The sequence below is a fragment of the Panthera onca genome, chromosome B4, assembly GCF_046562875.1.
Source record: "Panthera onca isolate mPanOnc1 chromosome B4, mPanOnc1 haplotype 2, whole genome shotgun sequence".
Lineage (NCBI taxonomy): Eukaryota > Metazoa > Chordata > Mammalia > Carnivora > Felidae > Panthera > Panthera onca.
The window spans coordinates 73392346-73453293 of record NC_138345.1 but is presented as its reverse complement, the minus strand read 5'-3'; the positions used below and the strand labels follow the sequence as shown (position 1 = coordinate 73453293).

The window sequence follows — 60948 nt, the reverse complement described above, 5'->3', positions numbered from 1 at the left end:
CTAAGTTCCCAAGGTAAAAACCTAGAAAGAGAACAAAATAAACCAAATGGAAGCGAAAGGAATTTACTTAAAACTTTTTTTAATCTTTATTTTTGAGAGAGAGAGAGAGAGAGAGAGAGAGAGAGAGAGAGAGAGAGAGAACGCACGGGGGAGGGGTAGAGAGAGAGGGAGACACAGAATCTGAAACAGGCTCCAGGCTCCAAGCTGTCAGCACAGAGCCCAAACAACTGAGCCACCTAGGCATCCCAGAAGGAAGTTAATAAACATAAATGAAACCAAAAACAGGAAAATAGGGGAAAAAGAAAAAAGTGAAACAAAAGTGGGCTCTTTGGAAAACTCCAAGTTGATAAACCGCTAGCAAGACTGATGAAGATTTTTTTAAATTTTTTTTAACCTTTTTATTTATTTTTGAGACAGAGAGAGAGCATGAATGGGGGAGAGTCAGAGAGAGAGGGGGAGACACAGAATCTGAAACAGGCTCCAGACTCCAAGCTGTCAGCACAGAGCCCAACGCGGGGCTTGAACTCACAGACCGCAAGATCACGACCTGAGCCGAAGTCGGACACTTAACCGACTGAGCCACCCAGGCGCCCCAAGACTGATGAAGATTTAAGAAAAGAAAGCATTAAGTCTCAGTTGGCATTTTTCCTCTTCTATTGGTACATGAAATAATGGTGCATCTTAATGTAAGAATATCTTTAATACTTTCTGTGAAGGAAAAAAAACCCAACAACCTTATTAACATTCTTTGATGCAAAGAGATGGGTTCAGTTCCCCCCCACCCCATCTGGAGATTCTGTCCATAGTAGTACAGAGTGTTATGGTTACCATCACCATGTGCCACGTTAGTTCCAGAATGGTTGTGTGCGTACGTATGCCTGCATGCGTGTGGTCTGGATGGGTGCAGGCCAGACCAGACGAAGGTTACAAGAGGTGACCAAATAAAACATGAACTCAACTGTAATCTGCGTTTTTCCAGATCAGCCTAATTTTGGTCAAACTGGGTAGCTTAATGGACTCATAGGAAAATATAGCTATTTTACCAAAGGGAAATTGAGACCAGGAATGGAAGGATAATAGCAAAATGACCTCCACATTGCAACTGGCCTTCTTGGTCTGAGTCCCAGGTCTGGTTCAGGCAGCGTGTAGCTCTAACAATAAGGTTCCTAGACAGCAAGCTTTATGCTTAGTTTGACATTAAGTGTACGTGTCACTAAGCTGGAGTTTTCCCACCAGCCCGGGGAGGTGCAGGGAGAAAGACAGAAACCTGATTCTTCCCTGTTCGTCATGGCTCAGCCTCCCTGGCACTGGATCCTAGAGCATTTTATCAGGGTCATTTGTGAATAAGCTATTCAAGAATGATTATTTTAAGGTCAGGTTCTTGGTATTATCTTTCTCAAAAGGAAAACTTGACTGTTCTCCAGATAGTGATGGGCATATTTGTTTTATTACTGCCAGCTTTGTAACTTAAAATTTTGGAAGATCACCAGGTTTTTACTTGGTAAGAGATTGTCTAAACCTGGTCTCCAGCCCAAACTTCTGTTCCCAGATGGTTAATCAGCATTTCTTTCAACCTATGCAATTCAAAGAGAACTAAATCCACTTGCAGCTTTGCATTTAGCTCTTTTCCTAAAGGTATACACCTTGGCCAGCCACTGAGGGCCAGCCATTGCTAGAGGAGGAGAGCTGCTGCTGAGATGGCAGTCCTCTCACTGTGCAAGAAAATGAACAGAAAATGGACTATTTCAAACAATTCACCTGTGAAGGATATTCATCACATGGTTCACTTTCTAATTTGATCATGTTATGAAATGAAGCACCGTTTGGTAGAGCTTTATGAAAGTATTTTCCTCCTTCTTGTTTAGTAGACCCAGGGATGTACCACAATTGGCTAATATGGCCTTCAAGAGCCATATCTCTATAATTCCATTCGGTGAGATCATGTTGGTAGCATGACATTAATGGGAAATCTTTACACCATGAAAATTGGCAAATACTGCAAGTCAGGGGGAGGGGGTTCCTTTTAGTTCAGTTTTGTTTTATTGGTAAAGTCAGTCTTTAAACACTTAGCAGCACACGACTTTTTAGATCCCTCTGCAGTCCTCCTGTAGCACCTTCCTTTTATCGTATTTAACACATCTTACACTTGCCGGTTCTTCGTCTCTACAACCCACCAGACTACAGCATCTATAAGGGCAGATTCTGCCCGTCTTGCTCACTACTGGTACATCTAGTACCTTGCATAGTATCCAGCTACACTGTTGTCAGCAAATATTTTGGAATGGATGACTTCTTGTTGTTCCCCTCCTCCTGTATATCTGACATGGCCAATAACCTAACTGTGGCCCAGAAAAGAATGTGGTTAAAGACACTTCTATTCCAGGCAATGAACACCTCTTCAGAAGCTCAGAGCCAGGCTCTGGGCAGCATCTGTGAATGGAGAGCTCAGTCCCTCCAGGGTGACAATACCCTTTTATCCCCAGCCAGCTTTTAAGAGGGTGGAAGAGGTGCAGCACTTAGAAAACTATGAAGTGAGACTCAAAAGCAAGGCTCTGGAAAACACTTCTCCCACTTATTAATGCCTGAACTTGCCCTAAGAGATAAATTATTTCTTGCCACGACCAAAGAGATATAAATAACTGTCCTGTTAGAATGTTGTATCTGTTTTAAATTCTCAATTAAAGTAGAAGAATCCTATAAAATTTTCCTTTAAAAGTAAGCTTTGATATAGGAGCAGGAAAAGGAGCCGAGAGCCAAAGGATGTTAATTGGCCAAAACAAGGGAAGGGAAATGGTGTGCAGTCTACAAAGATGGTTGTCATAAATCCTACCACCACCAACTCTACCCATATGCTTGCCACTTGCCCCATTAAGAAGTGAGGTTCTCTTGAATCTGGGCTGGTCCTGAGACTTGCTCTGACCAAGAGCATGTAGTTGAAATGATCGTATACCTGTTCTCTAAGAGGCCTGGAAGCTTCTACTTTCACATTCCCAGCGGGAGTTGGTATTACGAGCTTGCTGTGTATCTTTCCAGACTTTGCCCATGCATTTTTTTTTTTAACCATGGATAAAAATATAAAATTGTTTTGTCATTTTTAAATATAAGTTTATATACTATGTTCTATAACTTTATTAGCATATTTTTTTAGAGTTTATTTATTTTGAGAGAGAGAGATTGAGAGCATGGAAGGGGGCTGAGGGAGAGAGAGAGAATCCCAAGCAGGCCCCACACTGTCAGCGTGGAACCCACTGCAGGACTCGAGCCCATGAACTGGGAGATCATGACCTGAGCTGAAACCCGGAGTCGATCACTTCACCGACTGAGCCACCCAGGCACCCCAGCATAATTTTTAAAATTTTTGTTGATTCATATAGATTTGAATTTATTGCCTTAACTACAGTAACTCCATTGCTTAATATAGTATGTTTATTACACTATTTCTGGAGTCACAGTCATTTGTTTGTAATTTAGTCATTCCAAAAATACTGTAGATCATAGTTCATTATTGATATACGTAAGCCAGGCCAAAGATCACATACAACTTTAATACAAACTGTCAAATTATTCTCCAAAATAACTATCAATTTATTCTCTCACTGGTAGTATATTATAGTATTCATCTCCTTATAATTTGATAACTCCTTAATACTGTCATTATTTAATAGTTGTCTTTATGATGGGGAAATACAGAACTTTGTTGTTTTAATTAACAAATTTTATACATATTTAGAGATATGTTTATAACCACTGTTTCATCACTGGAAATTTGCTTATGTTCTTTACCCTTTTCTATTAGAATATTTTTTCCATTAATCTGTATTAACAGTTTCTTATACACACTGTGCTGATGTGAGTTTAAAATGACCTGATCATAACCTGTCAGAACTGAAACAGGAAGAAATAGAAAATTTGAACAGACTGATTACCAGCAATGAAATCAGAATCAAAAACTCCCAAAAAACAAAAGTCCAGGACCAGACATCTTCACAGGGGAATTCTACCAACGATTTAAAGAGTTAATACCTATTCTTCTCAAATTATTACAAAAAATACAAGAGGAAAGAAAACTTCCAGATTTGTTCTATGAGGCCAGCATTACCCTGATACCAAAACCAGATAAAGACACCACAAGAAAACAGGCAAAAACAAAAACAAAACAAAAACACTATAGGACAACATCTCCCATGAATATAGATGCAAAAATCCTCAACAAAGTATTATCAAACCAAATCCAATGATACATTAAAAAAAAAAAAAAAGACACCTTGATCAAGTGGAATTTATTCCTGGGATGCAAGGGTGGTTCAATATTCACAGAACATAACAAGTCACATCAATAAGAGAAAGAATAAAAATCATGATCATTTCAATAGAGGCAAAAGCATTTGACAAAGTACAATATCCATTCATGATAAAAACCCTCTGCAAAGTAGGTCTGGAGGGAATACACCTTTTCACATGATAAAGGTCTCATGTGAAAAATCCACAGCCCGCATCATACCCAATGGAGAAAAACAGAGCTTTTCCTTTAAGGTTAGGAAAAAGACAAGGATGCCCTCTCTCACCATTTTTATTCAACATAGTACTGGAAGTCCCAGCAACAGCAATTAGACAAAAGAAGTAAAAGGCACCCAAATTGGTCAGGAAGTAAAACTCAGTATTTTCAAATGACATGATACTACATTAGAAAACCCAAAAGACTCCACCAAAAAACTACTAGAATAGAAGAATTCAGTAAAGTCACAGGATACAAAATGAATGTACAGAAATCTGCTGCATTTCTATCCACTAATAATGAAGGAGCAGAAAGTGAAATTAAGAAAATACCATTTACAAATACACCAAAAACAATAAAACATTCAGGAATAAACTTAACCAAGGAGGTAAAATTAAAGAAATAAAGAGCATCCAAATCTGTAAGAAAGAAGTAGAACTCTCACTACTTGAAGATGACATGATACTCTATATAGAAAACCTGAAAGACTCCACCAAAAAAATGGCTAAAACTAATACACGAATTCAGTAAAGTTGTAGGATACAAAAATCATACACCAATAATGAATGAAGCAGCAGAAAGGGAAATTAAGCAATCAACCCCATTTACAATTGCACCAAAAATAAGATACCTAGGAATAAACCTAAACAAAAAAGTGAAAGATCTATACTCTGAGAACTATAAAACACTGATGAAGTAAACTGAAGACAACAGAAAGAAATGGAAAGACATTCCATATTCATGGATTGGAAGAATACTGTTAAAATGTCTATACCACCCAAAAGCAATTTACAGATTTAGTGCAATCCCTCTTAAAATGCCAATATGAAACTAGAACAAACAACCCTAAACTTTGTATGGAACCACTAAAGACCTCAACTAGCCAGAGCAATCTTGAAAAAGGAAAGCAAACCTGGAGGTGTCACAATTCCAGATTTCAAATTTATTACAAAGAGCTGGTAATTAAAACAGTGTGGGGCTGGCATAAAAATAAACCCATGGATCAGTGGAATAGAAGACCCAGAAATAAACCCATAATTATATGGTCAATTAATCTTTGACAAAAGAGGCAAGAATATGCAATCGGAAAAAGTCTCTTCAACAAATGGCGTTGTGGAAAACTGAACAGCCACATGTGAAATAATGAAAACTGGACCACTTTCTTATACCATACACAAAAATAAACTCAAAAATGGATTAAAGACCTAAAAATTTGAGACCTGAAACCATAAAAATTCTTGAAGAGATTATAGGCAGTAATATTTGTCATGGGCTGTACCAACATGTTTCTAGTTATGTCTGAGGCAAGAGAAATAACAAAAATAAGCTATTGGGACAACATCAAAAAACTTCTGCACAGCAAAGGAAACAATCTACAAAACTAAAAGGAAACCTACTGAATGGGAGAAGGTATTTTCAAATGACATATCTGATAAAGGGTTAGCATGCAAAATATATAAAGAACTGAAACATTTCAATACAAAAAAAAACTCCAATTTAAAAATGGTCAGAGGACATGAACAGACATTTCTCCCAAGAAAACATCCAGATTTCCAGCAGACATATGAAGAGATGATCATCACTCATCATAAGGGAAATGCAAAAAACAAAAAAACAAAACAAAAAAAAAACTGAGAGATCACCTCACACCTGTCAGAATGGCTAAACAACAGGCATTGGTAAGGATGTGAATAAAGGGGAACCGTCTTGCACTGTTGGTGAGAATGCAAACTGGTGCAGCTACTCTGGAAAACAGTATGGAATTTCTTTAAAAATTAAAAATCGAACTACCCTACAATCCCTGGGCATCTGGGTGGCTCAGTTGGTTAAGTGACCAACTCTTGATCAGCTCAGGTCATGATCTTGCATTTCATAACATAGAGCTCTATGTCAGGCTCTGCACTGACAGTGCAGGGCCTGCTTGGGGTTCTCACTCTCCCTTTCTCCCAAAATAAATGAGTATTAAAAAAAAAAATAACTACTCTACAATCCAGTAGTTGCATTACTGGGTATCTACCCCCAAAATAGAAAAAACACTAAGTCAAAGGGATACATGTTCCCTTATGTTTACAGCAGCCTTATTTACAATAGCCGAATTATGGAAGCAGCCCAAGTGTCCATCAAGAGATGAATGGAAAGATGTGGTGTATATATATATATGTATGTATATATATAATTGCAATCTAGGATTTTGTTAATTTAAAAATCCATTCTATCTGTATTTTCTTTGTTGTAACTAAAATAAGGATTTTGACAGTTAACAGAAATGACTTGCACAAAGTCTTCTGAATGCAGGTATCTTAACACAGGTAGTAATTTAGTCACCTGATTTGATTACAAATGAGAATATATTTAAGAAAATAATGAGAAGATAGGACAGAAAACCATGTAAGCAACACCCTTCTGAAATAAAAATTTAAAAAGTAACATCTTATTTTTTTAATGTTTATTTTGAGAGAGAGGCCAGAAGTGTGAGAGGAGGGAGGGACAGAGAAATAGAGACACTGTATCCAAAGCAGGCTCTAGGCTGTGAGCTGTCAGTCAGCACAGAGGCTGATGTGGGGCTTGAACCCACAAATTGCGAGATCATGACTTGAGCTGAAGGTGGATGCTTAGCCTATGGAGCCACCCATGCACCCCAAAATTTAACTATTTAAATAGTTTGTCCTGAGATTTTAAAAATTATGTAAGGAAAATCTCCCTTCCAAAGAAAATTGCAGCTTAAAATTTTGTATATTGTTTTTGTTCTCACTATCTTGCAAATGATAACATCAGTATTTCCAAATTTTCGTATGTTAGTTCATTTGGAATTTTGATATCTTATAATTTCTCCCTAATACTTAGTGTGGTGCTATTACTATGAAATAGGAAGCACATGCCGAGAAGAGGAGCCTAAAGAGTTATCGTGCAATATGGAGCTTTTCTAAGTTTAGCTTTTAGAAAAGTTAGGTGACTGCAGATGGAAGAAAAGCAGGTCAAAGCAAATTTTTTTCTGATTTCAATGTTTATTAAGCACAGAATCAAAACAAATTTTGCATGTGCATGATCAAAGTTCTCCAAAGTAAAATGTCGGAGTCAAGACAGCAGGGTCAAAATGGAGATGTAAAAATAGCAAGATCAAGTCATCTGTTCGTTTTTTTTTTTTAAGTTTTCATTCTAAATCCAGTTAGTTAACATACAATGTTTTATTATTAGTTTCCGGTGTACAATATAGTGACTCAACACTTCCATACAACACCCAGGGCTTATCACAAGTGTACTCTTTAATCCCCATCACCTATTTAGCCCATCCCCAATCCACCTCCCCTCTGGTAACCATCAGTTTGTTCTCTACAGTTACGAGTGTTTCTTGGTTTGTCTCTTCTTCCCCTCTGCTCCTTTGTTGTTCCTTAAATTCTACGTATGAGTGAAATCATATGGTACGTGTGTTTCTTGACTGATGTATTTTACCTAGCATCACACTCTGTATCTCCATCCAAGTCATAGCAAATGGCAAGATTTCATTCTTTTTTATGGCTGAATAATATTTCGTTGTGTATAAATGCACCACCTCTTTATCCATTCATCAACTGATGGACACTTGGGGTGCTTCCAAAATCCAGTTATTATAAGTAAGACTGCAATAAACATAGTGTTGCATGTATCCCTTTGAATTAGTATTTTTGTATTCTTTGGGTAAATACCCAGTAGTGCAATTGCAGGATCATGGTTAGTTCTATTTTTAATTTTTTTTTTTGAGGAACCTCCATACTGTTTTCCACAATAGCTGTACCAGTTTGCATTCCCACCAACAGTGCATGAGTGTTCCTTTTTCTCCACATCCTCACCAACACTTGTTCAAAACAATTTGTTGATTTCATCATGATTAATACCTACCTTGTATATATTTAGCTTTTCACAGCACATTCACCTATACAATATACCCTTCAAAACACTTGTAATTTCATGAACTACATACCGGATTCCACAAGAAATTTATTTTCCATGCATTCTTTGACTTCCTGAAAGAGTTTTGTAGGAATATGATCTACCAATTAAACTTGTATTGCTGAATCTCTAAATGTGCCCCTCACCATCAGAACATGATTCTGATGTAACAATTAGCATCTGGCCTCTTGGCATCACATGTGCCCACCCTGTCCGTCAGAAGCCCCAAAGATGCAAAACTCTCTGCCGTCCTTGCTTCTGTGAAAACCTGCAGCTAAACTAGGGTCTGATTCTAGTCATTTATAGCTATGGCTAAATTTAAGCCAATCGTTTCCTTCTTCCTGGAGCAGTTACACACACTGCTTCTGTCAAACTGAGATTTAAAGCTCTGATTTTTTTATTGTGGTAAGAAATCTAACAAAATCTACCATCTTAACCATTTTTTTAAGATTACAGCCTTCACTATAAGCACCTTGTTGTAGGACAGATCTCTAGAACCTCATCTTGCAAAACTGAAACTCTGTACCCACTGAACAACCCTTTCCCCTTCCCCACAGTCCCTTAGCAACCACCATTCTACTTTGTTTTTAAGCATTTCATACTTTAGATACTACTTCAGATGTAAGAGGAATTATGTAGTATGTATCTTTATGACTGGCTTATTTCACTCCTAATGTCCTCAAGGTTCATCCATGTTGTAGCATATGATAGGATGTCTTTCAACATGCATTAGGAATTAGAAGACCTATAAAAGACAATTAGAAAGTGGTAAGTGGAAGCGCCTTAAGAGGTGCTTTATGCTCAATTTTATCAACCAGGAAGTCCATATAGTTCAGACTCGGCAAACCTTCCGTGGGATTAGAGTAGTTGGTGAATTGGTATTCCTTAAAGCTCAAAATGGATGGACTACTTATTGCTGTCTCCAAAATATCAGAACAAAAATCCATAAAAGCACTAGAAAACCAGAGGCCATGTCATTAGCAGACCAAAAATACTAAGGAATTTCTGTATGAATGATATAAAGCAAATGGACTTGGTTACTGGCAAAACCAAACAGTATGCAGGAATCTACTTTCCAAACAGTTGCCTATGGCATTTGCCCCTTAGGGCCTCTTCTTAGGACTGTAGACCTAAGAATACCTCTCAAAATAAGTGAGTTTACTTCTAGGGAATGCCTAGCACGAGCCCTGGAGGTGGAAAGAGAAGTAGGGTAAGGTCCTAGATCACTGCCAGCCTCCATGCACATGGAGCCCCAAACCCCAAAGATGGGCTTCTCCAGCCTTCACACAAACCCACCCAATATGGATTCAGGCCCCAGTATTTGAGGGGAGAAAAAAAGTCAATAAATGGACCAAGTAGAGGAACTGTCCTCAAGGAAAGCACTATTAATGCAAGAAAACTAAAATCTTAAACTTATAGAAGTGTCTGACAATTTAAGAAAATCATTGCCATTAAATGAGAAAGGAACAGTAGGAAATTTAAAGCATGAGAACACTGAATAACTTTCAGAAGCTAAAATTCTGGTTGCTAGAATGAAAGTTGAGTAGAAGGACCGAATAGAAGACTACAGACGACGGGAGGTGTCTTAGGCAATCTGGAAGCTTGAGCTAAGGACTTTCCCCAAGAACACCATTCAAAAATAAGGAAAAACTATGAAAGGAGTTAATACACATGGAGCTATATCCAGCCATCTAATATTTACCCAATAAGTGAACAGAGCATGGAGGGGGAAAAAAAAGAAATAATGGAAGAAATTTCCATATGCTAAAGAAGGACATGTACGTTCAGATTGAAATGGCCCACCGTGTGCTTTATGCAAATGTTAAAAAACACGTTTTGGTGATTTTTATGAATTCCAAGGATAAAAACGTTACAAACTTTTAAAACCAGAAAAAGGGTAGAAGGGAAGGAAAAATTACAAAGGACTTAGAGTGAAACTGGCACCAGATTTCTGACTAGCAAGTTGAAAAGCTAGAAAATCATGAAGGAATTGCCAAAATATTCTGAGGGGAAAGGATTTGGAAACTTTTCCCAGGCAAATTAGCATTCAAGTATGAAGGCAAAATGAAGATAATTTTGAACATGCAAGCAATTTAGAGATTTTGCCACCCACATAACCTTCTGAAAATATTACTCAAAATAAAAATGTAATCCAAGAATGGGAAGGAGATAGGACACAAGAAATAGAACAGGAATAGAAGAATTGAACAAGTAACCAGTAAAGCATATAATTGGTACAAATAAATTCTTGTAGGGTGGCCGTAATATGTATTGTAATTGTTGAGCAGAGAGTCCCAAGATAGAAAATGTAACTTAACAATGTGGAACGATAGTTGCAGCAGCAGCGGCAGGTAGGAGATGGAGCGGACTGGGGAGGGCAGAAAAGAGCTAATTGATGCCAATGCTCTTGAACAGTTTTAAGGAAAGGCTAGAAGGGGAGCATACAGTGCTTAGAAGGGTATAGATTAGTGGGAAGGAGGGGGAGCCCATTGTCACTGAAGATTCCATTAAGTTCCCAATTCAACTAGCATGAATGCCGACTATTTATCAGGCCTCCAGGAACTCTGTAGGGCAAGAGCAGATCTGTGTATCCTGTGTAGCTTTTTCCTGACCTCTTACTTGTTTAAGAATGAGTTGTCCATAAAGCTTATCATCCAAATCTAGATATGCTTGAGATTGAACAGGACTATGAACTGGCTCAATGCAGCACAATATGCAGGACTGTCCTGGAAAGTGAAGATATATAGTCATCCTACCTGTAAGGTAGTCATCGGTCAGTTACACTGACTAGGCTGGATAGGGTATGCTCAGGTTGGAGAAAACAGCTGGATCCTTGCTTGGCAGCAAATCATGGGTTTTTATCAGTGTTGTTGATGAACTTGCATTCCAACCTATGCATTCTATGTAAGGGACGGTTTGCAAACATCAGGATCTGTTCTTGAATCAAGCTCTGCCACAATGTTTATTCCCAAAGTAAATCTAACAAAAGACACCACATTTGAGGTCTGTTGCAACCCTTGTTTAAAATGATCATTTCCTGAGGTGCCTGGGGGGCTCCATCGGTTAAGCACCCGACTTCAGCTCAGGTCATGATCTTGCAGTTCGTGGGTTCAAGCCCTGCATCGGGCTCTGTGCTAACAGCTCGGAGCCTGGAGCCTGCTTTGGAGGCTGTGTCTCCCTCTCTCTCTGCCCCTCCCCTGCTCATGCTCTGTCAAAAATGAATATTAAACACAATTTCTGAATAATCATTTCCTCACATTCCAAAACTGAGAGGCAGAAGTTGTAAATGCTCCTTTCAAGGGACTTAAGAGATAATTATTGCTATCTCAGAGGTGGAGAGTTCTGCAGTATCCATATGGGCTGGTCATAGCGAAGGAAAATATAAGGAAGCGTGTGTAGACAAAAAGACCACCAAATAGCCTTATTAAACCCTGCCTGAAGTGCAGGAAAACAAAGCAGCTAATAGCTGTAACGGCCCCAGGTGAGCCAGAATCAGGGTTTCCTGACTTGCGTCCTGCAAATCTTAAATAACATCTTTACAAGCAAGGCTTTCCCGGATATGGTCTTCCCAGGATTGGGGCTCTGAATGCAGGTTCCAGTACATCCTCTCAGATTTTAAAGTGTTCTATGTCAGTGTACCCCTTTCTGTCTTCAAGGCCCTTAAAAAGACACATTTAAGATAAAATTAAAGTTGTCCAAAATATAAACATATATGATGAATAGGTGTGTAATTCCCTTTCAATTATTTCTGGATTCTTCTGGAAAGCCAGTATCCAGTCTTTTTTTTTTTTTTTTAAGTTTATTTTGAGAGACAGCACAGGTGCATGCACAAGCAGAGGAAGGGCAGAGAGAGAATCTTCAGCAGGATCTGATGCAGGGCTCAAACCCATGAACCATGAGATCATGACCTGAGCCAAAACCAACTGTTGGACACTTAACCGACTGAGCCACCCAGGCACCACCAATATCCAATCTTATTAAGCAGAAGTACAAGCAAGTGTGAAACAACGTGTTAAGAGAAATCCAAAATTGAGCATGTACAACCGGGTTGTTTTTATTTATAATACTTAGGTTGAACCACATGAAATTAGACCTGATGCTCAGCATTAGCTTGTTCTCTACAGCATATATGGGGGGTGGGGGGCTGGGACTTTGCCATAGTAACACTGAATTATCCTCTAGTGTTCCTCTCCAGAACAAGACTTAGTATAAAATAGGTCCATCTTGGATCGCAGCCAAAGTGATTTAATTCCTGAAGTTTTAAAAGAACATCACTATAAGGCAAGGTGGGCCCCAAAGTATGCCAAGGTAGGTCCATTTTTTAGTTAGTAAATTAAGTTAGTAAATAAAAGTATTTCAAACAATGCTTACTGTGTGCCTGGAATTGTTTTAAATGCTTTACAAATATTAACTCATTATGGTGAAGTCAAAGACTTTAAGAATATAAAGTGCTTTTAATAATGTAAAAAACCTTATTTTTAAAGGCAGGCAAGGGAGACAAAGAGGGAAGAGAAAAGCAAGAAAGAGAGGAAACCAGGAAATTAACAAAGATGAGGAAAGAAAGTGGAATTTTTCACTGGGAAATTGAGGTAATTGATGGAAGAGGTTAACGATGAGAGAGACGGTGTGCAAAGTTGCTCATCGAAAACCAAGCCCCTTCCAGCACTGGTATTTTGGGAAAGCCGTTTGTAAGAGCACAACACTGGTAGCAGGAAGAAAACAAAGGTGCGTTTCTACTCTGGCCTGAAGCAGCCTCAGATTCCCCCCATCCTGGAGTCTGCCTTTCCCCCATTGTTGAGCAATGCCAGACCAACAATAAAAACAGCGTGAATTGAGCATTATCCATGTTACTGGCACGTTTCCAAGCAGATCACGTGCATTTTAGCAGATAAATTCCTTCATCTCTATTCCCTTACAGAGGATGCTGAGGCCATTGGGCAACAGATACACTCTGTGAGTCAGGAAATAGAAGATGAAAAGTGAAAAACTACATTTCCCTGATTCCTTTATAGTTTAGCCAGTCATATAGCTTAGGCCAAGCAGATACACCTGCATGAAATTTGGAAGCTTCAAATTCTAGGGTATCTACAAAGATAGAAGTTGTGCTCTATTAACTTCTTTTGGAAATCACTGCCACGAGGGTATTTCGGTATCAGACTTAGAAGAAGCTGGTTCTTTGGAGTATCCGTAGCTTTACGGGGTTGAGAGGTAAGGAGCAGAGGACTCATTCACCCAGTCCACATCATGGCAGAAGTCAGGAGCGAGACGGTTTCTAGAACCGGCAGTTGTGGAGGCAGCTTCCGAGTTCCCCAGCTTCCTAATAATGACAGAGCATAAGCTCACTCACTTCGTAGACCAATTCTGCAGTACCATTTTGGGAGCTTGCCTGGAGCCTGTTGCTTCCTCTTTGAAAGTTTTATAAGCATCTAATCCCCCAACTGAAGCTCTCCTTAAACTGGCTCAAGTGGATTCTGTTGTCTACCACTGGATCCTTATTGAGGTACCTTGGCTGACTGGAACCGGTTATCTGATTTGGTTGGGTTACACAGTAGTGAAGATTCATTTGCCATTAAGGAATAGAATACTTATAATTCACAACGTGGCAGTGGCAAAATAGCTACTTAAGCCATCCTAGCCATACGGAGAAAGTGCCTATTAAAGAGATTTTGGCATATGGGGCCTACCTCCACAGCACGGTAGGAGAATCACAAGAAATAGAGGAGTGCTGGGCATTAAATGCTTTTAACTACGCTTCAGAACTTAAAGAAAATTGAGGCTTAGTGTCAACTTTTAGATAAAGACAGAATCATGGAGTTTCTTGCATTTTCTAAAAAAAAAAAATCTTATGAATGACATAGCTGGATAAAATATAACACATCGATCGACAGAATACAACAGATCGATCAACTGGCAGACTACATTAGCAGATCGATTGGTCCATAAATGGATCCATAAACAGATAAAAATCAGAGTGTCATTGTGCAGGGTGGGGAAGTAAATTTTCTAGTGTATTTTATGTGAAACAGCACTGACTGAGAAAGAGTGGAACCATGAGAATTAGAATGGTAACGTTTGGGAGGAATAAGGATTCTGAGTTATCCAAACTCTATTAATCACCCTGTGAGAGCAGAGTTACTGCTGAAAGTTGTTCCTGCTTGAAGTCTCCTCAGGTTCCATCAATTCCACCTCTCATTGCCTTCAGACTTTTAATTATAGCCCAGCATTCCCCAGGAGACCAATTAGAAAGTCAAATCCAGGAGAAGAACACTCAAATGCCAAAAAAATTACATAATTAGCTTTACATATTGCTACATAACATACCAACCCAAAACTTTGCAGCATAAAGTAACAGAAGTTTTATCTAGCTCATGAGTCTGGTTATCAAGTGGGGCTGAGAAGACCTGGGTGGTCCTTCTGATCTGGGTCAGGATCAGCTCTTCATGTCTGAGTTCACTCATGTCTGGGATCTTAAGTAGATGGCAGTGCACTGTTCATATGGTCTCTAATTCACGAACAGGCTTGCTTGGGTTTGCCCAAAGGTTTTGGGATGGTTTCCACTGCTTGGGTTTGCAGAAGCTGCAAACCTTCGTGAAGCCCAAATTCAGAACTTGAGTAATGTTGCCTTCTCCACATTCTTTTGGTTGAAGCTGGTCAGAAGCCTGTCAAGAAGTGGAGAAATAGATTCCGCTTTTTTGAGAAAAAATTTTTAGTGTTTATTTTTGAGAGAGGGAGAGGACAGAGCGTGAGTGGGGGAGCAGCAAAGAGAGAGGGAGACACAGAATCTGAAGCAGGCTCCAGGCTCTGAGCTGTTAGCACAGAGCCTGACGCGGGGCTTGAACTCACAAACTGAGATCATGACCTGAGCCGAAGTTGGCCACTTAACCGACTGAGCCACCCAGGTGCCCCAGATTCCACTTCTTGATGGAAATGGGGCAAATAATTTGTAGGCCTTTTTAAAACTACCATATGTTTACGGTGACAAGTGACAATCAAACTAAGGTGGCAAAAAATAAGGAAATGGATTCTGATGGTGCTAGAGCAGACCAAGAGAGGGTGTAGATCTATACTTTTTCTTTTGGAGCATTTGTTTCACATAAGCAGCATGGAATGAGCAGAAAGCATCAGATAACAGTCTGAGAAGACAAACAGCTTTCAGGAGTCTCACTTGTCGAAAGAACAAAATTCAGGACCCACAAAAGTAAGAGGCTGTTATAAACTTCATGTTTCTAGGTAGACTATTATACAGCTAAATGTAGGAGCAAGAGTGAACCAGAAATAAACAGGTTTCTACAAATGGTGAAATCCACCTTCAAGTCAGATCTATACTTGACTGCATAGAGGTAATCTACCCTGTTCTGTCTGCCAGAAGAAAATTAAATTCTCTTGGGAGGAAAAAAGACCTCATCCCAAATCTTCATGGTTTTTCATATTGTTCAACATTCAACTTAAAAAGTTATTAGGCATGTTAACAGAAAGGAACAAGAAAAAAACCCAGAAACAAATCTACAGATGATCTAGATGTGATTATCAAGTTATATTTTAAGAAGATGAGGAGTTTCTCCAAATAAGTGAAGTCTATTTAAAAGAAAAAAAAAAAAACCAAAGGAAATGGAACTGTAAATTAAATAACTAAACTTAAAAATTCAAGAATTCTTTAACCACAGCTAGTCATAGCAATAGACAGGATTAGTGAACTACAAGATAGATTAAGAGAAAAATTACAAACTGAAGCATAATATTGCAGGTCAGATTCCTTAGGAAGCAGACTCTAAAACAGAGAGTAGAATTCAGAAATTTTCAGGGGAGAGCTCTTTGGGATAAACATTTGGAGGGAAGTAAAGAAAGTGAAGGGCAGAGAGAAAAATCGCATCTCAATAGAGTCAGCCAATTTCACGGGAAACGCTCAAGCAAGGGGGCAACTGGGCCCATCTTTTATACTCCTGCATTGATCAGTCATTTGATAGGCTGTTCCCAGGATGAGGGCATGGACTTCAGGGAGGTGGTTAGCTTCAGCTGAATTAAATTCCTGGAAAGAACCAACACGTGAGAATTGTCAGCACCAACATACCCAGCAGCTGGGAAAACAAGCCTCTCAATCAATCGTAACTGGGAAAGGTGAGTGTGATGCAGTGCAGCAACTAAAACATAAGAAGATGGGCACCTGGGCGGCTCGTTCGGTTAAGCATCCAACTCTTGATTTCAGCTCAGGTCATGATCTCACAGTTTGTGGGTTCAAGCCCCATGTCAGGCTCTGCACTGACAACATGTTGCCTGCCTGGGATTCTCTGTCTCCCTCTCTCTCTGTCCCCCACCCCCGCTTGCACTCTCTCTCTCTCTCTCTCAAAAATAAATAAACATTAAAATAAATAAAACACAAGGAGAGAAAAAAAGGTTTAAACAAACAGAAAATATATTTGTAAGACAGAGATGGGATATGATGAAAGGGCCTAAGACACATATAATTGGAACCCAGAAAAAGAATGGGGCAGAAGGAATATTTGAGATTTTTCTAAAACTGACCAAAGATATCAAATCACATATTTTAAAATCCTATGAATCCAGGAAAACCACACCTAGGCACATCATAATCAGATTGCTGAAAAACAAATTTAAAGCAGCCAGGATAAAAGACACATTACCTTCAAAGGAACAACAATAAGTCTGAGAGCTGATTTATCAGTAGAAACAATGGAATTGAGAAGACAAAGATAGAATATGTTCAAAGTGTTGAAAATAAGTAACTGCCACACAACCTGAAGAAAATACTGTTTTAAAAAACTACACACAACCTGAAGAAAATACTGTTTTATAAAATGAAATTGACACAAAGACATTTTTTAGACAAAAACTGAAAGCATTTGTTGCCAGTAGACCCTTTACTAGAAGAAACACTAAGAGACTTTTTAAGCAGAAGAAAAATAACCCAAGATGGAAGCACAGAAATGAAGAATGAAGAGTATTAGGAGTAAATCTAAGTCAATGTTATTTCTACAAAAACTGATAATATTGTCTTAAGGGGATTAGCATATGTGTAGAATAAAAATACAGGAATAACATAAAGGATAGGAAGGGTGAACAAAGTTGAACAGTTCTCTGGTTCTTGCATTACCCAAAAAGTAAAAGTGACAAGTTATATTAGTCTGCAGTCAGTCAAGAACGCATGGTGTAATCTCTAGGGCAAGGTGTAGAAGAATAGTATTAGAGTATGTAATTAACAAAATAATCAAGCAGAAAAGTGGAATAAAAAAAATTTGATTAATCCAAAGGAAGTTAAAAGTAGAGAAAAATAGAACAGGTGGGTCAGATAAACACAAGTAGTAAGACAGTCATTATAAACTTAAATATATTAGTAATTATAATAAATATAAATAGAACAAATAGTTTGACTAAAAGACAAAAATTGTCAGACCCAATTTCAAAAACCCACAAATACATGCTGGTTATAGGAGATACATTTTTTGAGAGAGAGAGAAAGAGAGTGAGAGAGAGAGAAAAAAACACAGTGGGGATGAGAGGTAGAGTGAGAGAGAGAAATAGAGACAGAATCCCAAGCAGGCCCCATGCTCAGTTTGGAGCCTGATGTGGGGCTTGATCCCATGATCCTGGGATCATGACCTGAGACGAAATCAACTGACTACACCACCCAGGTGCCCCTAAGAAATACAATTTAAATATAAGAACAAAGAAAGAATAAGATTAAACAGAATGGAAAAGTATAAACCATACAAACACTAACCAAAATACTGGTAAGTCTTAACTATTATCAGAAGGATAGTATTTAAGAGAACAAGCATTACAAAAGATAAAAGGGGCATTTATTCATGTCAAAGCGGTTAATTGACTGTAACACATAAAATACTAAACCTGTAATCATCTAATAACTTAGCTTCAAAATACATACAGCAAAAACTTATAAAACTAAAAGAAAATTTACATAATCCATAAATATAATGGAAGAATTTAGCATGTATCTCCAAGTAACTGATACAATAATCAGATTAAAAAATTGTAAGGATGGGGGGGTGGGAGGGAGGGGAGGGTGGGTGATGGGTATTAAGGAGGGCACCTTTTGGGATGAGCACTGGGTGTTATATGGAAACCAATTTGACAATAAATTTCATATATTGAAAAAAATAAAAATAATGATTAAAAAAAATTGTAAGGATATAGACAATTTGAATAACATGCTTAACAAACTTTTCCTAATCTACACATACAGAACTCTGCACCAACAGTTTCAGAATATACCTACTTTGCAATTGTCTATGGAATAGTTACCTTAATTACTCACAGACCTCAAACAATTTTAAATATTGAAGCCATACAAAGTATGCTCTCAACACAGTGGAATTAAGCTCAAAAACAATACAAAAATAGAAGTTAAAAATCTCCAACTGCTCAGAAATTAACTACAAATCAAGGAAGGTATAAAAGTAGAAAATGAAAATATTTTAACTTTTTAAAATTTTAATGTTTTTAATTATTTATAAATTTATAAATAATTTATTAATTATAAATTATTGATATTTTAATAATTTTTAATATTTAAAAGTTAATAAAAATATGGCAAATCAAAATATGTGGGATACTGCTAAAGCTGTGCTTGTAAGAAAAGTTATTGTGTTAAATGCAGATATACCTAAAGGAAGTAAAAAAGAAGAAGAAGAATAAAAAGCAAAAATTGTTAAGATAGAAAACTGGTACATTATAGAAATACTCAAGAAATTCAAAGGTGGATCTTTGCAAAGACTAATGAAAAGAATAAATTCCTAAGAAGACTAATCAAATATAAAGAGAAAAAAAGTGCAAATACAATATCAGAAATGGAAAAGAAACATCACTATGGATCCTACTGATATTGAAATGATAATGAAAAGTTCTAAATAACTTTATGTTAATATATTTGAAAATGTAGATGAATTAGACCAATTCCTTGAAAAACGATATTGAAAACTTAAACAATTTTATGTTTATTAAAGATGTTGAAACTGTAACTTAAAACCATCCCACCAAGGAAACTCCCCACCCAGATAGATTTACTCATGAATTCTTCTAAACATTTTAGGAAGCAACAACAATTGATTTTATGTAGTTTTTCAGAGCATAGAGAAAGAATATTTACCAGCTTGTATTATAGGACCATATAACCTGGACATTAAACCTGGGTATGGACATAAAAAGAAAGGGAAATTATGGATTAGTATTTTTGTGATAATATAGATACAAAAACCTCGAATGAAACATTAAGAAATGAAATTCTGGGGAGCCTGGGTGTCTCAGTCAGTTAGGTGTCTGACTGTGGCTCAGGTGATGATCTCACGGCTCATGAGTTCAAGCCCCACTTAGGGCTTTGTGCTGACAGCTCAGAGCCTGGAGCCTGCTTCAGATTCTGTCTCCCTCTCTCTCTGCCCCTCCCCTGCCTGCGCTCTCTCTCTACTTCAAAAATAAATAAACATTAAAAAAAATTTTAATGAAATTCTGAAATGTGAAGGAAAAGAAAATATATAATGACCAAGTTGAGTTTGTTTCAAGAATTGGAAGTTGGTTTACCATTCCAGATTCAATCAATGTGTCTCACTTACTTTAACAGAAAAAAATAGAAACAGCTTGTGATCAACTTGAAAGATGCAGAAAAGCACTTAATAAAATGCAACACTCTTCTATGATAAACTTTTAGCAAATTAGGACTCAAAAGGAAATTCATTTTCTGATAAAGAGGATTATAAAAACTGTATAGCATATATCATACTTAATGGTAATAATTTTCAAGTCAGAGAATATATTTTAAATACACATATCTGACAGAGGACTCATATCCAGAATATATAATGACCTCCACAGCTATAAGGAAAAGGCATGTAATCCAACTTTTAAAAATGGGCAGAAGACTCGAACAGGCATTTCACAATAGGGAATATTGAAATGGCCAGTACACGTGAAAAGACGATCAAGTTATTAGACATCAAGGAAATACAAATTAAATCCACAATATGTTACCAGCAGATATCTATCAGAAAGAAGAGCTAAAGAAGGAGGAGAAGGTGGAGGAGGTGGAGGAAAAGGAGATAGGAGGGAGGAGATATAGAAGGAGAAGAAGGATAAGGAGGGGAAAGGAGGAGGAAGAGGAAGATGGAGGGGAAGAGAAGGAAAATGAAGGAGGAAGGGAAAGAAAAAGAAAGAGGAAGAGGAAGAAAAGTAGACCACAAAGACTGAGAAAGAAGTGGGAGAAGAAGAAATGCACAAGTAATGGATGCCGTCAGCAACTGGAACTCTGATGGTACTGCAGATGGGCATGTAAATCGGTACAACTGCTTTGGCAAACTGTCTGGCATCATCTTTTTAAGCTGAATCTACATACACCATATGATCCAGTAATTCCACTCATAAGACTATACAACAGAAAAGTGTACATATACTTACCAAAAGACTCTCACAAAAATACGCTTTTACCATTTACAGCACCGTTCACCGAAGCCCCAGACTAAAAACATCACAAATATCCATCAACAGAAGAATGGCTAAAAAACTGTGGTATATTTGTACAATGGAAGAGCACAGTAATGAGAATAAATAACCTACCACTACATACAAACTCACAGATCAATCTCACAAATTTAATACTGAGCATAAGAAGCCAGACACAAAAGAATGCATTAATAGAATTCAAGATGAGGCAAAACTAATCTATGTTGATAGAAGCCAGGGTACTGGTTGCCTTGAGAGGGGTAGGCAGGCACTGCGAGAGGGCTTCTGGAGTCCTGGGAGTGTTCTGTTTTTTTCATCTGGTTGCTGATTACAGTTTATGTAAATTCAATAAACTCTACACTTAGTATTTTGCTTCTTTATAGATCCGTTATTTCAAATTTAAAATTAAATGTGTTTAAATTAAACACGTTTAAAATTAAATGTGTTTCCTTATAAAATATATAAAAATTATTGATTTTCTATATATTCACAAACTTTAATCAGTTTTTTAACATTACCTATTTTCAGCATCATGTCTGGCTATTTTTTCTAGAATGTATCTTTTTAACTATGGTGTTTACAAAAATTAAAATGCCTACAATTTTCCTCAAATTTATATTTTATGGGTATTCAGTGTTAAATTATTGATGCTTTAAAATAGTCCTGTTCTGTATATTTTCTCTACCTGATAAAATCTCTCTCTACTGAGGTACCTGGTAAGCTCAGAGCAAATTCTGCTAAATTTGGGATACTCTTAAGTCAATACTTTTATATTGAAGTATGCAAATTTAGAAGCCCAGATATTTTCTCAGAAAATATCTCTTGGCCTGCCTTCAGGATCTATTTCTTTGATGAATATTTTTACAGGACAGAACTTGTCAATTAACTTTATGATTCTTCTGAACGTTTTGCCAGATTTAGATACTGAAAAATAATTTTTATTAAAATATGATTAGTCAATCTCAGAGCTTTGTAGTTCCCCTAGGTTCAGTCATTGGGGATTGTCCCTTGCCCCTCCTTCTCGCTGAGGTGGCATCTATATTGGGGTTCATGTACCATCATGGCATGAGGGTAGACATCTAGTCTTTAATCATCTGTCCACAGCCATCTGCCCAGTCACAACCATGGTCATTGTCCCACTTCCTTGCTGGAAGCTTCTAAGCAGTCACATTCTTAGTGATTTGGAGACATACCATCTTTTGATGTCTTTTGATGACATCCCCTTGCAACTGATAGAACAACTTTAGGTCTGCCAGTTGGCCTGTAGCTATTTTTTGTGCCTATTTTTTATAGACAAATTCTGCTCTCCTTCTAACTCCTTTGTCTTATACAATGGGTTGCAGGAAACCCACTGGGGCTACCTCATACCCGTCCAACCCTGCTCCCCATGTTTCTGTCCCTAAGTTTATGGTCATGGGATGCTCCTGAATGAATAGTTCCCAGGGTTCTAGACAGGAAGCAGAGCATGTGTCCCCTCTACTCAAGGCTTCTCATGTTTTAGAGAGTTGTTCTAGTTTTTGTCTTTCCCCCCATGTTAGAGCTAACCACAAGGCAGGGGAGCAGGGCATACCACACTTGTTTAGAGATCTTCACCATCATCCTGCTCTCTGCTTCTACTCTAAGTTTTCCCCTAACTCTTAAGACCCCACCCTGTAGGGCGCAGAAGGGCTAATGAACAGAGTCCGCAGGTTTAATAGGATAGGCTTTATGACACTTAAATACCAAGGATTTAATGCATTTATCCTCTGACTCTGCTGGGCTGACATCCACTCAGGACAACGGAAGCCTGTGGTCCAGCCCCAAGAGGGGCATGTCACAGGATAAACAAATAACCTAAATAACAAAAACCACATGGACGAATACGATCCTGCCATAGTAGGCAGCCATTCCCTTTACAGCACTTGTTACAGGACAGCAAAGTCTTCTTAGCTCAACACTTGGAGTAAACTTTGCATGTGCATATGCAGAGCCTAAAATCTTTCTGCTCAATAGTAATAACTCTGTTAAAAGTAAACATTGGCTTTGGTAGAGTACAGTAGAGTGCACACAGGAAAGAACAACAGAACTGGATAATGAATAGGCCACCAGACAATAGCAGAATTTTTAAAAATTCATTCCTTATATAGAACAGCGTTTCTCAACTAGGATCCCTGGACTCATGGGGGTCTGTAAGTACATTTTCAATGGCCTATGTGTTCCCTGCAGAAATTTTTTAAGTCTATATTTCCCTTTTGATAATAATCTTTAAAAATACTATCAACTTTGGGGCACCTGGATGACTCAGTTGGTTGAGCGTCTGACTTCGGCTCAGGTTATGATCTCCCGGTTTGTGAGTCTGAGCCCCACATTGGGCACTCTGCTGTCAGCGCACGGCCCGCTTTGAATCCTCTGTCTCCCTCTCTCTCTCCTCCTCCCCTGCTCCTGCGCTCTCTCGCTCTCGCTCTCTCTCTTTCAAAAATGAGTAACTATTAAAAAATACTATCAATATAAAAAATACTATCAACATATTAGTAATCATCTAGACAACCATGTTATCCTCAAATGATATTACCATGCAATTTTAGCTCCAGCACCTGCATTTGTGTTTACAGTAGCTCAAAGGAGTCACTTTAAGGGACCACACAGCCAGAACTTAGGTGTCCTAATATCAAAACAGAAATGACTGACTACCCCTTATTCTCAATTACACTCACGGTGAATTATTTTACCAGTTATGAACGTGCAAGTTCTCTTTTGAATGATAGTTTTCAATTAAACGATTTTTCCAATAGCATGCGATTTTGATTTCACGTATTAGTTAATAATGAGATTGATTTGACAACTTGAAACAACCTCCTGCCACCAAGTAATATAATGGACTATTCTAAAGATTAAGACTAGTTGTAAAAAACGGCAGTTGAGGATTTAATGCATAGATGAGGCATTTCTGCTAAATGAAAGCCAAATGATGTCACTGTGTACCTTATGAGAAAACTTTTTCATACTTTGGATGAAGAAAAGGGATGAGAGATTTGAGTCATCCCTTGGCACAAGACAGCTTAGGTACAGCAAACTCAGAAGACCCAAACAACACTGCATTCACATTTCAAACTGCAACTTAGCCAAAGAAAACAATTATCCAATACACTGAAATAATATTGTTAATTTTGATTATTATGGTTTTTATTTATGATTTGTTGATTTTTAGTATATAAATTTTGTTTTCACATTTGTACTTCTTGTAACTAGTTCTTCTTTTTTGCATGTATAAGAAACATTAAGATAAAAACAATTTGAGTTCCCAAAAATAAACCTTCACACACACACACACACACACACAAAATCCAGGTCCAATGTTCCCACCTGTGAACTCTTCCAAATATTTTTTATTTAATTTTTTTTTCAACGTTTTTAATTTATTTTTGGGACAGAGAGAGACAGAGCATGAATGGGGGAGGGGCAGAGAGAGAGGGAGACACAGAATCGGAAACAGGCTCCAGGCTCCGAGCCATCAGCCCAGAGCCTGACGCAGGGCTCGAACTCACAACTCTTCCAAATATTATAGAAGAAATAATAGTCCTTTATACAAACTATTCCAGAGAAGAGAAAAAGAATATGCATTCTCAACTCATTTTCTGAGGCCAGGATAACTTTGACACCAAAAACTGTCCAGAATGTTACAATAAAGAAAAAAAACTGCAAATCAATCTCTCTCAGGAACAAAGATGGAAAACTTCTCCATCTCCAAAATACTAGCAAATTGAATAAAAGGAGACTTTTGACTGGAGTTTGTGAATCATTGATCTACAGAGGAATTATTCATTAATAGTAGAACAGCACTATATGGCATTTATTGTTAACATAAGTACTTTTAATGAAAAAAATCATTTCAGAGTCAATAGCCGCATTTTCCCAGTAAGCATATCATTTTTTATTTGAAAAACACTCTGATAGGACATGGTTCTGGAAAGTGGAGGTGTGACACAAAGAGAAAAGCTAATTGCTGTGAATAATGAAGAAAAAAGAGATGGTGTTCCTTTGGCAGCACAGGAAAGAGAACAGGAGGAGACTAGACTAACAAGGAAGGGAGACGAAGATGGTGAAGCCCGAAGAGAGGAAGAGCTCAGGAACCGGGCATGTAGGACAAAGCAGGAACACGTTCCTGGAAATGGGAATGTCCAGCGGACTTTTGAAAGCAGAGGTGGCTGATAGTCTGTGGTGAGTTGCGGGGCTGTGCGACAAGCCCTCACTCTACTATCCTCAAAGCCTCAGATAAAATTCTTCCAACTTGCCTTGTGATGGAGATACTTTGGGGAAATCTAGGACAAGGGGCTGTGTTCTACATTTGGACCCACAGGTAGAAAAAGGAACAGGCACAGGAGGTGAGAAAGAAAGTGAAGGTCTAATAAGCAAGAGCTGCTGGAATCTACATGAATCTGGGGGAGGTGCTAAAGATAGGATCTTTGGTCATTTTAATATTAATATCAAGAACAAGATGACTCTTTGGGATGATGACATTTGGGTTAAATATATATGAGAAAATACCAATATTTATTGAGTTCTTACTATGTACCAGGCAGTTTTTCTTAGCCCTGCACGTGTATTAACCTATTTAATTCTTACAATAACTGTATAACTAACTAAAATCCTTACTTCCACTTTACAGTTGAGGGTTAGGTAACTTGCCCAAGATCACACAACTTTTTACACGCAGAGTTGGCATTTGAACCCAGGGGGTTGATTTAACAGACCCTGTGTTCTTCCCTGCCTCAAAAGTGTTTCCTACCTTACCCAGTACATTGGAGCAAGTAGGCTTAAGCTGCTACATCTACATCGTCTCCTCACACCTCCTGCTGCTCCTATAGTTTGCATTTCAGGTGGTGACAACACTAACTACCCAGCCACCCTGCAGAAAGGGGAATCATCCTTGATCACACACCAATCCTCCATCAATTACCCACATTTTCCAGTACATCCCAAACACTTCTCAGATTTGTCACCACCTCATCATTCCTTGTAACGCTGACTCAGGGTGCCCTTATCATCTTTCAGAAAATGATCACAATAGTTTTCTCTTGGTCCTGCTGCATCCACTTCTTCACCCTCTTGAAACTGAACACTCCCACATGCAGCCTTTTTGATCAATCTCAAATCCAACTTCTACCACATCATGCTGCCTTATCTTCCCCGTGCTCTTCTGTATAGGATAAAATGTTAAGCTAACCTCCTCCTTTTCTTCCTCCAATACTTAATTGGCAATTGTATCATCAGGTTTATGCATTTTAAAGCCATTCCTATTTTCAGCCATCTGGAATTAGGACAAGACAAAGAGGGCTGGCAACTTGAAGCTCTTTTGCAGCCCCTGAATGGCAGGATCATCGTTATGGCACTCAGCCTTCGGCTTCAAAATAGAGAATAAAAAGCAACAGGAATTGAAGAGAGAAGTATTTATTTTTATTTTTTTGAAATCAAGATCCAGCCATGGTGGAACAGACATGGTGCCTTGGGCTCCATATCTAATTACTTACACAGCTGGCACACAACAAACCCAGGCTAATTAGACATACTTAAGTAAAAACATGGCATGTGATAAAAGAAAATTAACAAATTATTTTCTTTTGCAGACACCATGTAATATTCAAGTTAATGTTGCTGTTGTGGTGTTTTCATATATTCTGGCCCCTTTGGGGTTAGGATGTCTCTTTGTTCCTGAGCTGGTTCACACATGCCTGTGTAGTCTCAAGTTGTGCTAGATGCACGCTATTGGAGTGAACACTGCATATTTTGGAAATTTGTCATGTCTGAAAGCAGGAGCTTCCTCTTTCTGGTGGACTGAGGCAGGTACTTGCTTGTTTCAGTTCACTTCTTCCTTCCCAAAAGGCTTAGCAACTCAAGGAAACTGACAGTTCATTATTTCAGAACTTGGAAGAAGTGTTGGGGTTGGCATGCATGAGCCTGTCTTCCCCATGAAGACTGCCTCCCTGATCTTCAATTCAATGTCATTCAATTATACAAATATTTATTAATTGACTTCGGTACAAAGGATCAGGCTGGGTACCCCAAGGAGGAAAAGGAGCAGGACACAATTTCTGCTGTAAGAAGTCTTGTTATAGGGGCAGTAAACAAACACCTGTACTGTAAGGTATGGCAAAGAGTCCTGAGAAACACACAAAGTGCTCCGTGGGAGGGACAGGAAAAGAGAGGACAGGCTTAGTGTCTGCAGCACTGCTGTGCACAGTGCTGGGGACAGCGCAGCTCTGCCCTTCACTAGCTGAGGAGAGAACTCAACTCAAAGCCTTTTCTTATTATCCCATGACAAAAATTTAGATTGAGGACTAAACATCTTTTATGTGACTGTCCTCAGTGCAGCACCCAAAAGATAGAAGGAACTTAGCAAATGTTCCTTTTCTTTGCCAGTATCTTTGAGATAGATTCTCCCCTAAATGGGTATGAGATTTACAGGCAGGGGTTGGGGCATGGAGATAAGCTTTTTAGGCACAGGAAAGATCGTGAGAGGACACAGAGGTGGGGGAAATTAATGTTGTTGAGAATACGGTGAATGTTCGCCAGTTTTACTCGTGGGAAGTAAAGAGATGGACTTGGAAAGGGAAGTTCGGGCCTTACTGAAGGGGCAGCAATACCTGGAGAGGCAGGGTGGTGCGGTGGTTAGGCCTGGGTTTGGGAGCCACATTTGTTTAGTTCCAGTCCTGGCTCTGCCACACCTATTCACTGTGTGACCTGGGGCAAGCTATCAGCTCTCTGCGCCTCTGTTCCTCCACCTATAAAATGGAGTTAATACGAGTGCTTTTGCCATATTCCTGTTCTGTGGATTAAAAGGGTTAAAATTTGTGAAACAATCAGAAATGTGCCTGGCACATAATAAATACCCAATAAGCACTAACTAGCTCTTATTATTAGCAGGCTGAAATATTCATCATGAAGTGTCATAGCCAGGAGGCATGCTACAAGTGCTAACCAAGCAGAGGAAATTTAATCTGTTTTTATAAGATAAATGGGCCTTTCTGATCTGAGAAACAGCTCTGCCTTTTTACCTGGTTGAGGTGATATAGAGGTTTCTTAACAAATGATAAAGAATAGGTATGAACTGTCCCCTAGGATTTCCTATTCTTTACCTGATACCTGTAGCTCCTCAACTCCATGAGGTTCCCTAATTCCACTCCCGTAGGGAGATAGACAGCTGCCCCTCACCGCTGGAATGTCCTACCAATAGAAAACATGTCCCCTTATTGCTTGCTGGTGACAGAAGCACCATGTTGGATGGAAAGATGACTAAGTGGCCAGTGGCTAGCTTGAGGAATGATCGATCAAGTTTGGAGAAAGTAAAAGCCTCACCTTCACAAAGAAACTAAGGGAACCCTGGGTTCAGAGATTAGAGACCAGCCTGGACAAGCACCAGCTCCTGATCTCTGTGTGGCTGTGCTCCAGAGGCTGAATGGAGGAGCCACCCAGAGAGGGATGTTCTGAAAGCCCTGGGTGGCCCCTGCACCTCCCTCCCCCAGACCTTATCTTTAGCTGGCAGGCATATTTGTGGGGTAGCATTGTGTCCTTTGGACTAAGAACATGTCTTGCCTCTTGAGTAAGGAACAGGTGGTTGGAATTAATACTTTTGTCTTCAAAAAACCTAGTAAGTGAAAAATTCAATCCACATGGCTTTGAGAAGAGAAATTATATCCAAAAACCAGGACCTGGGGAGCCTGGGTGACTCAGTTGGTTAAGCTTCCAACTCTTGATTTTGGCTCAGGTCATGATCTCAAGATTCATAAGATCAAGTCCCGCGTTGGGCTCTGCACTGCCAACATGGAGCCTGCTTGGGATTATCTCTCTCCCTCTCTCTCTACCCTTCCCTTGCTCCCACTCTCTTGCTCTCTCTTGCTCTCTCTCTCTCTCTCTAAGATAAACTTTAAAACAACAACAGCAACAGAAACCAGGACCTAATCCCTCAATCCCTCAACAAAAGGAAGAAATTAGAAGGGGAATCACTCATTTGCACCACGGGGTGTGTGTGGGGGTGTGTGTGTGTGTGTGTGTGTGTGTGTGTGTTTACACTATAACCATAATGAAGTAGATGAGAGTGAATTCCAAAAGTTCAAAATAGGCATAAGGTACAAGACTTAGTGAAGAAATGTGTAATCCAAGGAAGTTTGGAGACCCCTGCCTTCCTAATGTTACAAGCTTAAAAGTGGACTTATTAGTGAGGGGAACAAACACTTTTAGACTCTGATGCTGAGCCACCTGAACTTGAGTGTTTGCTGATAAGGGGAGTACTGAGAAATCCTAGCTATCCAGGACCTGGAGACCTTGAGGGTCCATAGGAATTCGCAGCTCCCTCCTGCTGTGGAAAAGACACCACTAGTCCAGAGACCACTATGTCCTTTGCAAGCTGGGTTCAGGTGCATCCCTATCCACTGGGAAACAGGGGCCTTCAGTCCCAGCCAATTCATCGTTAACAATCCACAAAGAATTCCTAGGTCATTCCACAAGCCCCATCCCTGGAGCCCACACACTGGAGAACAAGTTTTTATCAGGAAGGGAGAGTCTAAGCTGTGCTCTGATTCCAACAGCAATGGAAAGGGAGATTGAGGAGGAGAATCCATCAGCTGTCGCAGCATCATTCAGACACTCATATAAGCTGCACCCACTTTGCTCTGGATATTCGAGATGGCAAAGAGTCCGAAAGCCATATCCTCACATCCTCAGAAAACAGTTAAATATACTTTGCAACGTTTGGCCGAGAGGGACTAAGCTCAAGTTTAATGGTCACACACAAGAAAAAGTGGATTTAGTTAGTATAATTCCTGATAATAATGAGTAAATTTTACCTCAACATAAAAGCAAATGAAAACATAATGAGAGCTGCCCAGCAGTAGATGGAAGTATTGGCCTTCAGAAGAGTGAGTTCCCTATCACTGGAGGTATTAAAGCCCAGACTGGGGGCCATCTGTGAGCTATTGTGTAGATGTGATTTCTGTAATGGGAGATGGCTGAAGTAAACAAAGAAGGTTTATCCTTGACCAACTCTCACCAAGGCTGTTTTTGCTCTTTCAATGACCCAAGCTCTTCCATTGCTTTAATCTTGCTTCATAGAACCCTAGAATTAGAGTTTTGCTTTGGTTTTTCAAGTTCTAAAAAGGACCTTAGAGACCATATGGATCAAGCTTGGCTCATTTTACTGATGAAGAGCTTGAGGTGCAACTGCTAGTTGTCATCTTACACGGTCAGTAAGTGGTAAAACAGGGACATGAACCCATGACCTGAAGTCCTATGGTGGTTTCCCATCTGGCCTCCTTCCATCCATTATCTTCCTAATACTATTAATCCTACACATATGCCAGATTGATATTTCTAAAAGATAGCTCTGATTATGTGATTACTGTATTAAACTACTTCAAAAGCTCCTGTGTTCTTTAACACTATACTTACAATTATTTATAATGGCATTTAAGACTCAACTTTCTTGGTTTTATTTCCAATTCCAATCCCTCAACCCAGTTCTTCATATACATCAAGATGTTAAATGTGTATTGATGCTATAAACATTGGGGTACAAGTGCCCCTATGCATCAGCACTCCTGTATCCCTTGGACTGGAAAGTGTTATGCTAAGTGAAGTAAGTCAGGCAGAGAAAGACAGATACCATATGTTTTCACTCTTATGTGGATCCTGAGAAACTTAACAGAAGTCCAGGGGGGAGGGGAAGGAAAGAAAAAAAAAAGGTTAGAGAGGGAGAGAGCCAAAGCATAAGAGACTCTTAAAAACTGAGAACAAACTGAGGGTTGATGGGGGGTGGGAGGGAGGGCAGGGTGGGTGATGGGTATTGAGGAGGGCACCTTTTGGGATGAGCACTGGGTGTTGTATGGAAACCAATTTGACAATAAATTTCATATATTGAAAAAAATAAAATAAAATACAAGTTTCCTACCCTCATTAAACACAGCTTCTGAGATGGCTGATTGACAAAGACTAAATAACTTTTAGAGGTATTGTTTACCTCTGGGACTTTATAGCCATTTCTAAGTTAGAGGTAGTAGATAATAACAGGGTTCAGAACACACTACCCCCAAATATGGCACTCTGGCATAGTGAATATTTTAAGCTGAAGGAGTCTGAGTAAAAGGCAGAAGCAGGGAGGTCTCTCTAACCGCCCCCCTAACCCTTCTCCGCTGAAGTAGGTCATAAGATCTTCATGTGAGAGGTGCCCTCCCTATACCCAAAGGAAAGGAGTATCCTTATGTCCAAGACAGGGACACTAAGAAGAATCCAAACAGACCTTGCTAAGCTTTCCCCAGTTTGCTACCCTCAGCTCATACTCTTGGGCTTATCATATCTTTCCATTCTTCATCAAACCTAGCATTAAAAAAAAAATGTGTATTGAATGCAATTGGCTTTGGAGAAAACAGTTTTACTTCTCAGACTATTTCTTGCCATATTTCTCCTTTTTAGGGTTTACTGATCATCTGGTTGTTGAGAAGCATGTGACAGACCTCAGATTTTTTTTTTAACATGCTGGTTTTCAGGAAAATTAGCACAAGATACCATGGAGCGAGTTTTGACCATTATCGCACTGAGGAAGCTTCACATGAAAGTCTGTAAAATGTGGCAGGGGAAAAAAATCTAGTCACAGCCCATTTCCAAGAATTTCTTAATAATTCATCTTTATTTCACCATAATAATAAATCAGAGCTTTTAAAATGTGCCTTCCAAATACCAGTTTCTCAGAATTCATTCTGCAGTTATGTGACAGTATGTGCCTTCACAAGATCAACACCAGCATCTTTAGTATTTTAAGAGAAAAGATCAAGCCTCCTGAATGCATTTAAAAGCCAAGTAGAAAAGACTCCTGCAAAAACATTTAAGACATCTGTCATTCTGGACTTTAATACAAGTGACACAGTAAAATGTACTGAATCACAAATTAATCTGAATTCATGACCATGATAACTTTGACTCTCAAGCACTTTTACAAGCCAGCATTTCATTAATGATTGACAATCTCTACACTCTCCAACTTCCATGTCAAATAAGCCAGGATCCTACTCCTTTGAGGATGAAAAACAGAATGACTTGTGATAGAACTATTATTTGCCAAAGCGTGTAAGTTAGCTTTCTTTGCTGCTTAATGACTTACTACCCAAACTTAGCTTAAAAACATCTACTAGATTTTCAGAGGATGATAAATCAAATAAACAAAAAGATAATCAAATAAACAAAAAGATCAGCAGACTACTGATCTTATAAAGGACTTGGAGGATACATGAATTTCAAAGTTTGGTTGATTTTCAGAGTTATAAGTGAGTTGACATCACTTGTTGAATCATGGTTACTTTGACAAGACTTCTGTTGATTAGCTGGCCCACTCAGAGGTGTGCCTATTTGAGTGAATTCACTCCTGACTGATTTTTCCAAAGAAATAAGAGGCTCCTACTGAATGGTTGGGCTTACAAAAGTATGTTTAATGAGAAAGTTGTAGTTGATCTATTAAATGGATTCAAAATTGGTATGGTAGATATCTGTTTCCATGGTTACAGAAAAATTGCTCTCTTTATAAGAGTATGTGAAGTAGGAAACCTCAAAAATAACTTCCAATGACCTCTGCCTCCTGTTATCATGCCCTTGTGTAATTCCCTCGCCTAGAATGTGGGCTGGATTTAGTAACTCACTTCTAACAAATAGAGTGTTGCAGAAGTCATACAATGTCAATTCTAAGATTAGGTTATAAAAAACACTATGGCTTCTGCCTTATGGGTCTTCTTTCACTTGCTTTCACTTGGATGTCTCACCTTGGCGGGGACTGAGCTGCCATGTTGTGAGCAGCTCTGTTGAGAGGCCCATGTGACAAGAAACTGATAGCTCCTATGAACAGCCAGTGAGGACCTGAGGTTTGCCAAAAGACAAGTGAGTGAGCTTAGAAGTGGATTCTTCCCTAGCGGAGTTTTGAGATGACTGCAGTCTCAGCCCAACACCTAGACCTCAGTATCAAGTCAGAGGCACCCAGATAAGCTGTGCCCGGCTCCTGACCTACAGAAACTGTGGGAAAACAGAGGTTTGTTGTGTTAAGCTGCTAAACTTGGGGATGGTTTATTATATAGCAGAAGTCATATGGCATGTGAACTTTTTAAAATCTTTACTATTTAGTTATCATCTGTGAGTCAGCTGGGCAGTTCTTTTGAACTGGGCAAGTTCATTTTATCATCACTGGACTTTCTCATGCATCTGGGATAAGCTGGTGTATTTGATGGTGACTGAATCATCTTAGAGGGCTTTACCTGCATCTGATGGTTGGCAGGCCATTGTGTAGGCCTCTCTACTTCTTTTCCATGTTTTAGCAGGTTAGCTCTCAGGGTTCTAAACCCAGCAAGAAGGCAAGCCCTCGTATGCAAGTATTTTTCAAGTCTGTGTTTGCATTAGGTTTGCTAATATTCCATTGGCCAAAGCAAGTCACATGACTAACCCATATTCAAAGGGTGAGGACAGAGACTAGCCCTTTAAAGGGAAAATCTGCAATGTCACATTATAAGAATGTGGCTGCAGTGAAGTGAAGGATTTGTGGTCACTTTAATAAAAAAAATGACAAAAATAACAGCAAATGGCATTTCCTCTTTTTTCTTCTATTTTACAAAGAAAAGAGGTGAACATCCCAAGCATTACTAAGTATTTATAAGTAAGCTGGAAAGATTTCACAAAGTTAAAAAGAATTATAAAGAAAGTTAAAGAATTATAGGGCTGCTCTAAAAAGGAAGATTAGATGAGCAAAACTATGTCATTTGGATAAGAAACAATAAATGGAGTTCCTATAAGTGTCTAAACATACAGTGTTCACAAAAATAAGAAAGCATATACATACATGATCCTGAAGTCACAAAAGTAAATCTCGCCGAAACATCAAGAAACCCATCTTCCAAAGGGATTTGCTCCTGTTATTACAAAACAGCTCTCTTCCATTAATGAACTTTGGGAACTGCATTGCAATCACCCTCATTTTAGGAACACATGGCAAGTTTTCTGGATTCACATATAAGGTGATGTGTTGCCTCCACATTTGGAGCCTAAGACTATAGAAAGGATTCCAGTATATATCACCCTTTAGATATTTATTTGATCTATTGATATCTTTAGGTTCTCCCCGCAGTTGATCATATAATTTAGCAATACTGGAATTGCACAAGAAGCTCTACCCAGGGATCCAGATGCATAGGCCCATTCTAAATTATAATGAGTCATATCTATTTTTCAAGTTGCTACTGAGGCTCTCACATTTTTAGAGACTTACCTGTTTTCGTGTTCTAGATTTCTGTCCAATCAGCAGGCAGCTCACACTAGTTCTTAACAAACCATATCAGCCATATCTTATTTGTCCACGCCAGCTTCTATCCTAACACAATGGCTTTTTCACATGTATTGTACTCATCATTGCAGAGAAAATTGATTCCAAACCCTTCAAAGTCCAACAACTGATCTTGAAATTCACTATAAGAAAAAAGAACAAAATATACAATCATGGATCCCTTGCTTCTACCTCATAAAGGCACTTCTCTACTTTCATGTTTGTTGTACTAAAAAGTCCAAAATTAAGAATGTTATATGGTTTACAACAAGGCTGAATTGCTAATGTAGTTTTATATAAGTGGTTATTGTAATGCCAATTACAATATTGGGTGACCAATTCCTTTTCAGAAAAATAGCTAAGTTCAATCCTAGTTCTGTGGGGACAACAATCAGATTAAACAGCTTATGAGAAAATATAGCATATTATAAACATTAATGATGATACTTTATAATTTTTAAGTTAGTATTTATTTTGTCTGTGGATATACAGTGTCTTAAAGGTAGAGGAGGAAGAGGTGCATGGAATATTACCTAGAAATTTTAGGGGTTTTTAAATGTTCTCTTTTTATATCTGTATTATAGTAGAATCACTCTTAAAGGATTGCCCATATTAGAAGATCAAGACTATAAAAAAGCAGGGGCTCCTGGGTGTCTGACTCTAGATCTCAGCTCAGGTCATGATCTCATGGTTCATGAGATGGAGCCCTGCATCGGGCTCTGTGCTGACAGTGGGAACCTGCTTGGGATTCTCTCTCTCCCTCTCTCTCTAACCCTCCCCCCACTCACATGTGCACATGCACTCTCACTCTCTATAAATACACATTAAAAAAATATTTGTTAAGAATATAAAAAAGCAGATTTACATAAAGTCTTCCATAGACTAAATGGAGTTGAATTGCATATCATAGTAGTTATATTTTCTACATAATATATATTTTATGTAATTATGGTGTATTATATTTTCATGTGCTTTTTAATGCTAAAAGGGTCAAAGAAACTGGCAGAGGCTTATGTGATCAGAATTTTCTGGTGGTTTCTTGTTCATCAATTCAGCATATTTGAAGTACCTTATCAAAGCCTTTAAATACCTTATCAAAGCCATAAAGCTAATATTATTATAGCAAATTAGAACTACAAAGGATTTGCTCATTTTTTTCTTCACAATAGCTATCCAATGTTTTATCAAAAAGCCAATTTTATAGAAGAAAGCTCTGATTCTCAGAGGGTTATTGCCAACCATCACCCAGCCAGTGCCTGGAATAATTAGAACCACACTCCAGTCTTCTGGCTCCAAACATATTCTTTCCACTTTGTCACATATCTGTATCACATCTTTACCCCCTCCCCAATCTTCCATAAGCATTCTATTTCCCAGATACAAATTCTATAAAAGCAGCACATGAGAAACACAATCTCTGTGAGAGATTCTGTCCCTCAGCAATTACAGAGCCCAGTGCGCCTTCACAATTTAATTACTTGTTAATTAATTATACCAGTTGACATTTTGAGCGTAGGGGAAATCACAGATACTTATGAAATGCATCATATTAATTAAACCCACACCCAAACAATAGTCAGGAAATTCCCTTGGTATGAGAGAAAGAAAGTATGCATACTTCTTTGTCTTAAATTCGTTATAAACCTGTGCATACCTCTGTGGTTTATAGTCTCTTGAATATTCTTGGGGCGCCTGGGTGGCTTGGTCGGTTGAGTGTCTGACTTCGGCTCAGGTCATGATCTCACAGTCCGTGAGTTCGAGCCCCGCGTCAGGCTCTGTGCTGACAGCTCAGAGCCTGGAGCCTGCTTCCGATTCTGTGTCTCCCTCTCTCTGTGACCCTCCCCCGTTCATGCTCTGTCTCTCTCTGTCTCAAAAATAAATAAAAACGTTTAAAAAAAAAAACTTACAGTCTCTTGAATATTCTTAGTAAAATTTCATGTTGTAAAGACTCTTATAATAATATGAAGGTATCTTTGCATTTGTGTAGTGTCTTACAGTTTGTAAAGCACTTTCAAGTGCATTATTTAATCTTCCCACCAAGCTGTGAGGCAAGCAGATGGCAATTGTCCCCATTTTATACACATAAAACTGAAATTCAGAGAGGTTAAGATTCCCTTGAGTTAGAAACTCATAGGTACAGGAGGCAGCTCACCTCAGAATATTAGAGCTTGAAGTGCCTTCCTTAGATATTATGTAAGGCAGTATTTCCCAGTATATGTCCTGTGCTACATTGATCTTGTGAGATGCTCTATAAAAAGTGGTTGAGTGCTCCAGTAAATTTAAGAAACACAGCATATTATATTCCCTACTTGAGAATCACAATATATGTTGGCATTAAAAGGCTCTGAAAAGTATTGCAGTATATTTTTTAAGGTTAATTTTGTTCAACTCGGTGTTTCGCAAATTGACTTAATTAAAGAACCCGGTTGGAAAATGTTCACCTAGGGTAACCCTGCATTACAGAAATGAAATAGCTGATATTCAAAAATATAAAATTCTTATTTAAGATCACACTATTAATTACATTAGAGTTAGAAGGAAAACTCAAATCTCCAAATTCAGATTCAATGTTCTTCCTAATGTCCGACATAACTTTTCTATACTTGAACGCTTAGTTTTCTATTCTAGGAAAAATAATTTGAGTGGTTTTTATACTCAAAATTAGATACATGTTTCGAATAAAAAATATTGTAAAAAAAAACAAAAGGAGAGAGAGACCACCCTTGGTTTTTAATTCACCTTTGTGCTATCAAAATAATCTTGTTAATGATACTAGCTGTCATTCTTGTGTGCCAGGATTTTGAATAATTTTTAAAACTTTTAACAGACTTGCAAGTTAAATATTTTTACAGATGAAGACACTGAGACTCAGGAAATAAAATAACTTGAGGAAGATTATTCACTTATTAAAAGTAGGAGCCATGATTTAAAGTCCAGTCTATTGGACTTCAAACTTCTTCAAAAATAACATCCTTCCAATAACATCCATTGGAAGAGATCCTTGCAGCCTGACCACTCTCTTTCTTATACAATGACAACTGCAATGAATATTACAGAGTAGGCAAATTACACAGGCAGAAGCAAAACAATAAAACCTAGACATAGATTAAGCAGACTGGGAACAAGCAGTGTCTGAGAAAGAGAAAAGTAGGTAGTTGTAATTGCAGTAGATATGCTGCATTCCCTTTTTAATGCCTCCAATTCTGCACTAAATATTTTTAAATGTAAGACCAAAATCCAGAAGCACCCACTGGCCATTAATGGGGATTGTCAGAGGATTAGAATTTCAGATCTAATGGGGCCTTCAAGGTCTTGGACACTTAATCAGGACTTGAACTCCATCTACAACATCCCAACAGCCTCCACTTGACCACCTCAGTGATTGGAGGACATTTTACCTCCTCTAGAGGGAGACCATTGTATTGGGCAACTCCAAATGAAGGAAGTTCTCTGACTGAATACCCATTTAGAGAAGTGTGCATTTCTGTCTTGTTTAAAGTACATCCCTAGAGTCTAGCAAGAGAGAATTCATCGCTAAGTATTTTTTTTGAATGACTGAATGGTACTGACATGAAATATTCCTTCTGGTAATGTTTGTCTTGTTATTCTAACTCTGTTCTCTATGCAAAAGGGAAATGATTCTCCCAGAAGGTATACAGCTGGGCAAGATTCCTAGGAAATAAAACAAAAATCTAGGTACCGCTTTAAAAAAATTACATGTAATTCAAATGCCATAAATTCACCCTGTTAAAGTGTAAAATTCAATAGTTTTGAGTATATTCATAAAGCTGTGAAACCACCACCACTATCTAATTTCAGAACATATTTATCACTTCCCCCAAACCTCATACTTATTACCAGTTATTCTTCATTCCCTCTTCCCCCTCAAACCCTGGCAACCACTTTCTGCCCTATGATTTTGCCTATTTTGGACATTCCATATAAATGGAATCATATAATATGTGGCCTTTTGTGTCTGACTTCTTTACTTAGCATATTTTTACAGCCCATCCACATTTTGGCATGTATCAAGAATTCATTCCATTTATTGTAAATAATTCATCACATGGATATGCCACATTTTGTTTATCCATTCATTAGTTAACGTGCATTAAGTTTGTCTCTACTTTTTGGCTATTAGGAAAAATGCCAATATGTACATTCATATACAAGTTTTGTGTGGATATATGTTTTCAATTTTCTTGGGAAGATAACTAGGATTGGAATTGCAAAGATATATGGTAACTTGATGTTTAAGATATATGGTAACTTGACGTTTAAGACATAAGGTAACTCAATGTTTAACATTTCAAAGAACTGTCCAACTATTTAACAAAGCAGCTGAATCATTTTATGATTCCATCAGTAATGTACGAGGGTTCCAATTACTCCAAATCTTCATCAACACTTGTTGCTTTCCATTTTATTGTTTGGGGTTTTTTTTTCCAAAAAATATTATAACCATTCTAATGTGTATAATGTAGTATCTCATAGGATTTAGATATGCATTTCTCTAATGACTAATGATGTTGAACATCTTTTCATGTGCTTGTTAACAAACTGTATATCTTCTTTGGGGAAATGTCTATTCAAATCTTTTGCTTACTTTTTAAAATTGGGTTGTCTTTTGGGGCACCTAGGTGGCTCAGTCGGTTGAGTGTCAGACTTTGGCCCAGGTCATGATCTCGCGGTCCATGGGTTCGAGCCCCGCATCGGGCTCTGTGCTGACAGCTAGGAGCCCGGAGCCTGTTTCAGATTCTGTGTCTCCCTCTCTCTCTGACCCTCTGTTCATGTTCTGTCTCTCTCTGTCTCAAAAATAAATAAACAGTAAAAAAAATTTTTTTAATAAAATAAAATTGGGTTGTCTTTTTATTAAATTGAAAGAGTTCTTTATACATTTTAGATGTAAGTCCTATCAGATATATAATTTGCAATTCTATGACTAGTTTGTTTTTACTTTCTTAATGATATTCTTTGAAACACATATGTTTTTTAATTTTGATGAAGTCCAGTTTATCAATTTTTCTCTCATTGCTCCTGCTTTGGATATCAGATATAAGAAACCACGGCCTAATCAAAGGCATGAAAATTTACTTTTATGTTTTCTTCTAAAAGTTTTATAATTTTATGTCATTAAATTAGGTATGTGACTCATTTTGAGTTAATTTTTATATATGGTATGAGGTAGGGTTCCAACTTCATTCTTTTGCATGTGCCTATTCAATTGTCCCATAACCATTTGTTAAAATACCACCCCTTCCCCACTGAATTGTCTTGATGTCCTTGTCAAAAATTAATTAACCATAAATGTAAGTGTTTATTTATAGAATCTCAATTCCATTCCACTGATCTATATGTCTAACCTTATACAAATACCACACTATCTTGATTATTGTGGCTTTGTAATAATTTTGAAATTGAGAGCTTTCAAAACTTTGTTCTTTTTCAAAGTTGTTTTGACTATTCTTGGTCCCTTTCCATATGAATTTTACAACTTGTCAATTTCTACAGAACAGAACAAAAAGACGGCTGGAATTTGATAGAAATTACATTGAATTCGGACGCTTGGGTGGTTCAGTTGGTTAAGTGTCTGACTTTGGCTCAGGTCATGATTTCCCAGTTTGTGGGTTCAAGCCCTACATTGGGCTCTGTGCTGACAGCTCAGAGCCTGGAGCCTGCTTCAAATTCTGTGTCTCCCTCTCTCTTTCTGCCCTCCCATGCTTTCTCTCTCTCTTTCTCTCTCTCAAAAATAAACAAACATTTAAAAAATTTTTTAAAAAGAAATTACATTGAATCTGTAGATGAGTTTGGAAGTATTATTATCTTAACAATATTAAGCATTTTGATCCATAAAGATGGTATGTCTTTCCATTTATTTAGGTCTTCTTTAATTTATTTCAACACAATTTTGTAGTTTTCAGTATTTAAGTCTTGCATTTCTTGTGTTAAATTTTAAATATTTTATTCTTTTTGATACTATTGCAAATGGAATTGTTTTCTTAATTTTATTTTCAGATTGCTCATTGTCACTGTATAGAAATACAACTTATTTTTGTACATTCATCTTGTATTCTGCAATCTTACTTAATTTGTTTATTATCTTTAATAGTTTTCTTGTGGATTTATAAGCATTTTACATATACAAGAAAATATCATCTGTGAAAAGAAATAGTTTTATTTCTTCCTTTCTAATCTGGAACCCTTTATTTCTTTTTCTTGAATAATTGCGCTTGGTAGAATATTCAGTACAATGTTGAATAGAAGGAATGAAAGCAGACATCTTTGTTTTGTTCCTGATATTAGGGGGAAGGCTTTTAATCTTTCACCTTTAAGTATGTTAGCTGTGGTTTTTTTGTACATGCCCTTTATCATGTTAAGAAAGTTCCTTTCTCGTGACATTCAAGACTGCCAACCAACACATGAAAAGATGCTGATCATCAGGGAAATGCAAATCAAAACTACAGTGAGATATCACCTCACACTTCTCAGGATGGCTAAAATCATCAACACAAGAAAAAAACAGGTGCTGGTGAGGATGTGGTAAAAGGGGAACACTTTTGCACTGTTGGTAGGAATGCAAACTATTGCAGCCACTGTGAAAAACAGTATGGAGTTTCCTCAAAAAGCTAAAAATGGAACTATCTTACAATCCAGCAATTACACTACTAGGTATTTACCCAAAGGATATAAAAACACTAATTCAAAGGGGTACATATTTATAGCAGCATTATCTACAACAGCCAAATTATAAAAAGGGACCAAATGTCCATCAACTGATGAATGGCTACACACACACACACACACACACACACACACACACACACACACAAAATGGAATATTACTCAGCCATAAAAAATGAAATCTTGCCATTTGTAACAACATGGATGGAGGTAAAGAGTATTATGCTAAGTGAAATAAGTCAGAGAAAGACAAATACCATATGATTTCACTCAAATGTGGAATTTAAGAAACAAAACAAATAAGCAAAGGGGGGAAAAAGAAAGAGAGAAGCAAACCAAGAAAAAGACTCTTAATTACAAAGAACAAACTGATGATTACCAGAATGGAGGTGGGGAGGATGGGTTTAATAGGTGATGGGGAATAAAGAGTGAACTTGTGATTAGCACTGGGTGCTGTACGGAAGTCCTGAATTATTATATTGTATACCTGAAACTAATATTACACTGTGTATTAACTAACTGGGATTTAAATAAAAACTTTAAAAAAAGAAACAAAGAAAGTTCCTTTCTAGTTCTAGTCTGTTCACTATATCATGAATGAGTACTGGATTGTGTTGAATGCTTTTTCTGCACTTGTTGAGATGATCATGTGTTTTCTGTCCTGTTTTCTATTAATTCAGTATATTACATTGATCAATTTTCATACGTTGAACCACTCCTCCATTCCTGGGATCAATTTCACTTGGCCATGGTGTATAATCCATTTTATACATTGTTATGTTTGATGTGCTAGTATTTTCAATATTTCAAAAGAAACATTGGTCTATTGTTTTCTTTTCTTAGGTTTTGGTACAAGAATAATAGAAGCATCATAGAATGAGTTGAGAAGTTTTCCCTCCTTGTCAAGTTTTTGGAAGAGTTCGTGGAAGTTTGCTGTTAACTGTCTTTAAACATTTGATAGAATTCACTAGTGAAGTCAGTTGAGCCCAAGTGTTTCTTTGTAGGAAGGTTTTTGCTTATTAATTCAATCTTTTTAATTAATAAAGGTTTATTCAGATTTTCTATTTCTCTTGAATCAGTTTGTATCTAAGAATCTGTTGATTTCATCTGTTAACTAATTTATAGGCATTTAATTATTCCCTTATAATAATTTTTATTTCCATTGGTTGGAATGTTCCTGTTTTGATAGTGAGGAGGGACAGAGAGAGAGGGAGAATCCCAAGCAGGCTCTTCACTGTCAGCACAGTGCCCAACACAAGGCTCGAACTCACGAAACCGTGAGATCATGACCTGAGCTGAAACCAAGAGTCAGACGCTTAACCGACTGAGCCACCCAGGCACCCCTTGATACTGATTTATAGAGTCTTACTTCTTTTTATGTAGGCAAGTCTAGACAAAGATTTGTCCATTTGGTTCATCTTTTCAAAGAAGCAATTTTTAGTTTTGTTGATTTTGTTCCCTTTCTCTATTGTTCTTCTGTTTCATTTATTTTTGCTCTAAACTTTAGTTTTTCCTTCTGTTCATTGTGGGTTTAGTTTACTCTTCTCTTTTTAGTTTCTTAAATTTGCAGGTTAAGGTATTTTTTCTTCTTCTTTTTCTTTTATAATATGGCATCTACAGTTATACTTTCCCTCTACTCACTGCTTTAGCTATACCCTATAAGTTTTAGCACATTGTTTTCATTTTCATTCATCTCAAAGTATGTTCTAAGTTTTCTTGTAATATCTTCTCTAACTCATTAGCTGTTTGGTAGTGTATTGTCTAATTTACACATTACTTGTGAATTTCCTAGTTATTTTTGTTATTAATTTCTAATTTCATTGCACTGTGGTCAGAAACCATACTCAGTATGATTTTAACTTATTTGAATTTATTCAGACTTATTTCCCTTCAGTGAACATAATTGTACTGAATATCATAATGTCTTACATTAAACTTCCCAGCAGTGTAGATATTTAATGTTTGTTGAACTAAATTAATAAAATGTTCCCAAATATCAGGTCTAACATAGTATCTTATATAAATATGGCAACCAAAAAATATTTTGAAAGATATGAAGATCTGTAGTATATACCCATGTTACCCAAACTTAATTCAAAATTAGACTCTTCTGGGGAGTATTTTTAAACTCGTGACCATGCTAGTTAGACAATATTAATGGGGTCTACTCTATGTGACTCCACCCTCAGACCTGCCGAATCAGAGCTCACCTCTACAATGCTACCAACAAATCAAGCAACTGCCCATTTCCAGTCAGAACACTACATATTCTGTTTCATAAATATTGTCCTTAAAAAATATCTAGAGTTATTTCTAAATTGCACCAAATGATTTGTTAAGTACATACAACTAATAGAATGTGATTCAAATTTGTCACTGATGCAGACTGGAAGTAGAATATTCTGGGCTAAAGCATAACATCATAACATTTAAAGAAATATTTATATAGACCTTAAGAAACTTTTAAACAAATACATAAAATTGTTTCTTCACAACTGAAATATAAATATGTCATCACTGCCTTTACCATACTACTAAAGAAATAATGAAGGGAATACACTGAAGGAAAGTAAATTCTGTTTAGGAAATACTTGTTACATGAAGTAAATAGAGCCCAAATTCTCTAGGCAAAACCTAAGTCTCCCCATTGTCTCCCCCGCCATACCTTTGAAATGCCCTCAAGCTCCCAACATTTTAAAGTTTGAATATTATCTCCTAGACCATCTCTTAAACAACATATTGTCAGGACATTTCTCCTGCTTCTCTATTTAGAAAACAAGGACCACTTTATTCAGATAACCTATTTTCCACCTTGAGAGAAAATACTGATTCTGCTTTCTTTCAGTTTTAACCTATATTTCAGAAAAGGCTTAAAAATATGTAAATAAAATAAAGGAAATGAAAACAGAATATAAAAGAAAACCATTTAGAGTCACTAGAAACAATTTTGTTTCCTTCACTCCTAGCTCTAAGATGTGGAATAAATATGAAATTATTCCAGAAAAAGAAATATGATGGTAGGCTTATCAATATCGTGGAAAAGCCATCCTCAAGATTTTTCTGTCCTTGACTCAGATTCATATATGAGACACTTTCATGGGCATAGACACTGGTGTAATTGCTTCTGAGTTGGGTCTGAACAGTATGTATAATTCTCCTCCATCACTTGCAGGCATCACTACTGATAATACCACATTTATGTGTCCAACATCCAGTCGAGAATTGCTTCAAAAGAAAGGAAAGGCTGCTAGGATTTAGTGCAAGTCTAATATGTGTCAGGCTCTTCCACATGTTACCCTAATTAAATTTAAACTTCTAAAACTTACAATCACCATGAACCATAAAAAAGCTAAATTAGTTTTTATGCTACATTAAGCCCAGGATAATGTAACATATTTATCCACAATAAGAAGAGTAGATGAGTGAAACACAAGCTTTACTTAACAGCTGAGTTCTGAGTTCCACCAAGGGACTCCTTTCTGGTACCACCCTTAAATCTTTGTTATGTTTTGTTGCTTTTGCTTTTTTATTTTGAAATACCTTAGGATTCACAGAAAATTTCACAGAACTATTACAAAGAACTTCTTTGATATTCATCACCAAATTTTGCTATTTAGGTGTGACCATTTGTCTCAACTGTTTTATCACTCTCTCTCTCTCTCTCTCTTTGCCCCTAAATATTCAGAGTATATTATCTAAGAACACGAGGAAATTTAACATAATGCCATACTATTTTCTAATCGTCAGTCCTTACTCATATTTCTCTGATTGTCCCAATCATTTCCTCTGTAGCATTTTTTTCTTTGTCCGGGATCTACTTCAGGACCCACTCTGCACTTAATTTACATACCTCCTTCGTCTCTTTTCATTTGGAATGAATTCTTAGCCTATCTTTGACTTTCATGACATTCACATTTTTAGTTGGTTTTATTTTTTGAAGAGACAAAGAAGATGAAAATGTTTAGTTCTCCTCAATAACTTTTCAACATTGATGATCCAACTTCTTTATTAAGTGCTTTATATTCCTAAGACCTCTTATCTACAGTAGAAAACAATACCAAGAAAAACAAATGCTTAAAAACTGGTTCCATTTATCAATTTTTTTAAAAATCAGTGGTTTTAAGAATCAGATTTACAAAATGTTCTGACTAAATTCATTGGTATTTTCTTTGTTGCCTGGAGACTAAACACATTGATCTGGTTTTCACTGTTTTATAATGCAGAAGAGAGATGTAAAAATAAAAATATTACATGAATTCAAAGTATCCACTTTCAAGGTCATTTGTTAGTTAGTACTGATTGGAAAGACAATTCATAGGACTAAGAACAAGAAAGGGGTACCTGGGTGGCTCAGTCGGTCAAGCACCTGACTTTGGCTCAGGTTATGATCTCACTGCTCATGAGTTCGAGCCCCGCGTCAGGCTCTGTGCTGAAAGCTCAGAGCCTGGAGCCTGCTTCCAGTTCTGTGTCTCTCTCTCTCTCTCTGCCCTTCTCCCACTCATGCTCTGTCTCTTTCTCTCAAAAATAAATAAACGTTTAAAAAAATTCTTTTTTAGAAGAACAAGAAAAAGAACAATCCTGCCTTATAAAATATTTTAAAGAAGCCAAAAGAAGGTCAAAACATTGAGCTAGCTTCATGGTCTAATAGTAGGAGCTCAATATAAGTATTTATTGGATAAATGAAAGAATAATGAAAACTTCTCAGAGAGAGTGACAAGGCTAAGTGCTTTTATTTATTTAAAAAAAAATTTTTTTTAACGTTTATTTATTTTTGAGACAGAGAGAGACAGAGCATGAACGGGGGAGGGGCAGAGAGAGAGGGAGACACAGAATCGGAAGCAGGCTCCAGGCTCTGAGCCATCAGCCCAGAGCCTGACATGGGGCTCGAACTCACAGACCGCGAGATCGTGACCTGAGCTGAAGTCGGACGCTCAACCGATTGAGCCACCCAGGCGCCCCAAGGCTAAGTGCTTTTAAATAAGATAAACAGAAATCTTGTACCTGTAGCAGAACGGTCAGTGTTCTTGTTCTGAAAGTCATGTGCAGCTTTGGGGAACAATTTCCATACACACTGGTGACTTCCTCCTCAAGATCCTGTGTCTCACTGGGTAAGAGTCTTCTGTGCCTGCATGCAGGGCAGTCAGAAAAGCAGGGAAGTCAACACCCCTAGGAGCAAGCCCAAGACAATGGGGCAGCTAGTGGATAAATATGCCAGCTCCCTTGCTTTTAATGGGATAATTGCAAGGTGCCTTCTACAGTCTCTCAGGGTCATCAGTGGGATCAGCCTCAGTCACCTCGTGAGTGATAACCTGCTCATTATCTGTACTTTTTACTGGCTTTCCTCCTGTCCCTCTCTCACTCCCTCATTCACTTGTCAAGCTGGGGATCATCCTTCAAATAAACCAGTGCCACCAAATCCTTGTCTCAAAGCCTGCTTGAGAATCCAAATTAAATCAATTGGTGCCAAAAGTGGTCTGAGGCAGCAGGGGGTAAGATGAGGTTTAAGAACTGAATCACGTGTCTACCAGCTGGTCAAGAATATCCCATTCATGTATATATTAGGGTTCTCCAGAGAAATAGAACCAATAGGTTATATATAAGAGGAGATGTATTTTGGAAATTGGCTCTCATATTTATGGAGGCTAGAAGTCCCCCAATCTACCCCTCTGCAAGCTGGAGAGCCAGGAAAGCCAGTGTTATAATTTGTACCAGTCAGAGGGCTTGACAACCAGGGGAATAGATGGTATAACTCTCTGTCCAAGACTGAAGGCCTAGAAGGTAGCAGAAGGCCCAGTATTAGTCCCAGAATCCATTGGCCAGAAAACCAGGAGTTCTAAATGTTGAAAGGCAGGAGAAGATAGATATCCTAGCTCAAGAAAAGAGAGAGAATTCACCCCTCCTCAACCTTTCTGTTCTATTCCAGCTCTCAGTGGATTGGATGATGCCCACCCACACTGGTGAGGGCAGATCTTTACTCAATTCAATTACTAGTCTCTTCCAGAAACCTTCACAGACACTCTCCAAAGCAATGTTTTACCAGCTATCTGGGTGTCCCTTAGCCCAGTCATGTTGATTACTAACTAACCATCACAACAGGGTATGTGAGGCTCATACAAACCTTGGCACAAGATGATGGCTCAGTAGCTAAAAATTTTACTGATGGCGACTTGGGGATAAAGCCTTCACCAGTTCAATGATTTACACATTTGAATCATTTAAAAAGTATGTAGAAAGCAATGCATATAAGACAATGGGACTGGCTGGTTACACCAGGGTACACTGATCCCCTACAGAAGAATAAGGGTAATTATATATATATATATATATATATAATTTTCCTGCAGTAGGAAAGCAAACACAGCCTGGGATAAAACTCGGGATCTGAGAGTTAATGTTGCAGAGCTTCAAAAAAGATTGTTCGGTCAAGACAGGTCTGTTATACCAAGATTAGGGCCCTGGTTGAGAAAATCTTGGACCCGAAACACAGGATAAAACATTTGGCTGAATATCCCTGAAGATACAAAAAAGAGCTACAATGGCTCTTTAAAGTCTCCTTAACCCTCAAAGTCTACAGTGGTGGCCTGCCTTTCCTGTTAAAAGCTGGAAGATTTCCAAGCAGGAAGATACTATAGGATTCTCTCCCACACAAGGGAACAGATTCCCCCATCAGAAGCTACCTCTACTTTTTTCTGTGGCTTTGGCCAATAAACAGGGTTAAATCCCAACATAGCCCATCTGGGGACATGATGGGCTTGATAAAGAAGAAGACAGCTTACCCACCCCAAAGCTGCAAGAATTAGCTAGCATCCACCAGCAGGAGCCAGGGGAGTAACCACCAGATTAGTTTCTAATGGTCTTAATCTAGGAGGTCAGAAATATAAACTGACTTGACTTAATGGCGCTGTCTTGGGATATAAGATTTACCTCCCTGTCAAGGACACTAGGAGAGAGAGAAGACTCACTACCAGGATGACTCCAAGAATTCAGGAGAAAGCAATGAGGTAGAATCCTTGCAAGATAATTCTTGTCTTCAAAATTCAAACCTCACCTCTCCTCAACTATCCTACCCCAATAGTTAGTGTCAAGTTTATTATGACCTAAGTGAGAATGTACAGCCCCTGCTGTGGGAGGAAATGGGCCTGGATGACATGTATCAAATAAAGCAAGATACCATACATTGGAAGAGACCTTGAGGGTGTTGGATTGAGGGACTGGAGTATAGGTGGGATAGGGGAGAACTGACTGATTGTAGGGGCCCTCTCCCATGACTCAGGATCTAAATCTTGGCAAGGACACCCAGTGCCAGTCCTCATTACACTGTTTGAATTTCTTACCAGTAAAATGAGGCAAAGATGCCAGAACTTCCTTGGCAGAGCTTGAGAAAGCTGCCAGAAGAATCAGAGAGTGGACATGTTAGAATGGATTTATGTTAGAAGACCAGAGAACTTACTAGCTTCAAATATTTCCTAAGAGAGCTTAAAGGGCACTTCCTTCACCAAAATAATGTATAGACCGTACCAGGGAAGAAAGCATCACCATCACTGAGAGGCTCAGAACTTCTGTAGACCAGGGCTATAGCTGCTGTACTGGGTTCCCCCATAGCAACAGGATGAGAAGATTCTGGAATATCAGAGTTCTAGTGAAAGAACACAACCATCAGGGCCAAGGAAGACACAATTTCCATAATGGCAAGCAACACCAGAATGTCAACTTAGGCCTTGATGTACAGAGTTCTATGGCGATGACTTAAAAAAGCATGAAGTGAGACAGATGGGCAGCCATTGAGAGTATTGCTTGGCTTATGTAATCAAAAGAGATCAAAACTGGGTGAGAAGAAAGCTTATGCAACCTTCAGTAATGGAAAATCATGAACCCTCATCCAGTTTGCAGACCTGAGTCAGTGCTCAGGTCCAGAGCGCTTTGTCCCTTTGACGAACAACTCTGCAATGCCACCATTTAAGTATATACAATAATTATACCCCAATACTTCCCCAAAGAGCCCTCTGGAGGGTAACACCCAGATCTTTCAATAGCTATTATCTATAGAAACTGAGCTGATACTAATAAGGGGCAAAATGCCATCATGGTCTTCCTGTTAGAGAGAGGCATATGGAGGTCAGTTGACAAGGGCCCAAGTACCTGACAGTAGATCCAGTGACCCCACACACTCATCTTGTCCCCGAAGGTGTAATGAAAATGGATATCATGCTGATTCCCTATACATTATGTTAGACATGGTGAGCAGGAAACGGCAAATTCTCTTTTTTATGCTTGGGAAAGATACATTTATGTCAAAGGTTGTAGAGAGTTATAAATCCCTCAAACACTGAGCGGCCTTTTAAATCAGTAAGAGGGGTCCCATTATCTGGAGGCATGTTTGGAAAACCTCTTCTAAGCTAAAAGATAAGTTATTACACCTTATACTTCCTACCACTATGAAAGAGACGTGGCCCTTCGTAGGGCTCTTTGGATTTTGGAGACAGCATCAGTCATATTGGGAAATACAGCTCCAACACTTTTATTAGAGAAGATTCTAGTTTTGAGTGGTGTCCAGAGCAATAAAGAGCTCTGCAAAACACTCAGTCTGGAATATGAACTCTCTTGCCACCCAGGCCACATGACCCAGCAGATCCTATGAGACAGAAGAAAGATAAGGATGCTGTGTGGAGCCTCTGCCAGACCCCAGTGGGAACTTCTTAGCACAGACCCTCTCAGAATTCTGGAGCAAGTCCATGCTGTCTGCAGCAGATAAATGCTCTCCATTCAAAAGGCAGCTTTAGGCATGCTACTGGGTAGACTGATTACCTGGCCACAGGACATCAGATGACTCTAAACCAGAGCTTTCCAATCATGACCTGGGCATTATCAGATTCATAAAGTCATAAATTTAGATATGCACAAAATAAATCAATTGTTGGATGAGACAGGTATATTTGGGATCAGGCATAAGCAGCAGGTCCACAGGGCAGAAGTATGAAACGTTAACAGTTGGCCTTGACCTGCATGCTGCATCAATGCTTCTCTCTCAGCTCACACCTATGGCATTGTTGGAGATAGGGGATAAGGGGAAGAGGTTATAACCAGATAAGGGGAAGAGGAAAATACTCAGGCATGGTTCACAGGCAGGTCAGCTCAATATGCATGATGGTATGAGCAGAAAAGAGACTGATGCTGCATTAGTCACATTCAAGTGTAGCCTTGAAAGATAGGCATGGCGGGAAATCTTCCCAGCATGCAGAGCTTTTAATTTGGTCACTGACATTGTGTAAAGGGGTAAATGGCCTGAGAGAAGGATAAACTCATGGGCAGTTGCAAATGACTTGGTTGATTGGTTAGGGATCTGGAAAAAGCAAGAACGCTGAAGACCAGAAAGTCTGGGGAAGAAGCATGTGGATAGACTATTAGCAGCAGTCATAAAGTGTGCAGATTTCTCTTTTCTTTTTCGTGTCGGTGTCTACCAAGTGCCCATCTGCCTCAGAGGAGGTAAAGAACAATCTGTTAAGCAGATGACTCACACAGTGGGTATCAGCCAGCTTCTTCATTGGCCTCCCCAGTGCTTGCAGAATGAATGGGTCCATGAACAGAGTAGCTCTGGTGGCAGAGATAGTGGCTAATGTATAGGATCAACCACACAGACCTCCTCTCGCCAGAACTGACCTTCCTCCTGTCAGCAGCAAAAACTGACAAGGGACCCCCATGAAGAAGACCAACAAGCCACATGGCAGCAAGTTGATTACATCAAATCCTTCCATCCTGGAGAGGGCAGCAATTCTTCCTATATGAGAGTGATAATTTATTCTAGGAATAGGCTTGCCTTCCCAGGACACAGTACCTCTGCCAGTACCATTATCTGAAGGCACAAAGAATGTCTGAGGTACCAACAAAGGAGCCAATATACTACCTCCTCACATCAAAGAACCCAATTTATGGTTAATAAGGTACAAGAATGAGCATGTGTCCACTGATTCTATAAGACAGCACTTCACCTGGAAGCTGCTGGCCTAATGGAAAATAGACATGGCGTCTGGCTTGAAGATAACACCTTTCTGGATTGGTGGTATTCATGTGTGATAATGATATATCTATGTTCAGCCAAATGCCATCATATTGTGCTGTCCTCCATAGCTAGAAGATAGGTCTGGAAACCAAGGGCAATTTTTTTTTCTTAACCATCAATTCCAGGGACCTACCTGGGAAACACGTTTCTGGTCCCTAAAACACTACCCTCTGATGAATTAGAGGTCCTGCTTCCTTGAAAAGGTGGGAATGAGATGCCTTAACCAAAGCACATAGTAAAGTTTCCATCAAACCTAAAATTACATTTACCATTTGTTTAATTTGGGTTCCTCATACTGATAGACCAGTAGTGAGAAAAAAAGAAGTTAATATACTAAAAAGAATAACTGACTCCAATCATCATGAGTGACTAAGATTGCTGCTACAAAAAAAAAAAAAAAAAAAAAAAGAGGAGTGCAGGAGGAATATTCACTGGGGCATCTCTTAGTGCTTCCCTGCATGATGATATCTATAGCAATGATGGCCTGATAAGGACACTGTAACCAAAGACCCTCAGGGATGAAGATCTGGGATCATTCCATTGGGCAAGTTCCCTAGGTCAGCAGAATTCTGACCAAAGATGAAGAAATCTCAAATGGTGATAGAGGAGGGTGATAATGATTATCAGTTACACTCTTGGGGGAAAACTGCAGCTTATAAAATCAAATGAATTTAATGTGGAATGCAAGAAGATCTAGAAGATGTTGTGGGTGCTCCACCCACACCCCCCTCAGCCCACCTCAAAGTTAGATGCCACTTCACTGTAACAATCCCTGTATAGGCCAATGACTTCCTATCTCAAACATCTGGATCTCCTGGGGCAGGAGCATCAGGAGTAGACTCTGCCCATGCGCAGGGCAGGCTGAAAGTGCCAGGGAGTTAATGTTCCCAGCAGCAATCATCATCTGATCAGGAGTGGGAGTTTCTGGATAGATACCCCAGCTTCCTTGGCCTTTGGTGAGACAACTGTAAGGTATGTTCTATACATTGAGCTGACGCCCTGGCTGTCCATGGTGGGAGCTCACTTGTTAATATACTTGCTACCTTTTCTTCTCTTCCCTGTCTCACTGCCTCACTACACTTCCTGGTATCACCTCTGAAACCACTTGTACCCAAATGCTTGCCTCAGGGGCTACTTTTGGTGGAAGCCAAACTAAGATGGTACCTGAGTAAAACAAAGGAACAGAATTTGTAGAGTTGGTAATTGGGATCAGAAATAACAAGTACACTCTAGGTTAAAGTTTTACTAAAACTATACCCAGATTTTAAATGAATTTATTTCTAAAACATAAAATTAGAAGAAAAAGAGCTATCCTGGAGCTTCTATTTGGGAGACAATAAATTAAAAAAAAAAAATAAAACAAAAAGACAGGATCTTCCCACAGTGAAATCCTTGAAATATTAGATAAAATATTACCAATGTTCTTTTAAATGCATAAATTCACAAGAAAACTAGAGAAAGACATAGGAACTGAAAACAAAATGAAATCTGAAGAACTGAATAATAAGGAGGTAAAACTGGCCCTGGGTTGATAAAACCCAAGAGACTGAGAGCAGAAACAAATGCAAGAAGGGAGCCATTCGCAATCCTGGCCATACAAGCCCCACAAATACAGCCTTGTCAAAAATGAGCTCACAAGCCAACATTTAAAAACCTCAAGCATAAAAAGCCATCTTGAAGCAGGAGGCAGACCTCAGGAAAGCTAAGATAATTGTTAGATAAAGACTATAAAATATCTATGTTAAAAAGAAACAGGAGATGAATCAAAATAAAAGCAATGTACAAGATACCATAATAATATTAGACTTTTAAAATAGAACTTATAGAAATAAACAGTGTAGGAACAGATAAAATATTCAGAGACTGGATTAAACAATAGATTAGCTATAGCTGACAAGAAGATTCATGACCTAGAATATAAATCTAAAGACATTAAAAAAGAAGTCACCAGAGAGAAATTAAAAGTTGGAAAATAGAAGAGAGGAGTTAGAGATATAAAAGTGATCATGAGAAGATACAAAGTATGTCCAGGAAAGGTTCCAAGAAGAGAAGGCAGGGAGATTTGAGAAAATATTGTGAAATGTTTCCATAAGTGATAAAGACAAAAGTCATCAGGTTCAGAAGACATCATGAATACAAAATAAAATAAATCCAGGGGCGCCTGGGTGGCTCAGTCAGTTAAACATCTGACTTCAGCTCAGGTCATGATCTCACCATTCGTGGGTTCGAGCCCCACATCAGGCTCTGTGCTGACAGCTCAGAGCCGCGGGCCTACTTCAGATTCTGTGTCTCCCTCTGTCTCTGTCCCTCCCCTGCTTGCACTCTGTCTCTCTCTCTCAAAAATAAATAAACATTAAAAAAAATTACAAAATAAATCCAAACGTAGGCAATTCAAATACAATTCACAGTCAAAGGTTCAAAAAGCCAATCTGAGGGGAATAAAGTGGATTGTTTCTAAAATGACTATTTGACAGAGTGCCTGGGTGGCTCAGTCAGTTAAGCGTCTGATTTCGGCTCAGGTCATGATCTCACAGCTCATGAGTTTGAGCCCCGTGTTAGGCTCTGCATTGACAGCTCAGAGCCTGGAGCCTGCTTCAGATTCTGTGTCAAGCATTAATGAGGATGTGGAACACTGAGAACTTCCACACACTGCTTGTGGAAGTGTAAATTAGTACCACCAATTTCCAAACCCCTTTGGGAAACCACTTGGTAAGATCTACTGTTGCTGTACATACTCCAATCTTACAATCCAGCGATTCCCCTTAAACGTGTACGTATGTTTCCCAAAAGGTACATACAAGAAGGTCCACAGAATCAATCATTGTAATCATACCAAACTGGAAATAGCCCAAGAGTCCATCAATAATAGAATGCATACATAGACTGTGGTATATCCATATCATGGAGTACTATCCAGCAATCAGAACAAAGGAGATAAGTCTCACAAACATAATGTTGACTGAAAAGAGTTGGGCACAAGTAACTACCTGCTGGACAATTCCATTAATTCCATTAATTCAAAAGTAGGCAGAAGTTACTCTGCACTTTTATAAGTTACATTAGTTGTTGTGCTTTGGATAAGAGAGTAGTAGGAGCTGTAAGGAAGCATGAAGTGGGCTTTGGAGGTTTTGGTTATGTTCAGATTATTTACCCTGGTGCTAAAAGGTTAGTGAAAATTCACTGAGGTGTATACTTATAAATTATGCACTCTTCTGCATGTATATTCAATAAAAATGTACTTTCAATTGCCTTAATAAACACCAGCAACAAGAAGTTAGGAAATGTAATTTTTGAAAAGATACCATTTATAAGCATAAATTTCCTAGGAGTGTATCTATCCCAAAAGTCAAGACCTTTATGGAGAAAATAATGAATTTTTACTGAGAAACCTCAAAGTGACAAGAAAAAATGGAGGGAAAAGAGTTTCATGAATAAGAAGGCTAAATGTCATAAACATGTTGCTTTCTTCCAATGTTATATACAGTTAATGCATAATTCTAATCAAAATCCCAAATTTCTTGGGGGGGGGGGTGGGAGAGGACTTGAAAAGCTGATTTTAAAATTTAGGTGGAGGGTCAAAGAGCCAAAAATGGCCAAGTCAATTTCGAAGATCAAAGTGGGAGGGTTTTTTTCATGCCAGACATTAAACCTTACATAAAGTTATAGTAATCAAGAGATTGTGGCATCAGCACAGGGTGACAAATAGACCAACAGACCCATACCTAGGAAAAGGCCCTGGTGCTGCATTTTGAAGATCAATCACGAGTCTGTTCTAAATTAAAGATTCAAGGAATATATATAGCAAACGTTACAATTCCTTGCCCTAATAAAAATCTTCCATTAGCTAACCAACTACCTCAGTAATTTCAAACAAGAGGACTTCTACCATTACCTGTTGTCTGACATATAAACGTCAACTGAAAACAGTATTTCTGAATCCATTTATTGACTACCTCGTGTGAGCCAGGATCTGTAGAAAACACAGGGGACAAAAAGAAACTTTGGATATGGTCCTTAAGTTCAGAGAGCCCATATGACAATATAACACCTTAAATCCCTATGTTTAACTAAAGACATTCTCGTTCTTCTCATACAGACTCGTGGCTTCAGGAAAACAAAGCAGAGTAATTGAAAGGGCAAGGAGACCCATTTCTTAAATTGCTCTCTCCATTCTACTTCTCATTTGCAAGGAAAAGCACTGCACCCCTTTAGGGAGGATCCTTCCAAACCCCTTAGGCTTCCTGTCTTCTCCCTCAGATACCTTTAACCACAGATGGCTCCAAACCTCTGCTGCCCATCCTTCCCATAACATCCTCTCTGGATGACTGCCCTGAATGCTGACGATTTTTCCAACTGTTAACGGATCATCCTGCAGTTTCAGCCACCTTCCTCCTTCGAAGTGCCAGATCTCTTGTGAACATTTCCCAACAATCTCCCCACCATAGGACCAAAAGCACTTAAAATTATGAGAAAGGGAAGGTGGGGGGAGAGAGTCCCTGAAAATATGGTGTGTTTGAAATAAAAACATTGGCCACTACTGATCAGTTGGCAAAAGCAAATTCATTCCATCAGTGCCAAATAAAGACATTTTGATAAGCACTGTTGCCATCTGTTGAGTCGTCTTTATTCAAATTGCTTTTCATTATGCAGAAGAGTGACCTTAGAGATTGAGAGCCCCGGGCACTGCTTTACTTATTTTGATCCCTTCTACCCTTTGATATTCCCACAGCCCCGCTTACAAGAACACACTGCTTCAGGAGTTACTATGCTATAGAGGTTTCTCCAGATTATGCTATAATTTCAGTTAATATAAAAATGAAATGACCTTGGATTTTTATTCAGTTGGCAAAATACTATGTGTACAAAAAAATATATCTAAAGAGGAACGTGAACAAATTCAGAGAAATTAAAAAATATCAGAGCTTTTACTCGATACTCGATTTGGATGTTACTGCCTATGGCTAAAAGCCAAATACTGCACCTCTCAACCCTTTTTTTTTCTTTTTGCTGTTTAGCTTCAAACAAAATTTTTACACCATCCCCAGTGTGATTGTGTGTGTATGTGTGTGTGTGTGTGTGTGTGTGTGTGTGTGTTTACCTAGTCCATGCCTACTATTTCACAATTTCATGGTTCTTTTAATGAGCATTTACAAGTCTATTGAAAGCCCAAGAGTCAAACAATAATAACAACAGCAAGATTACCTCCACAGTACATTGTTATTTGGTGAAATACACATAAGGAGGGAATGCTAATTATTGGGTTAACTTCACACTTCCTGGTAAAATCAAGAAAGTGCCAGCATCAAAGCTTGCAGAGTAAGTTTCAATAGCTATGAAGAAAATTCTGGAGCCTATAAAGGACTATGATATTAAGACATGCTGAATTCTCATAAACTGATGGTGGGAGTGCCAATTGATACATCTATTTTGTAAACTGTTGACATTATGTGCTAAAGGCTAAAGTATACAGTATTTCCATTCCTAGATATATGTCAATATATACATGCACATGTGTACCAAGAGATGTGTACAAGACTATTTATCGCATCATTATTTATAATAGGATAAAATGGAAACCATCCGCTTGTCCATCAACTAGAAAATGAAAAAATAAAATGAGGTATATTCATATAAAAAATCTTACATAGCAATAAAAGTGAACAAACCATGCTACATAATACAAGAATTGAGCAAAGAAAGTTAGAAAAGAAGGAATACATACTAGATGATTCCACTTATATAAATAAATACCACAAATGGGCAAAATGCATCTATTACGATAAACTAATGAAATCAGTAGTGGTGGAGCAGGGATAGTGCCTGGGAAAAAGCACCTGGTGCTTCTTGGTCGCTTGACAATGCTCTCTCTTGACTAGCTAGCGCTTTAATGGACGTTTGCTCTGGGATAATCCATCCAGCTGTACATTTATGTAATATGTATTATTTCTTCAATAAAACATTTTAAAAGAAGTAATGATACATCCCCAGTAGTTTTTTTAAATTTATTTATTTCGAGAGAGAGAAGGAGAGAGAGAGAGAGAGAGAGAGAGAGAGAGAGAGAGAGAGAGAGAACAAGTGGGGGTGGGGCAGAGAGAGAGAGGGAGACAGAAGATCCGAAGCAGGCTCTGTGCTGACAATAGACAGCCCCATGCAGGGCTCAAACTGACAAACCATGAGATCATGACCTGAGCTGAACTTGGATGCTGAACTGCGTGAGACACCCAGGTGCTCCATCCCCAGTACTTTTGATGTGCAAAGGAGGCATTATGTGAAAAACACCAACAATTCTAAGTTAAAACGCGATTCAGAAGAGTTGGACTTAGAAGTTTTCAGAATATCTCAAGCAATTAATGTGGCTTATATATTCCTTTTTATACAAGTACAAGAGGGATAAGGGTGCCTGGGTGGCTCAGTTGGTCAGTGTCCAACTCTTGATATCAGTTCAGGTCTTGACCTCAGGGTCCTGAGTTTAAGCCCTGCATTGGGCTCTCTGCTGTACATAGAGCCTACTTAAAAAAAAAAAAAAAAAAAAAAAGATTAAATTCTCTATATAAATAACGTTTAAAGAGCTCTTTTAATAAACATCAATTTTGGGGCACCTGGGTGGCTCAGTGGGTTAAGTGTCCGACTTCATCTCAGGTCATAATCTCACAGTTCGTGGGTTTGAGCCCTGCATTGGGCTCTGTGCTGACAGCTCAGAGCCTGGAGCCTGCTTCAGATTCTGTGTCTTCCTCTATCTCTGCCCCTCCCCTGCTTGTGCTCTGTCTCTCTGTCTCACTCCGTCTCTCAAAAATAAATGCTAAAAAACATTTAATAAAAAAATAAAAATAAATAAACACCAATTTAAAATTCTAAATAATAAGAAAGCATAGAGGCATAGTTTAACTGGCAGGTGTTTTCCTTAGTGATACACAAAATAATGGTGCATTTTTACAGTCAATGGCCTCTTAGATTATATGAAATATATTATAAAGGTGATTGTTTATAAATTCATTTTATCCAGGGGTACCTGGATGGTTCAGTCGGTTAAGCATCCAACTTCAACTCGGGTCACAATCTCATGGTTCGTGAGTTTGAGCCCCATATTGGACTTCATCCTGACAGCGCAGAGCCTGCTTTATCTCCTCTGTCTCTCTGTCTCTGCTGCTCCCCCACCCTCTCTCTCTCAAAAATAAATAAATAGGAGACTCTCGGAAGATGGCAGCACAGGAGGATACTGGGCTCACCTTGTCCTGCTGATGACTTAGATTCCACCCACATCTGCCTAAATAACCCAAAAAACCACCAGAAGACAAGCAGAACAGACTCTCCGGAGCCAAGCTTAGACGAGAGGCCCATGGAAGAAGGTAGGAAGGGCAGAGAGGCGGTGCACGCTACACGGACTGGAGGAGGGAGCCAGGGCGGTGGAGGGGCAGCCCCCCCTCCCCCGGGGGCAAGGCAGAGCCCCCAAAGTCTGGCTTGCAAAAGTGGAGCGGCCAGACTCCTTGAGTTCTAACAGCCAGCGGGACTTAACATATGGAATGTTAAAAGTCAACAGCTCTGCTCAGCGAGCGGGAGGGCGAGAGGACACCGGGAGGAAGAGTTGTTGAGCCCCAGAAGACAGAGCTCAGCTTGGCAAGGGAACAATGGTGCTGGCAAGTGCCATCTACTCTCCCATCCCGCAGCCGAAATTCCAAAGGGAACCAGTTCCCGTCACCAAACTTGCTTGCACCACACAAATGCCCAATGCTGTGCTTCTGTGGATCCATCCCTCTGACGGGTCTGCCTACCTGCTGGTGCTGTAGGGCCCCTCCTGCAGGGGACCGCCTATGGCAAAGCGAGCTAAGCCTACCCCTCCTACCCCTGTGCACTTTGCAGATCCACCCCAGCTAATTGGCCAGATCCCATCGAAGCAGCACCACAAGCCTGGCAGTGTGCAAGTAGCCCAGAGAGGGGCCACACCACTCCACAGTGAGTCCTGCCCCTGGGAGAGGGGAAGATAAGGTACACACCAGGCTGACTGTGGCCCCAGCGGTGGGCTGGGGGCAGACATCAGGTCTGACTGCAGCCCTGCCCACCAACACAAGTTACTCCGGACCCCACAAGGGAAGTGCCCTGCAGTTTAGAGCCACCATGGGGACTACCCAAAATAACGAAACAGAAGAACTCTCCTCAAAAGAAACTCCAGGAAGTAGCGACAGCTAACAAACTGATCAAAAATGATTTAAGCAACATAATGGAACAAGAATTTAGAATAACAGTCATAAAATTAATCACTGGGCTTGAAAAAAGCATAGAGGACAGCAGAGAATCTATTGCTACAGAGATCAAGGGACTAAGAAATAGTCATGAGGAGCTAAAAAATGCTATGAATGAGGTGCAAAATAAAATGGAGGCGGCCATAGCACGGATTGAAGAGGCAGAGGAGAGAATAGGTGAATTAGAAGATAAAATTATGGAAAAAGAGGAAGCTGAGAAAAAGAGAGATAAAAAAAATCCATGAGTACGAGGGGAGAATTAGAGAACTAAATGATGCAATCAAATGGACCAATGTCCCTATCATAGGAATTCCAGAAGAAGAGAGAGAAAGGGGCTGAGGTGTACTTGAACAAATCATAGCTGAGAACTTCCCTGATCTGGGGAAGGAAAAAGGCATTGAATCCAAGAGGCACAGAGAACTCCCTTGAGACATAACTTGAATCGATCTTCTGCAGGACATAGCATACTAAAACTGGCAAAATATAAGGATAAAAAGAAAATTCTGAAAGCAGTTAGGGATAAACAGACTCTAACTTACAAGGGTAGACCCATAAGAGTTGCAGACCTACCTACTGAAACTTGGCAGGCCGGAAAGAAATGGCAGGAAATCTTCAATGTGATGAACAGAAAAAATATGCAGCCGAGAATCCTTTATCCAGCAAGTCTGTCATTCAGAATAGGAGAGATAAAGGTCTTCCCAAACAAACAAAAACTGAAGAAATTCATCACCACTAAACCAGTCCTACAAGAGATCCTAAGGGAATCGATTCTGTGAGTGAAATGTTGCAAGGACCACAAAGTACCAGAGACATCACTACAAGCATGAAACCTACAGACATCACAACGACTCTAAACCCATATCTTTCAATAATAACACTGAATGTAAATGGACTAAATGCTCCAACCAAAAGACATAGGGTATCAGAATGGATAAAAAAAAACAAGACCCATCTATTTGCTGTCCACAAGAGACTCATTTCAGACCTGAGAACACCTTCAAATTGAAAGTGAGGGGATGGAGAACTATCTATCATGCTATTGGAAGTCAAAAGAAAGCTGGAATAGCCATACTAACATCAGACAAACTAGACTTTAAGTTAAAGGCTGTAACAAGAGATGAAGAAGGGCATTATATAATAATTACAGGGTGTATCCATCAGGAAGAGCTAACAATTATAAATGTCTATGTGCCGAATACGGAAGCCCCCATATATATGAAACAATTAATCACAAACATAAGCAACCTTATTGATAAGAATGTGGTAATTGCAGGGGACTTTAATACTCCACTTACAACAATGGATAGATCATCTAGACACAGGATCAATAAAGAAACAAGGGCCCTGAATGATACACTGGATCAGATGGACTTGACAGATATATTTAGAACTCTGCATCCCAAAGCAACAGAATATACTTCTTTCTCGAGTGCACATGGAACATTCTCCAAGATAGATCACATACTGCGCCACAAAACAGCCCTTCATAAGTATAAAAGAATTGAGATCATACCATGCATACTTTCAGACCACAATGCTATTAAACTTGAAATCAACCACAGGAAAAAGTCTGGAAAACCTCCAAAAGCATGGAGGTTAAAGAACACCCTACTAAAGAATGAATGGGTCAACCAGGCAATTAGAGAAGAAATTTTAAAATATATGGAAACAAATGAAGATGAAAACACAACAATCCAAACACTTTGGGATGCAGCAAAGGCAGTCCTGAGAGGAAAATACATTGCAGTCCAGGCCTATCTCAAGA

General features: G+C 38.7%; 1 long non-coding RNA gene across 1 annotated transcript; it reads right to left on the bottom strand.

The window, feature by feature from the left end:
- Window positions 1–14800: 14800 nt before the first annotated feature.
- LOC132694482 (uncharacterized) lies at window positions 14801–48477 on the bottom strand. Its single transcript, XR_009617321.3, has 3 exons — window positions 48340–48477; window positions 45891–46014; window positions 14801–15081 (listed from the first exon to the last, which is right to left on the bottom strand). It is a non-coding gene; the product is annotated as an uncharacterized LOC132694482 (long non-coding RNA).
- Between the last annotated feature and the right edge of the window lie 12471 nt (window positions 48478–60948).